Here is a 72,089-nt window from a genome sequence, read left to right on the forward strand (position 1 = left end):
GACTATTCTTTTATTTCCAAGGATACTTCCCAGGAGTGGGAGACATTCAGTGGTCTGCAGACCAACCGGTAACCAAGTAGATCAAAGAAAGTTTGCAAGCAGTCGAAACTGGCTACCCTGAAGTTCTAAACAAGTACTTTGATGAGTTCAGACGCAAAATGAGCCAAAGGATGAGAATATCAGGTGATATTGTCAAGAAATATGAAGACGATATTTGTTTCACCATTAAAGTGGATCAATGCACAATGGAGGCTGTTGAGCCCAGAGAGGAAGAAGTGGAGCCAATGGGCTATGAGGTGATGAATGATATGCTGGACGGGTATGCCTCTACCCTTATTGCCTCACCTCTTGATCCAAAGATGAAGAGAACTGGAACCTATCTGGAAAGGGTTACACCGGTTGAGGAACCATCTACAAAGAAAGGAAAAGAACCTTCAGCGAAGAAGGCAAAAGTAGTGCCTGCAGCATCGACACCGATTACTACAGCAACTCCTAAAGTGACCAAGCGGTCACCGGCTAAAAAGAAATCGGAAGTGGCACCTGCTAAAGTCTTTGAGAGGAAGAGGAAGACTAAAACCAATGAACTGGACTCTGAAGAAACTGTGTCTGAGGAGATGCCCAAGAAGGTTAGACAGACAAAGAAAAAGACAAAGAACGAATCAGCATCATCTGCACCAGTAAATATTGACATCTCTTCCTATAAACCTTTGACACATTGTCAAAGAACAATAAAGAATATTAAGAGAAAATTGCTACATGATTTAGTAGATTACTTTGATGATTTTAGTGATGAGGAAAAGGAAGAGGTAGAATAGGAGATTATTAAGTATTTGTGCACCTATGACCGGTCACCCTTAGAGATTAAATCTCAGACACTGGATTCTTTATACAAGTCATTAGATAATAAATGGTGCATTGCCATAGAGAAGGAACAGGAAATTAGGGAGAAATTTTTTGCATAGTACTTTCCCAACCTATCAAATTCTGAATTATTTGATGTTATTGACCAAAATAAAGGACTCTTCTTCACTAGAAGAAGAAGACTCTGGCTACTAGAAGGAAGAGTTGATGTTGTCGAAAAGGACACTCATCAGTATATGACAACTGTTGTCCAGTCTTATAAAGCAAATCTAGCCAACCAAGATCCAGTAATAACTAAACCGGATGAAGTGTTTGATGAGGAAGGAAATTCGGTTGTTGAACCAGTTGACACTATTGATGTCGATGCTCTGGACATAGAGGATGTTACTCAGGAAAAACCATCTGAGGGAACATAATAGGAGCAATAGGCTGATAAACAAGCCGAGGATAGATAGGAAGTGACAAGGGAACATGCAGAGAAGGAGAAAAAGGATGAAGATGAGGAGAAGCGGAAAGAGGAGGAAAAGAAAAAAGAGGAAGAGGAGAAAAGAAAAGAAGATGAGGAAAAGAAGAAGAAAGAAGAAGAAGAGAAAGAAGAGGAGAAAAGGAAGGAAGCAGAGAAGAAGAAGAAGGAAGAGGAAGAGAAAGAAGAGGAGAAGCGGAAGGAAGCAGAAAGGAAGAAGGTAGACGAAGAAAAAGTAGAGGAGAAGAGGATAGCAATGGAGAACAAAAAGGTAGAGGAGGATAAGGAAGAAGAGAAGAGGAGAGAAGCGGAAAAGAAGAAAGCTGAAGAGGACAAGGAAAGAGAAGTGGCAAAGAGCACCTAGATGGAGACTTCGAAGGCAACCGGTAGTCTAGCCAAACTGGCTGACCTCACTAGTCCTATCAACCTCCAGTCTGCAAGTGAAATGGAGCTGATGCAGAGCATCAAAGTTTCTCAAGAATGCCTTGAAATCATATGGAGGCAAAAGGAGGAAGATGTGATCCAAGGGGCAGTGGACACTCTTACCAGTTTGATACCCAATACAAACCTTCCCAACACTGGATCATCACTGGCTAAACTAAAGCTCCTATGCATAGTAGTGCATGATCAGGTGCAGAGCCTAGAAGAGGTAGCAAAGGCAAATGTCAAGAAAGAGCATCAAAAAGCTCTAAATATTTCTCTAGTGAAGAAGTTAACTAAGCTCTGATTTGAACTACAAAAAGCACAAAAGGATATAAGGAATGCTCTGGATGAGGGGAATCTTCTACTCAACAAGATTTTCCAACCTCATCTGTTCTATGATGATATGCTAGCTCAGAAGCAAAAGATTCAATCTGACTTGTAGTCCTACATGAGCACATTCAAGCCGCCTTATGACTCCTTCATAGCTTATGGGCAAACCGTTCACCGATTTCACATCCAGTTAGCTAAAATAGAGCATGAGATCAGCACCCAGTCTCGAGATTTGTAGGAGCTACAACTAGTTCTACTCCCACATTTGCAAATTCTTTAGAAGTGCTATCTAAATCTGGATGCCTTGATAGTGACATAGGAGATGAGCACAATTGATGCTATGGAAGAACAGGTCTCCCAGATGTAGATAGAGAAAGAAGTAACCACCTCTCTACTTGAGTCCTGGTCTTTATCGATGAAACAATTCCCACAAGACTTTAAATCTATGTTTGACAAGTTCTATTCCTTATTGTCATAAACTTTTATTATTTTAATATCAAATGAATACAGGGGTTGTTCAGCTGCACTTTGTCATTGTTGGCAAAGGGGGAGAAGTATTCTAAGGGGGAGAACTATCTGGTATTTAAAATTTTGGTATATGCTCTGAATATCTCAATGTTTATGCGCTGTATGCAAAATTGTTATACATTGTATTGTTAAAGGGATAGTGTATATGCTTAGGGGGAGCAACTTTGCTAATGGCATGATTTTGTTGTAAAACACTTAGATGTCAAAATTTTATTTTCCTAAATGTTGGCATCAATGTCAAAGGGGGAGATTGTTGGCAGTTTTGATGTTTATGATGTGATTGTCATTGATGGACACACATTTGCATTGAGATATCCTTTATATGTATGAGTTAGAGCTCAACCGGTATTTGTTCCAACCGATATGTTGTATTATCGTCTTTAGACTATTGATGTTTTGCAGAATGTGTTTACTGGTCTGAAGCGGCATGTCGACCCCAAGCGGTTTGTTGATCTCAAGCGGTACAAGGGATCAAAGCAACATAACACTTTTTTACCAGTCTTCGTTTTTGTCAAACCAGCAACTGGTATTTTTCTTGAACCGATATTTTGTATGAACCGACAATACTCTGTGATGAGTTACCAACCAAAATTTTGTGATGAGTTACCATCCATCGATTGTTTGACAGTGCCAACACTTTAACGATGCTTTTTGTGTCGTGTTACTAGAATATGTCTAGATACATTGAACCTAGGAAATCGTATTGTAATCCTATTGGACCGACATGAAATCAGATTCCTTTATAAGGACATCATGTCTAGGGTTTTAGGTTGTTGTTGTGGTCAATGCTGTTGCTAGGGTTTAAGGTGGTTGATGAGATAGAGAGAGTCTGAATGTGTAGAAGACTGAAGTAATGCTGGAAAACATTAGGAACGAGCTATCAAGGATCTAACCAAGCAATCTGAATCGGGTAGGCTCATAGTAGCCTTTGTAAAATCCTCTAACAAGGTGGTTCACATCTGTGGATCTAAAATCCTCTAGCAAGGTAGTCTTTAATTGAACTTATCTCCTAACAGAGATTGAGATTCCTAACAAGATATGTTCTGGTAAAGAACATTGTAAGACCTTAACCGGTCTGGCCTTAACCGGTCTGGTTCCTATTCTGCAGTTAGTTACTTGCGAGTTCCATCTCACCGTGGTTTTTCCCATTTGGGTTTCCACGTCAAAATCTCTTGTGTTATGGTGTTTGTGCTTCTATGGGTGAATGGATTATTTGCTAATCGGTTTGCATGTGTGCTAATTGATTTGTCTGCTAAACTATTTTACCAGTTTACTGTTAGTCTTGCAAAGTGTTTTAGCACAAAGATTTTTGGCATACTAATTCACCCCCCCCCCCCTCTTAGTATTCATCAAGAATTCTTTAGAACCTTTATAGATGTCAATCTCCACAATATGCCAAAACTGTTGGAAGAAGAACATTGGAAAGCCATCCAGTCCAAGAGATTTATCTCCCTAAAAAGAAAAAATTGCCTTTTTTATTTCCTGATTGGAGGGGATTCGGGATAAATAGTTATTGTCTTCCACATTCAAGGTAGAAGGAATAGCTTGCAAAAGGATGTTTTGATTACTGGTATCCAGGTTATCCACTTCTCCCAAAAGGGTACCAAAATACTCCAGAGCTTCCTTTCTAATATCATTATCCTCCGTTAAAATCCCTTTATTATAGGATAATCTGGATATCCTGTTAGCCGCCCTATGCTTAAGAGGAGTTAAGTTAAAAAACCAGGTATTTTTATCACCTTCCTTCAGGTACAAGGCTTTAGATCTTTGTCTCCAAAATGTCTCTTCATTGGAAATAATGGTGTGGTATCTAGACAAAGGACCATTTTCCACAATCCTCAGATCATCAGATAACCCATCCTCTTGGATTCTATCCTAAACTTCTTTTATTTCAGTTTTAATTTGAATTTTACTCTTGAAGATGTCCCCAAAAATCTCTTTGTTCCAGATTTTGATTTTAGCCTCTATAATATTGAGCTTTTTTGCTATTCTAAAGAGAGCCATACCCTCAACCTCAGAGTTCCACCAATCAGCAACACAAGCTTCCAAGGAAGGATGGGATAACCATGCTTTTTCAAATCTTAAAGGGAAGTTTCTCTTAGCCGAAAAAGAGTTGGCAGTAAAAGAGGTTGGATAATGACCTGACCCAATTTTGATAACTGAAGCAAGAGAGCAACTATACTTGGCTAACCACTTAGGAGAAGTTAAGGTTCTATCTAACTTAACTTGAATTAGGTCAGCTCTGATTCTTCTATTAGTCCAAGTATAGTTAATCCCTTGAAGATCCACATCCATAAGAGCTTGATCATTAATGAACTCCATAATGTCTTGTTTGCCATCAAGCTACAAGGGGAGACCTCCCATCTTCTCTTCCTCTTTTAGCGAAATATTGAAGTCTCCCATTATTATCCAGCTTTGATCAACAAACTTAATTCTATCTTCAACAATGCTTTTCCAATATTTAGCTCTCCCAGTTTTGGTATTAGGCGCGTAGACATTAGTTTACACCCAAACAAAGTTATTCTTGATATGCTCCAGCTGCACAGAGTTCCTATTAAAATCAGAGATGATTTCCTTACCTTTAATAGTTTTTTGGTTTCAAAAAATTGCGGTTCCTCCAGAAGCTTCCTCTGAGCTAGATCCTATAACACCATTATTTTTAAAAATTCTAATCTTTTCGACTTTATCCTTAGACATCTTGGTTTCCTGAACAAGGACCACATCCAGTTTATGATCTCTTATGATGTTTCGTAACACATCCTGCTTATGAGGGGCATTCAACCCTCTGATATTCCAGGAGATTATCTTCATACTTTAACCAGAGATAGGGCTGACTCAATGGAACACTGTGTTCCATCAACACGGTTCTTCCAACTTTCCTATTCCCTTTGGTGTTTTAGAGATGGTCTCCCCTGCTTTTTGTTTTGGCTTCCAACATCTTCCTTTTTCTTATTCTTTCTTCTAGTTGAGATACCTTCATTGAGTTCCTCCTTATTCCATTTTCCTTCTTTCATACCAAGAATCCTAAGATTTCCTTCCAGGATATCCATAACCACACTATGTGATGGGGTTTTACATTGAAGAGGCTTTGGGCTTCCATTGGTGAGAAGCAATAGGGGCTCAATATCAGAAGGGTTAAACTCTTGAGCTTAATTGAAGTTTTCCTCAATTGATTTTGAGGAAGAAGAAACATGCATGGCTTCATTGGGACTTACCTCTTCCCTCTCCTGATTGACAGATCCAACCTCCTGGTCCTCTGGGTTAATTTTGTTGTTTAACTCTCTTCTTTGCTTCCCATCTTTAGAACTTTTTGTTTGGTTATTAGAGCAGACACAATCCTGTTTTTCATTGTTACTGTTCTCACCCTTCTTAACCTCATTTACTAATTCCATAACTTCCTTATTTGGATCACACTCAACTGATGGATCTCCTTTTTTATCAATCGTTTGCCATTTCTTTTTATACTTCGCATTGCTATCTGTCTTGATTTCCTTACTCTTCTTAAGCGGGCATGATTTTGCCCAATGATCCGATTTCTTGCAATGGAAACAGGCAAACGAGAGTGATTCATATTCAATAACTTGGGTCCATTTCCCTTGTTTAAAAATAATCTCTATAGATTAGGGTATATCCGTCATTTGATTAACATTTACATAGATGCGAGAAAAGACTAACCTTGACTTAGCCACCGTCATTGGGTCAATCAAAAGAAGTTCTCCAAAAGAATTCACAATACCCTTAAAGACTTCCTCGTTCCAGAATTCCAATGGGAGACCCGGGAGGCGTGTCCAGACAGGCGCTGAAACAAAGAAGGATTCATCAAGGGAGAGATTCGGGACCCATTTCTGAAGAGCCAAAGTTGATTTGCCGAACATCCATGAACCTTCACATAGAGCCTTATTCATATCTTCTTTAGAGTTAAAAGCAAAGGAAAAAAACCCCCTAGGCAGCACTGCCACATCCACTTGGCCTTTTAAAACCCATTTCCTCCTTATGAAGTTCCTGACAACATCAATGTTAGGCCTAAAACCAGTAAATCGGCTGACTAAAGTCATGGTTAAACCAACGACAGTCAGATCTACCAGTTTGTCTGGAACAGAAATAGCAACCAGCCTTGAAACTGGATTAGAGATGTTTGTAACTTTCGGAAGCCCTGATTTAGCTAGCGGCTTCACTCCAAAGAGCGAAGACCATTTTTTCCTTTTACCTCTATCATGTGAGTCCCCAGTTTTGGAATCTTTGTCCTCCACCGATTTGACTGTATCCTTGTCCTCTTCTGTACCTTGAGACACTTGTCCGCTTGCCTGATTGCCAGTTCCGACACCAGAAAAACTGCCTTCCCCAGGAAATCTGCCATTCCCAGATTTGAAATTTGGGATTCCTGCTCACCGGTCTCCTTGTTGCTCCGCACCCATCCTCCCCTTTCATTATTCAGCAATGTTCTAAGTTTCTACTATTGTTATCATAGCTTTTTATTATGATTTTGATATTAAGGAGTCTTTTATTTATTTTTTAATATAGGAATGCTATATCTTTTTAGTACAAGTATCATAAAATTTATGAATGATATTTCTTATATATCTATGAAATTTTTTTGAAATTGGCTCTTCATGTATTTATAGGTGTCTCTATATAATCCAATAGGTAAGATTGTTGATCTCTTTTTCAATTCAATGGTGTGCTCCTTGTAGAGGTTCCACTCTAAAGCTTATAAAATTCTATAATAATTTGAATAGTAGAGGTGAGGACTTTGAGTTTTTATTGATCTTGAATGACTTGATAAACGGTCTTATAGGTGCTCCAATTTGTTCATTATGATTTTAAAGGAGAGATACTAAATGCTTAACTTTGAGAATTTGTCATGATAAATGATCAAATGGATCTTGTAATAAATCAGGGCTAACTCACAAGAGTAGATACAATTTCCTTTATACTTCAACCTTTAGAAGGCTTGGGGGTATTCCTATTAAATTATGTCACTAATTTCCTTCTATGCTAGTTTTTTGTGATCTTACTATTAAATATATTTAAAAACTATAACCTATGTATGTATTCAATAAATAATTTTATAATGGTGGTTATATATTTATTCAATAAAAAATACGTAGGCTACGAAAACTACAAATTATATCAAAGTATATATTTACTAAAACAAACTTTCATCGATTAATTCTTAAGACTTATATGTTCATCCATGAGAAATAAAAATTTATTAAAATGAGACAACTAGAACTTTCTAAATAGGTTATTTTATAATCCATTAACTAATCCGCAACATATTATTTATCGTGTTAAAAATTATTTACATCTATTGACAAATTTAATTAATAAAAAAAACTAGACCAATAAATTAAACTTAAAGATGTGTCGAATGATAGAAAATTATATAGAAAATAAATATCACGAATTAACTTTAAAAATATTATAACTTTCAATAAAAATACTCAAGAAAAAGTTACTATGTTGACACCCTATAATATGTTGTAGTTTGATAAAAAAAAACAACCTAAGAATTGATAAAAGATAAATATTTACATGAAAGAAAAGCTCTTTAAATAACAAGAGGAAAATATCATCTTAACACTTGACCAACTTCTTAAGAACGTGGTTATCTCCTTGTTACATAATTTTTTACAGCAAACTATCAAGAAACTATTACAAAATTAAAGACCCTAGATTTTGATTTTTTTTTGAAAAATTGAAACTAATGACAATTTTTTATTCAATTTAATCAAAATCTATTTGGATTTCACTTGCTCTATTATGATATCCTTGCAAATATTAGCTAGAGGATCTTATTTTCATGGGTTTTAAATATTTATAATTAATATTTTTTTCATAGTATCTTACGTTTTTAGAATAGAAAGTCACCTAGAATTTCAAAAGCATGTTTAAATTTATTGACCTATTTTTCAATAGCATTTAAAAGTTCATTAAGTATGAGGATCCATTTTTTCAAAATCAATATAAAGCCATGTTGATTGTAGGGCCACAATTACCTTGAGAATTACAAAAATATATGTATATATATACACACACATACATGTGTATATATATATCTATATCTATAAGCTTGTTTAAACAAACTTGTACATCAACATAAAAGAAAATATGAATCTTTATTTATATATAAAATAAGTTAAAAAGTCTTTCTTAAGAGTACAATTCAAGGAAATAGAGACAAACATTTTATTTAAAAAATGAAAATATCATATACATAAAGAAAAGTGTGTCGTAAGAAGGATGAATACCTCTCTTTCATTACATGGCTTCTTATAGAGGGGAGACCTATATAAGGGCATTGTGCATATAGGTGCTATTAACTAGTTTGATTTTTCTAGATACAAATAGTTCTATGGGTTTTCATAAGGGTCTCAAATAGTCTTTGAAAGGATAAATGGGTCTTATATCAAAAACTATATATGGTCGATATGTTAGCCAATATCTTATAGGTTTGAAATCCCTTCATGATATAAAAATGTTAGTAAGAACTTAGTACAAGGAAACACAGTATTGAGATATCTATAGATGCATCTACCACCAACTATTTTGTAAATAGAACCAGGCTAAAGATTAAATCCTTTAATTTACTTACCTATAGATTGAAGAAAAAAATAACATGGCTATATTTTAAAGAAATGCTAAAATTTGGATGCACAAAACAATGTCTATCATCATATTCAAGATCAATGATCCATTTGAACTGAGATGTGATTGTTTTATCTCAATTATACATTGGGTATCTACTAATGTAGAAAAGTCTTCAACACCAATGTCATAGTTGAATTAAGGATGAACAAATAAGCTTATATATGAAAATTAAACATTGAAGTAACCCTTTTTATGCCATCTCAAAACATCTTTAGGAATAGTAAATAAAAGATAGGTATGTCTAATATCTAGACATTCGTTCATTAAAGAATTAAAATATTACAAAGGATTATATTTAAATGCATAGATTGATATAGTTTATCTAAGATAGTTAAAAAATGTTAATTATATTTTGTAATGGTGAAAAATGTTAATTATATTTAAATGCATAGATTGATATAGTTTATCTAAGATAGTTAAAAAATGTTAATTATATTTTGTAATGGTTAAAAAATGTTAATTATATTTAAATGCATAGATTGATATAGTTTATCTAAGATAGTTAAAAAATGTTAATTATATTTTGTAATGGTGAAAAATTAGGGTTCCTACCATTAGATGTATGAAAACCCCTAATTTTAGGCTTAGGGACCATTATATTAAAAGAGGGGTGAACTTAATAGATCTAGCCTCAAATAAACAATGATAGGGTTGATAATTCTTATTAGATTCACCTTGGGGGGTAGGGTGGGGAGGGGGGGTTTATTTTTTATCCTCTTTTAAATTGAATTGTAAAATGTTGAAACTAGGGTAAATGTGCTAGAATTAAAGTAAAGACACATAAACAGTGATCTGAGCAATGTAAGAGTGTTCAGATTTGTTCTCAAAAGGAGCTCTTGAAATGTCAAGGCCGAAATGCCTATCACTCTGGTCCTTTGCACTTTTCACCATCCAATGGGAAACCTATTTGTCTTTGTAAATAATATAAATTCTAAAGATTGCAACTTCGTACCTATTCTTGCAAATGGTAGAGAAGGGAAAATGGTTGGGAATAGGGGTCTGCCTTAGGTTAAACCCCAGTTTTGGAATTAACCATGAAATAGAAATGAAATGTAATTGAATTGATATAATATAAATGATCTCCTTTTGAGAAAGATTCTGAATAATATCTGAAACACTAATGATACACATCTTAATGAAGTTTTATTTGTCTCCATAAGGAATTAGGGTTTCAATAAGTCTTCATAAACATATAACATGAATGCCAACTCCAATGCTTGAATCTTGACCTTACTTCTGCTCCAATTCTTGAAAGAAGATTGATTGCTTGCTCACTTGAATTTAAATTCTTGATTGCTTAATGTCATGGATTGTTTGATTGTCAAAATAAGAGGGGTAGACCTCCTTTTATACATGCTTGTCAAAAAACATATTAAATTTTTGACTTGAGTTGACATGGGATTAGGATTCTTGCTCAAATTGGATGACTATTGTTAGGCCCCAAAATGGGCCCTAATTGGGAGAACAAGAGTGCTAGGTGCTTTGGTCCCTTAGGACCAGGGCACCAATGCCCTAGTCCTGACTAATCAGGGACACATGAAACGGGGGGAGAAAGTGTGCATGCTTGAGAAAATGAGTTATTTGCATGGTGTGAGTAGAATGAGGGCTTTGATTAGGCCTCAAGACACAAACATCAAGGTGAGGGCCCAAATAAGGACAAAATTTTAAGGGAGTACAATTTAGGATGCTACATATTTATTGATGCACCTTAAAACATTTGTCATATATAGTAATATCTAGTTGAAATTAACCAACACACTCTGAGCATTGACTACTTAAATATCTTGTCCATGTGAGCCTTCCTTAAAAATCTTTTTCCCAACTTTATTTTCTTAACATTTGGCTTTTCCTAGTTCTCATCTTCCATGGTAAATAAAAACATTACATAGTATTTTTGAGTTCAAAACTTGTATAAATTATATTCCTATGCTATTAAGATTTTTGTACTATGTGAGAGTGTTTTTGCATAGATTTATGGGGGTTTCAAGTGATTTTTTTTAGACCCAATGGGAATATAATATTATAAATAATTACTACAACACTAAATTTCACCAAGGACCATGTTACACTAGGCACACTCCTTTCATTACTAGTAGTGGTGTCTACTCCCTCAATGCCCTGAAGAATGCTAAATAATTTTTGCAATTCATCATTGTTGAAATTCAAATTCCAAATAGAGTTAAAACATGAGTGATCAAGTCAATATTAGAGCAAAGAGTATTGTAGACAATGTTAGCCTTGGTGTTAACCAATAGAGTACCATCCACCCATGGGGTAAGTGCACAAAGTTGCGTCCACTTAGTGTGGAAGTTTTACACTTAGAAAAAAATGGCAAATCTCACGAAGCACATGATAAACGAAACGAATTGTGAATGATTTGAACTTGTCCTCCTCAACCAAACACTCCTGGGTAGATGCAAGTTGCTACAGGCTTCTTGCAACACATAATAAGTTCTCCTGTTGGAGGGAGACAATTCAATGTCTCCCATTGGGGATAGGTATATTATTTGCCTTTCCCAACAACATAGTGGAATGTCTCATTTCTTTGATATCCCTAACTATGGTTTTTATAAGAGATCGACTATTTCTTTCAGTCACATAATTTATCAATGAAAGAGATTGAGAACCATCATACATTGGAACAGAGGTAGGGTCAGCATGAAGGAGTTCAATAGGGTATTGCATGAACTCCATCACACAATCCCTGTTCTTCTAGAGCTTTTCTAGAATAAGTTGTTGAGCATTATTTCACTTGGACTTAAAATTACTAGGTTGGATAAACTAGTCATGGGTAACATTCTTAATATCCTTTAATTGAGATAACATGATAGGCATAGCCTAATGAGGCAAGGGGTGAGCATTGAATTCCCTAAATTTTAGGGAATCATAAAAACCAAGTAGAGTGGTGATGACAACCTTGACCATCATCTTTAAGGAAGTAAGTCATTTCAATACAAGTTCTTGGGTAGCAATTGAAGACCCATCAAGATGAGCCGATACAGAAAGGGTAGGTTCAATAACAACTTTCCTTGGAAGTGCTTCCTCAGAGGAGCCCTTAGCTTTATCAGGAAGTTTTTGCTTCGACAAGATCAGACAATTCCTCTGAATATGACCCTAATGCCTACAAAGAAAACATGCATTAATCCCACCAAGGGCTTCAATGACGTGGACCATGGGGTCATCATGGACCTTGATTTCTGAAAACCTGGGGAGGTCTTTACCTGTATTAATAAATATTAACACTTTAGAATCCATATGAGGAACCAAAGATTGGGCCTTATCCACCCTAAGCACCTTGCCAATAGATTCCAATAATTGGGGACTAAAATCCCATAATAAGAGGGGGAGGTTTTGAGCCACTATCCATCCATGGTAGGATAGTGCCAATATTTCATCAGAAACAAAATTGAGTGACCATTTGAGAGCCCTAAAAGTATAGTTTCAAATGGATCAAAATTATTATTCAACCACTGCCGTCTAAAATTTAGTCATTGAAAAATAATAAAAATCCCTTTTTGAATCTTCTAGAAAAGGAAAATTAAAACCCTAATATCTTAATCCACACATTTTTTAACCATTCATCTAAAAATTTATGGGCTAGGAACTTATTGACATCCATGGTTGTGAGAAACACAACAATATTTTTCAACCGAGACTTCTTATTATTCAGGGCATTGATTATTTCAAAATTAGGAGAAGTAGAAAGGCTAGATATAGGAGGGGAAGCCTTCTTACCAGTTTTTCCTCCTAGTTTGTCATTACCTACGGAAAGAGAGACCAAATTTGCTTCAAATTTTATAGATTCAGGAACAGAAAATGGGGTTTTAATCAAGGTAGTTTTGAAGGATTTGATGTCATTTGCAGGGGTATCCTTATTATTATTAGCATGAAGATTCAAATTAATTTCCCCATTAATTGGATTTCCATCCGTACGGGTGCATTAACTCACCCTACTGTGTGAACTGAAACAACAAACAAAACACATACATGCAATAAATGAAGAGAGAATGCAGGGAAAGATAAAGTGACTTACCATGGTGGAGGAGGTCTTACGGCCTCCATCATAACCTCGTAGAAAACCCATGTGTTGGAATGAACCCTAGAAAAATCACCTTCTAGATTGTAGAGCCTATTGTTGATCTTGATCTCTATGTCATTTTCACTACAATAGATGTTAAAAATATTAACTATATATAATCGCAACCTGTATGTGAAATCATATCTCATATAAGAGAAATTTCTCAATCACGATATCTATTTAAAGATATTTGAATTCATCTACTAATTTTTTTTACTCTAGAGGTATCCTCGCGACCCAACCTAGCGCATAACTTGCCTTACCTTGGGCTTACTTATTGCCAAGTTAGGGCTAGGAAGGGGTGAGTTGAGGTGAGAGTAGTCTTCTAGGGATGTATGTAGCTGCTTGCAAGCCTTGTGCATTGGGCGAACCTGAGCTTCAAAGTTGAACTTGAGACCAATGGGAAGCAAACCCATGGCCCAAGCCAACTCCATTGCTCCTGCAGGCTTAATTCATCGATTTTTTCAAAAATAGAAAATATTAATTTATGCTCTCTAATATTCTTGATGGCATCTAAGTGATTATTGTTTTTGTGTCCATGAAAGAAATGGAGGATGGATCTATTTGGATGTAAAAGAAATGATTAAAGAAGATAACTAACCATTAAACTGCAGCAAAATCTATAAAATTACAAAGGTCATACTTGAGATAAGTGGTGTCATAAATTTTCATCCAAATTGATTGTGAATTGTTGGTTTTAAAAAAACCTAAGAATATTTTTTTTTATATTGTGGATCACATTTTCAAGGTTTGAAGGGCAATTCACTATTTCAACTTTCATGCAAATCAGGTATATGTTCCCAAAGTATGTAGCCTAAGGAAGATAAGTGGCTATTATTAGCATAATATTACTAAAGATCCTTACATTCATCAATAAACGAGGCTTATTTTAAGGAAATGATATGTTAAAGTTATTTTAAACATTATCTCATCACCAAGGTAAAAGATCCTTGGTTTGAAAATAATAGAAGGACAAGCCACTAATATATTCTTATTGGATCCATTGCTTGAATTTGAATCCTCTAAAAAATACTACTTACTATTATCTAAGAAAATACTCAAGTCCAAAACAAGATCCTATACAATCATGTGAATTAAAAGTGCTCGATTCCTTAGGAGTAAGACAACCATTTCTAGGAGCTTGACCTAGAATGCAATGTGCTTTACTCTTCAAACTCCTCATTGTATCTTTTATAATTAGAAAAACAAATAAACTCATTGAAGATTCTATTCACAATTTGATAAGATGAACACCCAAAGTTATTTCCATCCTTAGTACAATTTCTTGATCCCATGATTGAACTCATTCATACTCACATTAATCTATGCTCCTTGCCCCTCCTAAGCTCAAATATAAGTGGCACTATACTAAAAAAATGAAATCATGAGTTACTCTCCATTATTTACTCTTTTACCATACTAGCATATATCTCGTAATACTAGTGTCACACCCCATACATTTTTATATTTTTAAACATAAGTATATTCATCTCTAGAAGATGTCATTGTCAACCTTTTAGTATAAATACGCAAACAACCATTACTCTTAGACACCAAGGCAAGAAAGGAAAAACATATCTTTATGTATGTTTTCAATCAATCTATGATATTAACTAGGCTTTCACATTCACTTCAATTTTCTTTGACTAAAATAGATTTGTAGTGCCCCTCCATGATTCATACTCTATGATGGTTATGATAGATACTAGTGGACTCTTTTCATGTCTTGATACTTCATGTTTTCATGATTTGTTCTTTCATGTTTGAGATACTTCTTCATATCAGTGGATACATTATGATATTTAGGATGATGATTCTATATTTAGGGTTAGTCAATGATGCTAGGGTTTACTAGTTGATGGACTTTGTGATAATACATTTCCTAGGTGATATGGTTTATGTTTATTACATTTTATGATGTTATATCTTGTGCTAACCCTGATTCTGATAGCCTCATTGGATATGGATGATGGTTGTTTGACTATGCTATATCTATTTTTATGTTGTTTTACTGACTCCACCTAGTCCCACAAGTTTAAGCGTGCTTCCTTTCCCAAAGGTAGTTGATTGAAGGTAGTGCTAAGGCCCTACCACACCTAACCCTAGTCCATGTCTTTGGTTTTGGTCTTTGCCTTTCTTGCATTATCATTGACCTAATCCTTGTTTAGGATGTGTAGTCTTGAGGATGGCTATGCGAGTAGTTGTGTCCTATCCTTTTATTCTATTTAAATTTATTTAATTTATTTGAGATTAATTATGTTATAAGGTTAATTACAATCAATATTAATTTATTAAATTAATTAAATGTTATTTATATAAGATAAGGTGTAAATTATAATAATATTGCTCCTTGTATTATGTATGTGTGTTTTTTGAGTGAGTGAGATTGAATATATAGTATTGTGTTCCCTATTTTCCTTCCTACTTTCTAGGAGGAATTATTTGATAAATAATTATGTTGTTTTCTTGGTGGCAATAAATAATTAGGGTATGTGCAAAAAGATGATGGTCAGAAAAATGGACACCACCCCCAAAAAAAATAGAAAAACAAGCAGCGCATATGCGGTTCTAAAATTTGAATTCACCACGTACGCACCTAGGTTTGTTGTTCCCGAGCCTAGAGAAGGTAGCGCATACACGCTACCTCTAGGAAAATGAGCGCGTACGTGCTACTTATAGGAAAATGAGCGTGTACACGCTAATAATCCCAAGAGAACCGCATATGCGGTGCCTGTATAAAAAAGTTTTAAAAAGAAAACTCGGTCTTATTTTCCTGTGAATAGCGCGTTTTTACTTTGTTTTTTCTTCATTTTCTCTCCTAAACCATGAATGGGGTGCTAGATTTCTCCTCCAAACTACAGATCAAGGTTAGTTTTTGTTTATTTTTGTCTTTCTTTCCCGTTTGTTCAATTTGGTTTTACATTTTGAATTTAATTTCATTAATTTTGATTAGATTTTTTCATTTTTTGTTTCAAAAACCAAATTCTTCTAATCCACAACAAGAACAACCAAATGCATCTCCTGAAAACCCATAAGAACAACCAAATGCACCTTTCAAAAACCCACAAGATACACCCCCAATTCCTCCTTTTGACCGCACACCAAAAACACAGGAGCAATTAATTAATCAGTTAGGACAAAATACGTCTAAAATCAATAGACTGATTGTTAAATTGAAAACATCCAAACTTGAGCATCATCAATCCCTTGCCACTAGCCTAGAAACATTAGCTAGTCATGCCATAGCTGTTTCCACACAAATTACCAAATGGGGAAGCTTTAGGGATAGGTGGACCATCAATACTAGGCCGATGGGCTATCATACGAGGGAGTAAAAAACAAAAATATTAGTAAACAAAAAATATGTGCCCTTTTCGTTGATCCCAAAACGGGTCAGTCATTACCTCTTAATGCAAAGAGGTTTTCCATACATTGGTGTACCAATGTGAAGATGAAGAATCTTTTTTGGCAGAGGTGGTGAATGGTCTTTGATGATCCACCTTGTAATAATTATGAGGTGCCATTATATTTTTTGAGAAAAGTATATTGTGAGTTTGTGTTCAATGTGCGCCCAAACTATTTTGACATAAGAGAGTTCCATGGTAGAGGTGGTGGCTCTGCCCAAGATAGACCTGGAGCCTGTAGGCGAGTACCCGCAGAGAGTCGTCGCCCCCTAACACCCAAACCCAAGGTGCATCAGGCTGTCCCAGTAGAGATGAAAGAGTCGATGGAGCTACAGACTCTTCAGGCAGCCACAACGTTGATTGGTGCCATCATCCAACATGGGACATCGTTAGCACACCCTATTGTATTAGATGATGAGCCATTAGGTGGCGACAGAGAGCCCATCCAACATATGTGTGTCAGTTGCTCGAGGATATGCTCAGGGATAGATGATGCAGCTGGTGCAGATGGATCCTCATCTCATATGTGCACGATTGGTGGGAGTAGATGTTAACCCCGCATGACTAAGGATTTCGCACTGATAGATGAGTTGATGGACATGGTGTTTGCCCATGAGCGACAGACACAGGTGTGTTGATTTGAATTCATAGCATTTTATTTATCAGTCACTTTAAATTTGTAATTACATAAATACATTTTCATTTATACATCGATTTAAATTGAGACAAATAATATGCATTTCAGGATGCAACAGCGGTATCCCATACTCCTCCCCCAGTTACTATAGCTGCAACTTCGATGCCTGAGGTATAAATTTTGTAACATGTTAAAATAGAATAGTACACTTTGAATTCAAAAAAATACAAGATATACTAACTATCTTTAATGCTTGGTCCAATTTCTAGTTTGTAGGTGTTGATAGGGGACCAAATGTCCCAGATTGATGACATCACGCTCTCAGCGATCGATTTTGGCCTACAAGGCTATACGGTATCATATTTTGTATAACCCTTTTTATGTATTGTTTTGATGAAATATGCAAGTCATTTCATTTTAGATTTTTAAAATTATGTTTAATTTATTATTTGTACTAATATCTCATGTTAATTTTGTTTTTTTAGGGTACCCCCTCCACGTCTAGGGCTTGTCCTAAGAAAAAGAATTCCTCGAAGACGCCAAAACGTGGGAAGAAGGTAATTGAAAACATTTTAGTTGTACAATTGTTTAAAAATGTTGAAATCAAGTATTACTTGGGGTTTGTAGATTGATTAGTGTTTTTTGTCTATTTTCCATGTACAATGACCATTGAGCTATGTGGATTTGTTGAATGTACCTGATTCACCCGTGGATCAAGACAAGGCAGATGTATGTATCTCTACTTTATTTTCTTGATTTAATGATTATATGCACATGTACATGTGAACTTGTGATATATTATAATCTTATAATTTTTTCATATAGGAAATATCCATACCTATCTCATCAATGGCAAACCCTCCTCTATGCACTGGAGAAGAATCTCAGGATCCGGTATACTTTTGTTTGATATGTAAAATTAATTGTTTTTAACCTACAATACTTACCATTATATTAATTGTATTTAATCTTTGAACATTTTTTGTATAGGTAATAGTGACAGTTTCTCCATTGATGGTGAGCCATCCTTAGTCCATTGGAGAAGCATCTTAGGCATAGGTACATCATTATTCTCAATATTATAGCTTTTAAGTGTTTTTGATATATTTATGTTAGTACATTGTATTAATTGTACATTTAATCTACAATAGAACTCTTCGCGGTACGATCATAACGTGTATCCATTTAAGTATGTCTTCAAGAAAACTCCTAAGAGTGACAAGGAGAGGAGAGTGAAGACATTAGCTCCTAGATTAGCCAATGAGGTAATCTACATTTCAATTCCAAAGGAATTATAGTTAAAAGCATAGTTATGTTGTTAATTGTGAACTATTTTCTACAAAAGAATTCTAACTTGGCTTTTGAATTATGGTTTTGCAGCCATCTACAGAGCCACGTACTACATTGAAGAGGCTTGATTTTGATGATCCACCACAAGTTTAGGATCATATAGTGTTAGTTTTGGTCATAGAATGACCAATACATGTAGATACATTTTACATTTTTATTGTATATCAATTTGGACATGACATATGCCACATTTTTGTAATACTTGTATTGACTTGGCAGACATGCCTTTTAATATATATATAAATGTTGATATTTGATCCAATAAATGTGTACTGAGTTCATTATTTTGTATTCATTGTATTTTGTGGTTGTCCTTTTATAAATTTAATTGATCATTTGCCTATGTAATCAACAATATGAATATAAACAACAAAAATATATGATATAAAACATTGCAATCGTGGAATATGATTTGATAAAATTTCTAAAATGTTGAATTAACCCTACAAAACTCCTTGTATTTAGTTCATTATTGTATATTCACTATATTTGGTGGCTTGCCTTTTATAAATTTAAATGAATATTTGCATATGTAATCAACAATATGAATATAAACAACAATATGTGTTTGGTGCGAGAGAACCTTCACGCTCGCAATGGTCAAATTTTGTTCGTCATGTGCATAAAACGACATCACGAGCACGTCCAAGTGGGTAGGTTTATGCTAGGCATGCCCCTGTCTTGCATCCCAAAGCTCCGAAATGTGGAGAGTCATACCATACCGGTGCGATCTCTCAAGTGCCCTGAGTCCAAAAAATTATCAAAATTTGACGGACTATTTCTTCAAATCCAAGACACATATGGTCAGTCCATTTGAATCCATGGGGTTGCGTGAGGCTCCTCTACAATGGCCTATCTCAGTTTTTGACAACTCAAAGCCATTTTCAATTGGTAGCATTTTTTTGCCTGTTGCAAAAACCGTCAGTTGCATGCAATGCAAAGTTGCAAGATTGGCTAGAATTGATTTGGTTCATCATGTGCACAAATCGACGTCATGAGCATTCCAGGTGGGAAGGTTTATGCTAGGCATGCCTACCCTTATCCTGCATCCCAAAGCACCGGAATGTCGAGAGTCATACCATACCGGTGCGATCTCTCAAGTGCTCTGAGTCCAAAAAAATGTCAAAATTTGATGGACTATTTCTTCAAATCCAGGACACATATGGTCGATCCCTTTGAACCCATGGGGTTGTGTGAGGATCCTCTACAATGGCCTATCTCAATTTTTGATGACTCAGAGCCATTTTCAATTGGTAGCATTTTTTTGTCTGCTGCAAAAACTGTTAGTTGCATGCAATGCAAAGTTGCAAGATTGGCTAGAATTGATTCAGTTCATCGTGTGCACACATCAACATCATGAGCACATCTAGGTGGGAAATTTTATGCTAGTAATGCCCCTCTCATGCATCCCAAAGCGTCAGAATGTCGAGAGTCATATCGTATCGGGGCAATCTCTCAAGTGCCATGATTCTAAAAAATTGTCAAAATTTGACGGACTGTTTCTTCAAATCCAGGACACATATGGTCAATCTGTTTCAACCTTTGGGGTTGTGTGAGACTCCTCTACAATGGCCTATCTCAATTTTTGATGACTCAGAGCCATTTTCAATTGGTACCATTTTTTTGCCTGCTACAAAAACCGTCAGATGCATGCAATGGAAAGTTGCAAGATTGGCTAGAATTGATTCGGTTCGTCATGTGCACAAACCAACATCATGAGTGCATCTGGGTGGGAAGGTTTATGCTAGAAATTCCCCTCTCATTCATCCTAAAGTGCCAAAACATTGAGAGTCATACTATACCGGGGTGATCTCTCAAGTGCCAAGTCCAAAAAATTGTCAAAATTTGATGGAATGTTTCTTCTAATCCAAGACACATATGGTCAATCCGTTTGAACTCATCGGGTCACATGAGGCTCCTCTACAATGGCCTATCTCAGTTTTTGATGACTCAGAGCCATTTTCAATTGGTAGCATTTTTTGCCTGTTGTAAAAACTGTCAGTTGCATGCAATGCAAAGTTGCAAGATTGGGTAGCATTGATTCGGTTCGTCATGTGCACAAAATGATGTCACGAGCATGTTTGGGTGGGAAGGTTTACACTAGGCATGCCCCTCTCATGCATCCCAAAGTGCCGAAACATCTAGAATCATACTGTACCGGGGCGATCTCTCAAGTGCCATGAGTCCAAAAAATTATCAGAATTTGACGGACTGTTTCTTCAAATCCAGGACACATATGGTCAATCCATTTAAACCTTTGGGGTCATGTGGGGATCCTCTACAATATCCTATCTTGGTTTTTGATGACTCGGAGCCATTTCTAATTGGTAGCATTTTTTTGTCTGCTGCAAAAACTGTTAGTTACATGCAATGCAAAGTTGCAGGATTGGCTACAATTGATTCGGTTCATCTTGTACACAAACTGAAATCATGAGCATGTCTAGGTGGGTAGGTTTAGACTAGGCATGCCCCTATCATGCATCCCAAAGCATCGAAACATCGAGAGTCATACCATACCGGTGCGATCTCTCAAGTGCCATGAGTCCAAAAAATTGTCAAAATTTGACGGACTATTTCTTCAAATCCATGACACATATGGTCGATCTATTTGAACCTGTGGGGTCATGTGAGACTCCTCTACAATATCCTATCTTAGTTTTTGATGACTTGGAGCCATTTTCAATTGGTAGCATTTTTTTGCCTGCTGCAAAAGCCATCAGTTACATGCATTACAAAGTTGTAGGATTGGCTAGAATTGATTCGGTTTGTTGTGTGCACAAACCAACGTCAGGAGCGCATCTGGGTGGGAAATTTAATGCTAGGCATGCCCTTGTTGTGTATCCCAAAGCACCAGAACATCGAGAGTCATACCCTACCGACGCAATGTAGAAGTTGCTTGACAACTTTTTTGACAATTTTTTTTGACAACAATGACAATTTTTGCTCAAATTGTATCTAGTTTCAATCTATGACCCCTATGACCCGATAATGACTCAAATAATTTTCCATGATTATAAAAGAATCAATAATGCTCATGATTGACCAGGGACACATCACATATACTCAAAACATAGTCACAAAACATTGCCACACAAAATAGTCACATATTATTCAAAAATTTGCCTCTAAATATGGTCAAATCAGCTCTTGGCTATTTGATTATACAAAAAAATGTCTTACAAATCATCTCATGGGATTTTATACAAAATTTGGCATTACAATGTGTGCGATTTAGCTGATCGCTATTTTAATATACAAATCATCTCATGGGCTTTTATACAAAATTTGGCATTACAATATGTGCGATTCAGGTCATCGCCATTTTAATATAGAAAATTTGGCATGTAAATATGTACAAATCAACTCATTGCCATTTAAATATACAAAATTATGCCCCTAAACATGTAAAAATCAACTCATGGGCATTTATATATACAAAAAAGAAATATAGAACAATTCATCGACGATTTATACAAAATTCTCAAAATCATTCTACTCTGAACCATAAAATCAATCAAGTGAGCCTTCAAGATCGGCTCTAACCTGTATTGTGTCAAGTATTGCCTCGTGGTCAGATTCATGAACTTTCCATAAAATCTTGTTATAAGGTCTACCAAGATACTTCATCAAATGAATATTTGTTGCAACAACAAGGTTAAAGAAATGAAGAATATGTCTGTGTGTTTCAAAGTCCTCGAACAACCAAACATCATAATTCTTGATAGGGTATCTCCGAAGCCATGTTCCTCTCACGACAATAGACCCTATTGGGTACTCAATATCCTCTCCATCAATCATTGTGGTTGTTAGTTTTCTTTTTGGCTCAACACAATGACACAAATAGTAATCTGTTCCTTCTTCATTGTTCTCTTCTGCAACAACTGTATACACATGACCTGCATTTTATAAAGTGTTAATTAATACCAAAAATAAAGTATGATGTACAACAAAATGAACCAAAAATAATACTTCCAAAAAAATTAACTCAAAAACTCACCTAAATCCACTAGGTCGGATACATGGTCAAAATCCACTGATGTCTCCATCTGGCTCAATTGTAGTGCTTTGGGAATTTGATATGAATCAATGGGAACCAATGGTCTACAAGACCATTTGTCAACCCACTCTTGTGATTCACATTATTCCCACAAACAATACATGCATGAAGAGCAAAAACATACCATCTGTCTTGTAAAAATTACCAGTGAACTTGAATTTGAACTCATAAATGAGTGCATGCCACTCAATCCTGCAACTGTACAACAATCTAGATAGTTTTCAATGTTAGATTCACCGATCAACCAAAAATATCTATGAACCATTGACGTACCTAGATTACCTAGAGCCATCATAGACTTACACCATCGCACAATTGTTTCCGCATCTATCAACTCAGCACCACTTTCATACTTCAATTCTTCTCTAGCTAGGGCTCTTTTCACACATGCTCCTACACCATTGTGCTTCCCCTTACCATGTCTAGCCTTAGTGAAATTCCAAAAATGTTGCACACTGCTTGTCATAAGTATCCTTGTCAACCAATAAAACATCCTTGCATTCTTGAATTGTGTGGTGCAATTATCTGACCATATTAAGTGTTGGTTGTATCGTATGTTCCTTTCCCTTAAACTATCATAGAAAACTTTAAAGCATCCTTGTACAAACTTTGATGAATGAGTACGATCATCACTTATGTAGAAGTGATACTCTCTTAAAACCTTTCTATCCTCCTCTGTTCTATCATCTGCATGCATGAATGCTACGTGTACAAAAATAGAAACTTGTGTAGAGTGATAATACATAGACTGCACTTCATTTTGAGGTTGTAGTGTATAATTTACAGTGAAATTAATGATAGAGATTGCAACCATCATGTCTATTACATAACACACTTGAAATAAATTCTCTTACCAACTTAGGAGGTGCTTGTATATTGCATTCCTGCAAAACATCGTTAGTGTGCAAAGTAGAACAAATATGACAAAAAATATCATAGTGCATGGAAAATTCAATATGCATCCTACAACAACATGTGGTGCATACATGATTAATCTTAATATAAAAAAGTTTTATCATTTCAAAAAATCTTTGAGAAATTCTTATTTGAGGAAACTTTTGAGGGAATCTTTCATAAAATTTAGTTTGAGTCATATACAAATAGTTTTTGGCATGTAGCTCATGATTTTTAGACCCAATTTTCCTTCTAACAACATCTCTTTGGTTGGGTGAAACTCTTGTGTTGTCATGCCAAAACTTTTCAATTAATGTTCTTAGTGCATCAACAACAACCTTGTCTTTGCGTGGTAGTCTACCCGAGAATGCCCAAAGAGAATTATTGTTAGGTTCCTCTATTTTTCCCGCCTCTTTAATGCTTTACTTAATGTTGTTCTACTAACATTTAATGACTTACTTGTTTTGCTTATCAAACAATCTTTTTTATTTTCTTGCTCATTATGGTTGATGTAATGACACGTCGAGTAGCATAAGAATCTTTAGTACATGATTTTGAACCAATAGCTTGATATGCATCAAATAGATTTCTCACAATAGTTCTTTCACTGTTACTTTCAGATGATCTTAGGCCTAGAATTTTCATTGTCTCTCTAAAATTTAAATTTTTAATCATTTGAACAATTAATTTACATCTTGCGGTTTGATTTAAGTTTTCAAAATAGTTTTTCCATATTCTTTTAACCATTCTCCTACAAGTTCATTCATTCATTTTATTAGGCATTGGCTTCAATATATTCTCATCAATGTCGATTAGATACTTTGGTTTCCTATGAAAGATTCTAGGAGGTGTTAACATCGGTGCATTATGTACATTCAATTCATCAAATAGAGAAGGTGTATGTTCATCATTTAATTGATTATTCAATGCGGTATCTTCTTCAATTGCATTAGGTTCATATGGTAAATCAAATGTCTCTTATTCAATTGCATTAGGTGCATTATGTTCATTTGGTAAATCAAATTGAGATGTTGAGGATGACATAACTTCTTCTCCCATTGTTCTTATGTCATGTAATTTCTTCATACAATGCCTTTGTCTTTCCTTTTCAACCTCTCGTTGTTCCATCTTTCCTCGCTTGTTCTTTCCCATGGTTGATATCGATTGTCCTAAATAGAATCATATTACATATATATGTAAACAAAAGTTCATAAACAAACAAATAACCATAAATATGCATCTTATCACTATTTTTTGGAATCAAACTATTAAACAATCACAATACTATTGAGAAAACTAATAAGAGCAACAATTCAATTATTTGAAATCATGCAAAAACAAAAAAATTACTTACTTCTATGTATAAAACAGTGATAGAAGTGCAGCCACAATTCCAGTGGGGCCTTCAACGACCTCAATTTTTTTTTTTGAGGCCGTTGAGGCTCTTGGGAAACTAAAACTATGTCTATGTACCGCGTACGCGTTGTTAGCCCAACAATATTTTTTTCCCATTCTTTACTAATAAGTTGCGCGTATGTGCTCCTAAGCCTAAAAAATGTTATCATAGGGTAGCGAATAATGGACCCAGTACCCCGTACATGCTTACAAGTAATAAGTACCACGTACGCGCTCCTACACCTAAAAAAAATTATGGTAGGGCAGTGAACTAATAGGTTCAGTATCTTGTACACGCTATTGGTAGTAGAAAAAATGTGAATGAAAAGGGAGGGAGGGAGAGTAGGGGGGAGGGAGAGAGGGTGGGGGTGGAAGGGAAGGAGGGAGAGAGGGAGAGAAGAAGGAGGGGGGAGGGAGAGGAGAGGGCGGAGGGAGGGAGAGGGAGAGAGAAAGGAGGGGAGGAGGGAGAGGAAGAGAGAGAGAGGGAAGGAGAGAGAGGGAGATAGAGGGAGAGAAGGGGGAGGGAAGGTAGAGAGAGGGAGAGAGGTAGAGGGAGGGAGAGAGGGAGAGAAGAGGGGGGAGGGTGGGAAAGAAGAAGGGGTATAGAGGAAGGGAGAGGGAGAGCAGGGAGAGAGAGAGAGAGAGAGAGAGAGAGAGAGAGAGAGAGAGAGAGAGAGAGAGAGAGAGAGAGAGAGAGAGAGAGAGAGAGAGGTAGAGGGAGGGAGAGAGGGAGATAAGAGGGGGAGGGAGGGAGAGAAGAAGGGAGGGACCTATAACGACACCAAATAGTACACCATAGGACCTATAATGACACCAAATAGTGTCCTAAGGGGTCATAGAACACCATATGGTGTTGTTATGGGTCATTGGTGTCTCGAGGCGTCATATGGAATCCTATGACCCCTTAGGACACCATATGGTGTTGTTATGTGTCATATGGTGTCTTAAGGGGTCATATGGTGTCCTAAGGGGTCACAGGACACCAGATGACCTCTTAGGAAATAATACGACCTCTAATGACACCTAAGGGGTCATATGGTGGGCTAATAAAATGATATATTAAATTTAAAGTTATGAATGGAACATCATATAATAGAACATCAGTAGTTTAGTTTTGATATAGCTAAGTTATACCATTGACAGCATAAGAGAGACTCCAAGCGAACAAACAAGGAGGCTTCGCTAAAAAGCAAGTGTAAGAGCTTGACCTAACCCTAAGAGTACTGCCTAAGTTCTAAAACATATGATGCTATTAAATTTGCAAGGTTATAGGAATGATCTTGATTGTGACTATAGGAATTATAGAAGAAGAGAAAGAGGGAGGGAGAGAAGAAGAGAAAGATGGATGGGGTATGGAGGAAGGGAGAAGGGGAGAGAGCGAGAGAGAGAGGGATGGGGTATGGAGGAAGGGAGAAGGGGAGAGATAGGGAGAGGGAGAGAGAGGGAGAGGGATAGAGGGAGAGAAGAAGGAGGGGGGAGGGAGAGGAAAAGAGATTGAATCCAGGACACAATATGACCCTTAGAACACAATATGACCCCTAACAACATCTAAGGGGTCATAGGGTGTCCTAAGGTGTCATATGACACTATATTATCCCTTAGCACACCATAGGACCTATAACGACACCAAATAGTGTCCTAAGGGGTCATAGAACACCATATGACCCTATAAAACACCATATGGTGTTGTTATGGGTCATTTGTGTCCTGAGGGATCATATGCCATCCTATGACCCCTTAGGACACCATATGGTGTTGTTATGGGTCATATGGTGTCTTAAGGAGTCATATGGTGTCCTAAGGCATCACATGACACCATATGACCTCTTAGGAAACAATACGACCTCTAATGACACCTAAGGGATCATATGGTGGGCTAATAAAATGATATATTAAATTTAAAGTTATGAATAAAATATCATATAATAGAACATTAGTAGTTTAGTTTTGATATAGTTAAGCTAGACCATTGATAGCATAAGAGAGACTAAGTGAACAAACAATGAGGCTTCACTAAAAAGAAAGTGTAAGAGCTTGACCTAACCCTAAGAGTACTACCTAAGTTCTAAAACATATGATGTTATTAAATTTGCAAGGTTATAGGATTGATCTCGATTGTGACTATAGGAATTACACACTTGATTTCTTTCATGGGTATGTACCGTTCCAAGCCATTTGACAACTGATGATCATCATATACTACCACTGCCATGCATACAACAAACTTTAATTTTTTTAGGTGACAGGCATTGTGTAACAACATGAAAATTCTCACATACCCACCACTATCATTCTCCAAGACATCATCTGTGTTACTCTCCCTCTTTCTCTTCCTACTAGTTGTTTCCTTCTGAAAAACATATTGTAGGTACTCCGACTCATCATGTTGCTTTGTTGACACTATTTTCCACATCTTCTCTGCTCATTAAAAACACATTCGAGAAGAATATTGCTGCAGGTTTCCTTGTTTGTCATGGTAATGCACCTGTGGTTCACTTTCAAACCCTATTCCTCCTATTCAATATACACACACAAATCCACCAATCAATTTTCTTAGGAGAGCATACATGATAAAAATCAAAGAGGAAGTTGTAGACAAGAAATAAATTCACTTACTTCTATAGAAGTGCAGACATAGTTTTTAGTGGGTATGGAGGGAGGGAGGGAGAGAAGAAGAGAAAGAGGGATGGGGTATGGAGTAAGGGAGAAGGGGAGAGAGCAAGAGAGAGAGGGATGGGGTTTGGAGGAAGGGATAAGGGGAGAGAGGGAGGGATGGGGTATGGAGGAAGGGAGAAGGGGAGAGAGAGAGAGAGAGAGAGAGAGAGAGAGAGAGAGAGAGAGAGAGAGAGAGAGAGAGAGAGAGAGAGAGAGAGAGAGAGAGAGAGAGGCACCTTGTATGCGTTTGAGAGGGGGAGACAATACACTTCTATGTGTATATATATACTTAATATATTATATATATATAAATATTATATATTATATGTATATATACAATATCATATTATACACATATTATATATTACATATATTATATGTATATACACATATTATATTTACAATATCATATTATACAATAGCGCGTACATGCTGTTTATAGTAAAAAGAGTGCATATGCGCTTCTTACAACATAAGTGCCCCGTACATGCTTTTTAAACCATAAGTACCCCGTATGCGCTTTTGGCTATTTAGGCTTGGAAATACGCTTGGATGACAAAGCTACGGGTTGGAAGTTTGATTTCCTTCCATTTCTCTCATTTTTGATGTGTTTTATTTTATCAACTTGGTTTATTGACTTTGTCATTATCAGGTTTACACTTCATCAAGTGGGTATTTCTAAAATTGCCACCATATTTTCACCCATCTTTTGAGCTTTCTAACCATATAATTTTTTTTTCAATTTGAACAATAATAACATATTATTATTGAATTTCTTTTACCAATGTCTCCATAGTTCTCATAGACATAGGTGCACCATTTTTCTTAATAACTTTTGATATACTTATCCAAATTTAAATTTTTTTATATATTCTTGTAGTGAACTTGATTCTTTACAATTTTTAAAAAAAAAAAATTGTATTTTCGATTTTTTTAGTGCAACTTATGCTTCGCACATGAACAAGTACCTAATTTTTAGGATGTGCTCGATTGGAAAATTCATTAAAAAAAAAATCAACAAAAAGTTACAAAAAAATACACATCTTCTAGTTCCCACTCTTAACTATCTTTTTGCCAAAGGATTTGTCAAAATACTAAATCTAACTATGACTTTTTTGATGCGCACGTCAGACACTATGTTATATTTTTCAGAAAAAATCAAGGTCTATTTTTTGTGCACGAAGAATTTGACCCCCTTAATCTTATCTAATTTTGAAAATTTTAGTAGTTTGAAAACTAGATTCAGAGTACTACCATATTTGTTCTTTGATTATCTTCATATCTTGAGTGGATGAGTTTCAAATTTTGCCTCCAAGTTCAGGTTCACCTGATTTCAGAAAAAAAAAGTCCACTTATACCCCCCTTTTTTACCACCATCTTTGTGCACTTAACCATTATAAGCATAAATATTTTAAGTGGAATATTATAATTCATGTTTAATTACTCTGAGAGTTTGGATTAATGATTTGATCGTTAGTTTTTGATTGATTGGGGAATTTGGTTGTTTCCCGCACAAACACCAATTCCCATTTTTAGGAATGGAATGTGTCCAAGAAATGGCATGTTTTGGGGGGATGATTGGCTGGAGATCTCTTGGATTTTTGGAGGAAAATTTGTGAGAGATATTGTAGTCCTATTTTTGTTGATCTTTGAGGGTTTTGGAGGGGGATTTTGTGAGGTTGTGGTGGGATTTTGTAACTATTTTGTTGGATATTTTTCTATGGATTTTTGTGATTGAGGAAGCTTGTTGATTGGTTGGATTTTCTATTCCTGAGGAGTGGATTGTGCAAGATTTTTTCTTCATCTTCTTTCTTTGACCTTTCTCTTCTATTCGAGGTTGGATAACTTTCTCTTCTATTCCAGGTTGGATTATCAATCCTGCTCCATTTATGAATTGAAATATGCAATAGATTTGGAAATATTGTTTTTTGTATTTTTTTAATGTCATGATTCCATTCTGGAAAGATTTTGTATTGATGGTTTATAATTTGTATGTTAGATGAAGTAGGTGTCTTTTTGATGTATTTTTTCTGGACTATTTTTTGTGTTTTGGCTCTTGGAGATTTATTATTTATCTTGGGGTCTATTAAATGGATTTTTTGGAAAGGGGATACACCCCTTTTAAATGGGTCTTAGACATTTTTTGACATTTTTGATTGTTTGGTTATTGAGATTTGGGCCCAAAGTCAACCCTGGGTCTCTATCCTAGTTGTTGTTGTAAATGTGCTAAAAAAACATGTAAATGCACCAAAAGAAATTGAAAAAGCACTAAATAAGTGGTAAATGTGCCACTTTAGGGGTTTTAGTGTAGAAACCCTATTTTGACTTCCTAATTCAGTTTTAGGGACTCATGTTGGTCTAGGTCAGACATGGGGATTTTTATTGGGTTTACATCTCATGTTGTGAAATTTCTAGAGGCTGTATGAGTGTTTTTGTAATGGATTCATGTTTCTCCTTTCAATTCTATGCATTCATTCATTATGGTTTGTAGATTCTGCATTCATGAAGGTGTCTTGAATACATTTAGATAAAATAATGTTATGTCGTTTAGAAAGTAAATTATGGTTTAGATTTTGATATATAGAAACAATGTGATGAGAATTATATGGCCTGATTTATGTTTGGATAATTAGTTTTGGAGTGGTGATCAAAGGCCCAATCCCCTGCTTTGATGATTATGAATTAGTGGATTCAAGAATCAACCCTTTTTTTTTATTAGGGTATTATGAAAGTTTTGTTTTAATTTAAGAGATCTTTATTATGATGATTAATTATATGTACCTTAGATGTGTATGAGGTTGTTGTGATCCTTTTTGTTGTACCCATAGGTTAGTGGTGTCTAAGTGCAAGTTAGGGGGAGTGGCTTCCAAGTGAGCACCGGGGCCCATTTAAGTGGCCACTAGGATAACTCATTGGAAGTTTCCTTAACAAGTGATTAAATTAAATTAAATGAATTAAGGGGAGGGTAGAACACACACATTAATAAGATAATTATTGGTACCCTATTCATGCCTCGTGTGCTCACATAGATAGAGGATGAGATCTCATAGTGTGGAGTACGGGAGGTGGAAATTTAGGTTCCACATGGTTGGGTGGTTGATACTTGATGCCTTCTTCCATTAGGAATTTTGGTGATACGTTCACAAGCTTCATGGATGGACTATGTCTTCTTTAGTTACAAGTGTTTTGGAATCATGATGCGAGTTGTATTCTCTTATGTAATTTTTCATTCATGTATCTAGAATAGATTTACATTTACATTTATTATGTTATAAGAACACTCTCTTTGAGAAGAAGATGTAATGCAAATTTAATGTAATGATGTTAACTATGTGGAACTTTTTTTACAAGTTTAGATAGTATGGTGTTGGTATTGTCTATCCCTTATGAATGATTAGGTTCTTGGTGAGAAGATGTTAGGTGTAATACATAAAATGATATTTATGAGAATAGTTTCATTTATCTAAGTTCAGTTGCTATGGCTATATGATAATGTGGAAAGTAATCTTAGGAACATTTCGATTTGCAACTTTAAATGAACCTAGTTTCTAGGGTAATCATGTTGTTTAATTCTTATATGATATCGTTTCTATGTTAAGATTCATCTATTTATGTTAAGGAATTATGTTATGCAATGGTTAGTTTATATTTGTTTCTTATGCCTTAGTAAGTGTTACTGTTGCCTTGTAGTGATGTTAGGGGACCTTAGAGGGTGTAGGTGTTATTGTTTTAGTTGTTTTTTCTTGTGCTTAGATAAGTTGTTCTTATGTTATTCATTATTATAGTTTAATTAGTTAATGTATCTCTTTAGAAAAAAAAATTCTTTCCTTCTTGAGGTTAGTTAGTTAGATGAGTTGTCCTTTGGGTTTCCTTAGTGGGTTTTACAAGATCTATATATTACTTATAGTGTTTGTCTAAGTTTTAAAACATTTATAATACTGATATTGAGATTATTTGTTTGTTGGTGCAGAAGATGGGTTTGAACAAAGTAAGCATATCAGTGTTATTTGGTCTAGTTCTTTTGATGGGTAATGTTGGGGTGATGGCAGACCCAACATACAATCCTACTAACAACATTTGGTGCATTGAAGGACGATGTTGTAGCTTCCACAACTGGTGTGGGAGTGGTTCACATTATTGTGGAGATTACGAGTGCCAAGCTCAATGCCCACCTAAACTCACTACAAATACTAGCTTTTCTCTCACTCAGAAAAATATCATTTCTTCCCAACTCAATAATCCGTGAGACCCCATACTTTATAATCTATAGGATATAATTGTTCATGATCAATAGAAATTAAGAAACAAATGTGCCAAATAAGTGTTGTATCATTGCACGATCTTCTATTCACTGCTTTCCTTTTGTTTGGTGGAGGTTCTATTTGGAACAATTATATGTGTTAAATATCAATATTATGAATCTCTATAGTATGCACTTTTCTAAATACCAATAATAATAGGTAGTTTCTTAAATGTGTGAGAGATAAGATTACAAAGTAAATGTTGGGGTTGGTGGAGTGGACACAAAATAGAAATTCACAAATAAACATACGAAAAATAAAATAAAAATATATATTTCTCAATTGCTATAGCATGTATTCATTAATGAACCAATTTAAAATCTATTACATCTCCTTGGAATACCACAACATTCTTAACCTTACATTATGACCTTAAAAGCTCGATACAAAAACACTTACATAATGCCTCGTTATATAAAGGTCTTGAGATACATCTAGAAATTACGTAGGTGATTCTCGAGATTACATAGGCCTTTCTAGATCTTAGCAAATTTGTTAAGTATTTAATATTTTCCTTTTCTAGAATATTTCTATCTATATCAAGAAACTTGCATTTAATATTTGTCTTATTCATTAAATATATGTTGGTGAAATTGCACATCCCAACGTTAATGAGCATGGATATTTTTTTATTTTCTAATTTATTTTGTTTTAATTGTGAAATCAAAATATTTTTCTCATTTGTTAAATAATATTCTCATTCATGGCATCATACAATGAAGTTTATCTAGTATAAATACACGTTTCACTATACATTTTCTATTCATGAATAACCTAAGTTCTCATTATTTGAATGTTGAATAACATGCAGCAAATTATTAAGTAGTTTTAAACCAGTTTTATGACAACTTATTATAACAAAAGATATTTTGTAATCAAGTATTTTATGTTTGATATTCATAAATATAATGACATTTATCGTTTCTTTGAATTAGTAATTTTGATTTTGATTTTATATTGAATTACATGTATGTACATACATACATATAGTTATATTGAATTACATGTACAAACATACATACATACGTACATACATACATACATACATACATACATACATACATACAGTTATGTTGCTTTGGAATGAATAACCTTAGCTTTAGACATTAACAAAGAAAGGTAGTTAATAGTATAGCTAATATTAGGCTTGATAATATTAAAATAAATAAAATTCGCAATTGACTAATGTTAAAGAGTAGCATTCAATTGTTGTGATGGATCAAACTACCTCCATTAATGTTGACATAAATTTATAATCTTCCATTCTGAGTTTCTTAGAAAAAAACTTTCAGCTATTGGTTATAGTTGTGCCTAGTATGAATCCAATTTTAAGCCAATGAATCCAATTTTAAGCTGATACATACAACTTACAAGAATCTATTGCTTTCAAACTATTATTTGTTATGGACTTGAATTAGTATTCCATAACTCATCTATCAACTAGCCATCAAATATTATTAATATAACACTATAAAGACAAGTACTCTCACTATGTGACACTTGTTTTTCAATATTTAAAAAAAATTATATACACATAAATTTAATAATTAAAAAGTACTGACTCAAAATTATTTGATTAATATAAATAGTCTTTAAAATTTTAACTAATATTTAATGAAACCTTTTTTTCAATTTGAAGAGCTATTTTATTTTTTCCAAAAGAATAATAATAAATAATAAGGAATTCCTGATCTCAAATTTCCAATTCCTTCTAATCAGTGTACATTGCCGATCACGTTAGGTTTTGTTGTGCAAGGAAGTACCAATATATTGCTCAACAATTTTGACTTTGATCAAATTCCTTCCCCGTCTTTGTGAGCTTTTCCTTATCTCTTCATTTATCGTTCTTCTTTCTTCAAAATTCTGAAATCATCCAAAAGATGTTTCCTTCTCCTTGCTTTGATACCCAAAAATACGACAAAAACAACATGACTTGGTTTTGATGGAAACATGGGATTTTAACTTGAAATTTGTAATGATATAATTTTTTTCGTGTGGATCCAACACTTTGCATCAGTCTATTGCAGAATAGTCCACACTTGTAGAATCTTTTCAATTTGCTTAATGAAGTGAAAAACCTTTTTAACTTCTTTGCAAGCTAAAGGAGTTGTTACTATTGATGGAGGAACATGATTATAAACACTTGAGGGCATATGGGATCGAGCAGTAAAAAATGATTAATTATCAGAGAGAAAGGATAGTTCGCCAAGGTTGAAGCCATTCTGGCTTCAAATCAGACCTTTCGTACAGTGTGTTAGCAACAGGTTAGTCAATCACAACCGTTTATTGCAAAATCGACAGTGTAAAATGCGTGACTAACACGTGTGTTAGTCAATCTGTACTACTGTTTTGGAACCAGAATAGACGCGTCCGTTCGCCATCAACTATTGAGATGACAATCATACTTTTACATGGATTAAGATTCCAAAGTCTCCACATTTAATTCACAAGAGGAATGGCCCAAGGAGCCAACCTATCCACCTTCTTTCTTTTTATGAAAAATTTGCCTTTTAAAATCAATATCATGCATCCCTAATGAAACAGAGGCCTCCTGACGTGTTTTGGCATGAAGCGATTGGGATTTGAGACATGCCACCATCATACACAATCCATAAAAAAAATGATAATAAATCCTATGCCACCTCTTAAATACTCAATCCAATAGAATTGATGTAATTCATTTTTTAAAATTTGAATTTCAAACCAAGGATGGGAACAAATAACTATGCTATATGAAAAGACTTGCCAACCACCCTAAAAGGTAGAAGTTCCATCACCACTATGTCCAACTTGGTGACCAAACAGAGAAAACACAAAAATCAACTTTCATCCGTACACCTCAGTAAAACAGAAAGCTATTCCGCCACCACAATCAACTAACTTGGCAACCAAAAGGAGAAAAACAAAAACCAACTTTCATCAATACACCTCAGCAAGCCAAATTCTTCCACCTCAATCAGCCACCAACCATCGGATAACATGCTATCACCACTTTGGCAACAAATTCTAATTTGATATATCCCCCATTATCAAATACATTCTTTCCTAGGTTTTCTGCCCATTTATTTGCTTCTCTATATATGTGGCATATTTGGAAAAATATCATTGATTGCTATCATAGTCTCCTTCTAAGTAAATTTACCTAGCTCCAATCTCTAACCTCAACTGCAGACCAAGTAGTGTAGCTTTGATTTCAGCCAAATTGTTGGTAGTTTCCCCTAGGGCCATGACTTTATCTACTATCATCCTGCTATACTCATTCCTAGAAATGCATCCCATCCCACCCGAACCTAGATCACCTTTGGCTACCCCATCATTTTTTTTTTTGATCCACCCAGGCTTAGGGGATTTCCATTAAATATTAGATCTATGAGAGAGAGGTTGATTAGCCAACATAGCTCCATTAACAAAGGATTAATTGATTACTATGTTACTAAGTATATTGTTGATTCTATTTTAGACTATGCCTTCAAAACATATGGTATAGGTGTTATTACATGGATGGTGTAACACTTTAATAAAAAGTCTTTTTGACGACTGTTTTGACACACTCGCCAACAGTCAGGTAGTCAATGTGAACACTCACCACCTCTCCTAAAAAGCAATAAGTTTTGGGGAACTGATCAATCCAAGGTCTATGTAGTCGGGTCTCAACGGTGATGGGCAGCTCAATGGTTGATGCAGTTGTACCTGTTAAGGGGCCTGCTGGTTGAAACTAAATTACAATAATTTTAAATAACTTATCTTTTTTCTTTTATATTTTATGATTTAAGATTCTTCTGGAAATAAGTTGCAAGAGATAGGGAAACAAGAAAACTACAATGAAACCAATTCAATAACAACTAAATGGATTGCTTAATTAGTACCCTGCAATACAAAAATCATTAAATATTATCCAAATCAACATTCAATAACAGACCTTTAGTAAACCTACAAAGTCAGGAACCTCACAGACTCATGGAAAGAATATCACCACAATATTGTCTGCCCCAGTAATTCTCATACACCACTTACGTGTGCAGTATGATTCATAAAGCGATAAACAGAAGATCAGAACAAGTTTTAATTAATTAAGAAAAACAGGTTTTTCAAGACCTGAAACCTTTAACATAGGAAATTAAGATAAGTCATCAAAGAGTCCAGAGCATAAAAACCGCTTACAAAACGACTGGCAAAAAAGCCAATAAACTGGAAAGACAACAAAAGATAGAAACAACAAAGAAACTAGGAAGGCACTACATAGTTAGATAGTCTTCAGAAGGTCCTCCGCCTTTATCACCAATTGGTCATCGGTGGCCGCAACAACTTTGAGATCATCCAGGTCCTTATTAGGCTTCTTTTCTTTCTTTTTACCTCTAGTTCTTGTTCTAGGTCCTTGACCATCTCCTGTGCCTTCAGTGTTAGGGTCAATATTCAGGGTATCCTTCTCCTCGTCCAATTTATTGATGAGAGTTTTAGTATTGCCAGCAGAAACCTTCAAGATGTTTAAACTTTTCTCTGCAATACTCTTGAGGCAATCATCAATTTTGTTGACTTTACTGATAGTGTCCGATATAGTTTGATCCATAGCGTCAGCATTAGTTTTCCTCTCCAACAGGTCTTTCTCTATTTTCTCAAATCTGGGGTTGAAGGAGTCTCTTATATTTTCAGCTTTTGCAACAATATTTTTCAAATCCTCCATATAATCAGCCATAGTCTTCCCTTCCCCAGTGATGATAGTTTCCAGAATCTGAATTTTGTGGCTAAGCTTCTTGTTGTCATCCATAGTTTTCTTGTAACTAGTTATTAACCACTCCATGGTGTCAATAAAACCTTTCATACCCTCAGGAAGAGGGTTTGCGGGAAGATCAATCTTACCGGAGTTGTCCTGTTCCTTTTTTGGAGTGTCACCAACAGTATCTGTATCGTCAACCCTATGAACTTCTCTAGTGGTCACCTCCTCTAGGTTCTATTCAGCTTCCGAAATCTTTTCCTGCTTATGAACCTCCAACTCCTTCACATTCTCCTCCTTTCTCTTTTGCTTGTTTCTAGTCTGTGTATGGACTTTAGTTTTCTTTTTCAGAGAACCCTGGGGTTTCTCCTTCTCTGAATCTTCAGAGACTTCCTCCTCCTCCGAGGAACTAATCTGGAGGATTTTGCCTTTTGATTTTTTACCCTTGGAGGAAGAAGGCCTGGTTTTCATATATTTCCTCTTCTTACTTATTTCAAATTCTGAGTCATCCAAACTCTCCTCAGAGTCACTAGTTGGGTCACTATTGGAACCCTCATCCACATAAAAAATAGAGTTTGACCCATCCTCCTCAGACTCAATAGAGGACTACGAGCGGGAAATTTGATTAGTCTTGAGTTGGTCATAAATAAGAACCATTAAACATTGATGCATGGCAGTGTCCCCCATAGGGTTCTCTTTATAGGCCTTAATGGTGGCATTCATAGAGCATAACAGAAAATAAGGAAAGTTAACCTTCTCATCATGCCTAAAATGATTCAGCAAAACAAAATGGTAGCCATATACTTTAGTAAATCTATCATCCAACGTAATATAGTGCATTATAAAAAAGGGGATCTCTTGCCATGGTTTAACAAAAGCCCTAGGGGATAGTAAGTTTCACTTAGCTTCACCAGGCATTTTTTCTCCTTTTCGGTTTTAGATTATCTGTCAATGGCCTCCTTACTCACTTTTTTGTCTCTATAGAATTTGCTTCCTTCCCTTCGGAGACCTGTGGCTTGGGCTATAAGGTCTTCATCTATGACAACAGACTGGTCTCCCATCTTCAAAGTGCCCTTTCTTTAGTTTTTGCAGAAGAAACTGGTGACCGTGCCATCCCGTCCATGGAGTCTCTCAATAAATTTAAAAAACCCACCCTTCTGCAAAATATTCCAGACCTCCTCCTACTTTCCATTCCTTGCAGTTGCTAGGTTCGTATCGACGTTTGTTTCCGCCCATGTTTTTTCTATTCAAAGTAGAATATTGAAACTTGCAGAGAGTTTTAGACAGAAAGTTTCTCGGAGCTACCAAATTTACCCAGAAAGTGTGGGAAGTGATAGAATGTATTATAATAAATGGTTCTGACAATATTATAATAACTCAAAGTACTCCATTTAGTCCGTTTCATTATTGTTTTGTCCATCAAAAATATTTGGAGTGCTACTATATCAGTCCTTAAAAATGATTAGTCTGACATCCTCAAGGAGTCCTTGTTCTCCCGTCCACGTAATCATTTCATCTTTATTGATCACCGCGTTGGTTGCCTAGTCAAAGACCCATTGGCTTCACGGTAGATATGAGATATGTAACTTTTTTCAAAAGTGCTAATGAGGTCTCTAGCGGATTTTATAATATTATTGATAGACCATGAGGGCTTAGAGGTCCCCTTGAGATATTTAATGATGTTGGTTGAATCCCCTTCGATCCATATGTAGGGGCAATTCCATCTTTTAGCAAGGAGAATACCTTGGAGAGCTGCCATTGCTTCTGCTTTGTGGTTTGTTTGACTCCCTATTGGGACAACAATCATTTCTTTGCATATACCTTTATCATCTCTAAGAATAGCTCTACAACTTGTAGAGCCCGGATTACCTTTTGTAGCACCATCAAAATTGACTTTGAACCAACCATGAGGGGGAGTTTGCCATCTAGCTTCAAGTCTTTTGTTTTTCTTGGGGTCAGAGCTACCAAAATTCTTCAATTTTCAGGAACTTAAAATGTTAGATTCTAGGGGGTTGGTCAAAAAATAGGGACCCCCAATGATTCCAATATTCTCCACAATCACCCATTGTATTTGTTGTTCACCAAAAGTGATAACCCAAGAACACCTGCAAATCTTTCTATGAAATGGCCAATTTCAGTCTACAAAACACATCAGGGCTTGGACAACATAACATAGGATCCTAATTGATCCTCCTGCACTTCAGGTTCTGCTAGACCTAGGGGGGGACACCCTCTTGATGCACTAAATACAACAATTACAGACACATAACTGCATCAACATTAAGCAGATAGATCATTTCACAAGCTCAACAGGTTAGGAAACATTACAGATTGGCTAGATCTGTATAAACAATAGGATGAAACAGAGCTTGGAAAGAATGGAACACAAACACCCCTAAACATGAAGGGAAAATAGATTTATCTTTTAAAATGTATATCTGAAAACATCCCAAACTTGCAAGACCAGTGCCTTGTTCATTGGGCAACAGAGTCACAGACATAACTACAAATATGAATCATAGATGCAAGCTTATTTTCCTTAAACAAGATATTCATGCATCAATACCTTATATTAATGCACTATTTGATTCATTCACAATTTTATCAGATCTGGAAATATATTTCATTATTTATGACTGACTATAGAATTTAAAACCTTCCTTGAAGGATACCTACAATAGTCACACAATCTCCTTGAGATGACAAATTTCATCCTCCTTGATGATCGAATTCATAATAATGAAAAAACATATCACAGAGACAATATCATGGGAAATTTACTCATGCCTGACACAAGTAAGACCTGCAACTAGAAAACAATCTGTCATCCTGCAATGTAGCCTCTATACCCTGAATAGATCCATAGAACTTTACAAGCTTGGGTTAAGAATTTCAGAAAATGGAAGCCATGAAAACTGGAGCACTTCTTCACAGAATTCTGGAACCCCTACAACTGAGAAGAATGGGGAATAAAAAGAGGAGGGAAGAAAAACAAATCCACAACTGAAAATTGCCAAGTGTCTCTCCTTTCTAACTGAATTTTGTTCCCGTGGAAACTACTTCTAAAATATCCCACATTTGTCCAAATTAACTTCATAATCAGATTCCTCGCTCCGAGAGTTTTCCGAAAATATATAACACTTTATACCTTGGCCAAAAATTGAGTCCTGGGCGAATTAATTCCCCAATGTGCTCAAACATTTAAATTTTTCATTTATTAATATAGTCTAAACTATATAATAAACAATTTTAATTTTAAATTTTTCATCTCCAAATGTGCTCTGACGTCTTGCCACATGGCGGGGTCTGATTGGCTAATGGGGTCTACTGGGCGCCACCTGGGATGACACCTCATCTTTTGCCACTTGTCAGCCACGTCACCACCACTGGGCTGCTTGCTTGTATGCCACGTCATCGCTACTGGGTGCCACGTGGATGGCTCTCGTTCACTTTCGCTATTTCGCGGGGTTTAAACTTTGTGCATCTTCCTTCGCGAAACAACGCGAGCCGTTGATTTCTCTCGAACATGCTCGCTCGTTAACCTAGCCTTCGTTTGCAAAATTTCGCCCGTTTGCCTCGAAAAGCGTGCCTGCGTGGGGTCCACTTGATCTTCATCCAATCAACTCCTCCATTGCCTCGAGAAGCGTGCTCACACATGGGCACCCATGGGCACCTTGTGTCAAAAACCTTTGTGGCTTAAACATTATTTTATTGTGCGTTTTTACTTATAAACATTAAAAATAACCACCTCCTAGTGCATGTGGGATAAAACGTTATGCCTGTAGCTGCACTTTGGAGCTTTTCCCTGTGACTTTAATGGTGATTTTTTATGTTGCTGAAGATTTCTTTTGTTTTCTTCTTCACTCACCATGTCCTTTGTTCCCTTTCGAGATCACGTGAAGGGAGAATGTTGCTTGAATGGTTTCAATTGCTGCCAATTTGAAGTTTATTGACTTCCATACAGCCATGTGATTAGCTACAGCAAAAAGTGAAAATTGCCATGGAAATAAACAACTTCTAACAGACTATAAAACTGAATCAAAAACCTGTCTTTTGAACTCCCAATTTCTCCTTTTCCATGGATTTGAGCAAAGGGGAGCTTGATCCCACTCTTCTGAGTGTTGCTGCTGAAACTCTCTGTATTTCTTCCACCATATCATGAAGCCGCTCTCTTCAAAGAAAACCTCCATGGAAATACTTTTCTCCTCGATCATCTTCGACACATAAGCTTCAAAATCTTTGAGGCTTTTCTTGAGATGGGCAATGACAGTTTGCTCTTTCTCTAGCTGGAGATTTGTCAAGTCTTTATTAGCTTCTTCTACATGAGGCCAAAAGCAAGAGTCTTCAGTTAAGGATGCAAACTTTGTGCGAGTCTTTTTCCTCCCTCTACCTCTTTCAATGCGAGTTTGGTTTTTGTCATCCAGCTATTTTTCCAGAACCCTATGACGGAGCGGCCTGTTCTTAATTGAGAGATAGCTTCCCCTGTCGCTGTGCAGATGATAGAAGTCTACGATGTCCAGGGGCTCTACAAGTCTTCTGTATGCAATTCCAGCATTGATCCATTTGTTTTGGTATCGGAAGTCACTGGGCAATTGCTGATTCTTCACCATATCAATAATTTTATCCCAGAAATCTTCTAGATTCATTCTATTCCAATTGATATGAAAACCTTTCTTTTCGCCCAGGTCCCTGAAAACATCGTAGGAGCTACAGCTGTTGCCCTTAGATACTGTTTTAATGTACCATTCCAGCTCTACCAGTCTACTTTAGTTCTCGCTCAACTTTGAATTTAAGTCCTTAATGTCCATGTCATGCTTGTTTTTCAAATCTGCGGCTTTTTTCAGGGCATCAAATGCAGATTTAGTCAGAGTCTAAAAACCCATGGCTTCTAATTGCAGTGCTATTCCCGTCTCAACGGAGGATTCTGAGAAGATGTTCGAAGCTCTTGTTGAGTATCCACTTTCAAAAAACATTTTTCAACTTATCACCATAACTTTTGTGCTCTGAAATCAATGCATCGGCAATACCATTTTCTTCAGTGCTTTGCAAAGTTAAAATTAGCATCTCCAAGGCAGCTTGACTGTCCTCAATACAAGCTGCTCCCTGGGTTGAACAGATCATATAAATACCAAAAGGTTTATATGGGCTAGACTTTCCAAGGCACTTGACATTGTCAAGAAGTTCCCTGCAAGCTTGTATAGGATCAGAATCATTGCCCATTATTATCTCTCCCTGAGAGAAAAGTGAATTCAAATGGACTGCAATTGATTCAAAAGGTGCAAGGAGCATGCGAGGAACAAAATCATGTTTTGAAACCACATGACAAAATCTTCCAAGCCAATCTTGGGAGCCAATTGATTCTCTAAGAGCAGCATTTCCCACCAAAAGAGAGCCAAATGTAATGCACAAAGGATAGATATTTTTTAGCCTCTTAATTCCTTCTTCATGCAGCAAGAGAATTAATGGCAAAACATCAGCCAACTGCAATTTGTTGAAGTTTTAAAAAACCTCCCTTTCAAAAACCATGCAAGGAGCATAATGGAATTACACCTTGCTATTGAAATTTTGAAAATTTATTTGCCAGCCGAAGGAAAACCATTAAAAAAAAAAACCTCTCAATTTTCCACATACCAATTTGCATTTGGTATTGGAGTTTCTCTTCTCTCTCACTATCTGACTGGCGAATTCAAATTGATCCAATATGGATACACATATATTGCTAGGAGAAAAGAACATTTCACCATTAAAATTAAAGCACAGGCATGAGCCAGGTCGGGCCTCAAAGTGGGTCCGACTAAAAAAATTTTCGTTTTCAAGCTACTGGCCTCTAGAATATCTTCACAAACCTCAAACATACCTCTGGGAATGATCGGCATCGTTTTCGGATCATTAATCCGCATTTTACAACCTTCAGGCAATTACGCCACAATTTTCGCATTTAATCGTGAAGACGTAATTTTCAAACCTGTCAAAACACCTTTCTGGAGCTAGCCATCTAACAGGCATGTACTTTGATATACAAGGATGAATTCTACCAAACGGTTTCTCAAGACGAGTCCCAAGCGAAGAGATATTAATTTCCGAAAACGGCCAACTGGCTTTGTCGACACTGCGGACTTGATGAAGTCAATGTTCTAGCAACACATGATGCCTTTCTCAAAAATATCAAACGACCTCAGTAGGCTCTCAAATTTGGAACATAGGTACCTTTAAGTACATATTAAATCTTTGAATTCTCAATTCGATCACCCGACTGACAGGATGCAAACGGCGCGCTCACCAAAATGGCTACATTAATTGATCTAACACTGGAAGTGCGGATAACTGAATTTGATGGCGAAATGAGTCCTTTTGAAAACCGATCCAACGGATTGATAAAAGCTTGAAATTTGAAATGCAACTCACCATTTATACCAACATTAGCCTGGAACAAACATTCTAACATGACGCTCACCAGGACATTTTTACACTTGTGCAAACATCACAAACTACAAACGGATTGAGCTTTGAAAACTGAGCAAACGGATTCATAAGGACTTGAAATTTGAAACGTAGCTCACCATTTATACTGACATCAACTTGAAAGAAACAATTTGGCATGATTCTTACTGAGGCAAGTTTTACAATTGTGCAAAACAGGGCTCCGACTAGCTGTCGAAACAGGGACTTGCCAAAACACACAAACTGCAAACGGATTCAGTTTTGAAAACTGAGCAAATGGATTCGTCAAGACTTGAAATTTTGTAGGGTGACTCAAATTAATGCATACAATTGAATCCATTTTGAATTTTTTCATGAAGATCAACAGGGCAAAAGATGTAATCACTCAAAGTAGGCTACTTAATAAAATTTGCACTTGTGCCTAGAATGCACTTTCAGCTCACCCCTCAAAACAGGTACTTGATAAACTTCTCCAAACTGAATTCTGAAAGTTGCAACACACTAAATAGGCCAAATGAAAGGTGTAGTACATGAATCCCGAGCCTTACCCTCTGAAAATCAACCAGCTCCATTTTACCCCCTTGCTAACTAAGCATTCAAACTGAATTATTTAGGTACTTTTCTGACATGCAGAGCAAAATTTTGAAATAGGCCTATAAACTTAACTTAGTTTTAATCAGTCCAACAGTATTTTCTGGAACACAATATCTTGATTGAGGGATGTGTCCCTAAAAATACGATTGTTTCTTTCTTTCCATAATCCCCACGGGATGTGAGGAAGTGATAGCTGCCACTGAGATCTCAAAAAGGAGTTAGACCAATGGATATTCCAGGAGTAGAACAACTCACTGATAGTTTTAGGAAACACCCAATCAATGCTAAAACTTTTAAGAAATCTTTCCTAGACCTAGGCAGAATAGGAACAGTGGATGGCCAGGTGGTCCACTGACTCTTCCTCCTTAAGAAACAAAGCACATCTATTAGGAAAGGCAAAACCTCTACCCTTGAGGTTATCTAGGGTCAAGATTTTATTTTGAAGAATAGTCATATAGAAAAAGTTAATTTTGGGGGTCAGACCCTTAATCCAAGCTTTGGACCAAAAAGGATTATCAGGAGGGGTGGTCGAGAGAACACCATACATTGAAGATACAGTAATGATACCTTTGGGTTCATATTTCCAAATGAGGGAGTCTTCCTATTTGTTCAACTTGACCTAAGACAGGTGGATCTTGAGCTTAATGAGGCTTGGGTGGATACTTTCAATGTTCTGCCATTTATTGCCAGTCCAATACCCTTCAACTAAAGGGCCAAAAATTCTAATACAGGAGGGAGCATAAGGGGCCCATTCAGGGATATCAGTCAAAGGTTTATAAAAAAGCTAGGGGTCTTCCTAGAATTTAACTTTCCTACCATTTCCTACTTTCCATATAACTCCTTTAGCAATGTTTTCTCTGCACTTAGAGGCATGATTCCATATATGGGATCCATTAATACTGATATCCAAATTGATAAAAGAATAAAGAGAAGAGGACAGAAGAGAGTACTTACTTCGCCAGATTTTACACCATTCAGTATCTGAATGGAACATTCTCTAGACCTGCTTGGACGGGAGAGCTTCATTTAAGGTCTGGATTCTTCTCAGGCCCAAACCTCCTTTACTTTTCAGTCTTCATACCTGATCCCAAGCCACAAGAGACATTCTTTTCTTGTCCTCAACCCTTGACCATAGAAATTTTCTTTGAATTTTCTCAATTGCATCAACATACTTAATTAGAATTCTGAAAAGGCTTAGGGCATAGTTCGGTATGCTTTGAAGAGAAGCTTTTAGAAGTTGAAGCTTTCAAGCCTAACTTAAAAGGGTCTCCTTTCCAACCAGCTAGTTTTTTATGAAATTTATCCACAAGTGAGCTCCAAAAAGGATCAGGAGGTGCAATTCCCATGGGGAGGCCAAGATAGGTCGCATGAAGATCATCAATCCTATATTCCAAGATTCTGTTGATTCTCTGTTGTCTTCTCTCTAGAGTATTGATGAAAAAAACTTTGCTTTTGACCCAATTGATAAGCTAACCAAAAGCTAAGGCAAACTTACAAAGAGTATTCTTCAGGGTTTTAGCTTCAGAGATACTTGATTCCCCCATGATAATAGTATCGTCCACAAACTATTGATGGGAGCAAATAAGGTCAGTAGAAGAAGGTTGGAGTCCCTTAAAAGAGCCTTGCATAACCATATTTTCCATGGACCTACCAAAACATTTTGCCATAATGATGAAGAGGATAGGGGAAATGGGATCCCCTTGCCTTAGTCCTCTAGAAGCTTGAAAGAAGGGGGAAGGGGAACCATTAACAAGAACAACAAAAGAGGCTAAGGTAATAAGCTAGCTGAAGAGGTCAACACATTTGGTGGAAAAACTATAAGCCATAAGAACCGTCACAAGAAAAGGCCAGTCAACCCGGTCATAGGCCTTGGAGAGATCAACCTTAAGGATGAGACCCTGCTTCTTAGCCCTAACAAGAGAATGGATATTCTCATGGATAGTTATAATGGAGTCAAGAATTTGTCTTCCAGGGACAAAACCATTTTGTTGATGATTAATAAAAGAAGGAAGGACAGTTAGAATTTTGGTGGTAAGAAGCTTGGAAATAATCTTATAAAAAGAGTTGCATAAACTGATTGGTCTAAACTTGTCCATAGAGTCTGCACCTTGGATTTTGAGAATGAGAGAAATGAAAGTACCATTCATTTCCTTCAAAAGTCTTCTAGCCCCAAAAAATTCCTTGACCCCATTGGAGACATCTTTCCTGACTATGTCCCAGAAATCATGGAAAAAGAACATGGGGAAACCGTCTGAGCTGGGAACTTTGTTACCATCAAAAGAAAAAATAACATTTTTGATTTCCAAGATCGAAGGAATAGAAGAAAGGGAGACATTCATCTGTTCATCAATGAGATGGGGAATATTTTGAAGGAAAGAAGATTGAGCATTAGCATCCAATCTGTGATCCCTCCTAAGAAGTTTTGAAAAGTACCTTTTAGCTTCATTCCTTATTCCTTCCTCCTTGACCAGCTCCCCATTGTCCACAATTAGTTTGGTTATCCTATTAGCCGCTTTATGCTTGATCGTTGACATATAAAAAAATCTTGTATTCCTATCTCCTTCCTTTAGCCAAATGCATCTTGATCTCTGCTTCTAGAAAGTTTCCTCTTTAGCAATGATTTCATGGTATTTTTTAAGAGTCTCATTTTCATTAGCAATGGACACAATACTGAAACCATCCTTCTGAATTTGGGCCTGTATTTTTTTAAGGTCATCCTGAACTTTACCTTTGGCCTCAAAGATATTCCCAAAGCTAGATTTATTCCAGAGTCTTATATTGTCCTTTACACTTTTAAGTTTCTTTACAACTCTATACATAGTAGTTCCCTCAACTTGGATACTCCACCATTTCTGAATATTACGGGTGATATCTGGGTGATGAATCCATATTTTTTCAAATCTGAAAGGAAAGTGTCTCCTTCTATTAATTGGGTTGGCAATGAAGGTGATAGGAAAATGATCTGACTCAACCTAGATGTGGGCAGACAAAGAACAAAAATAATGTCTGCACCAGTCATCTGAGATGAGAGTCCTATCAAGGTAAACTTGGATAAGTTCATTACCAGTTCTCTTATTAGTCCATGTGTAATTGCATCTCTGTATCTCCACATCGTTGAGAGCGTGAGTGTTAATAGAGTCCATAAGGGCCAGCCTACTTTCCAACTAAGAGGGGCTTCCTCCAAATTTTTCCTCCTCTCTCAAAGGAGTATTAAAGTCTCCCATGACCAGCCAGCTAAGATTTTGGAAGCTATCCCTAACTTCTATAAGTTTTTTCCAGAAGGAATTTCTAGCTTTCAAGGTATTGGAAGCATAAATGTTAGTGAGGACCCATGAAGTTCCATCTTTTAAATGCTCAAATTTAATGCAAGAGAAATTTTTTTCTTGAATAAGAACATGGCCTTTGACACTATTAAGGTTCCAAATGGTAGCTATGCCTCTAGATGCACCTTCCAAACTACCACTGTTGATATTCCCATTTTTGAAAAACTTCAAAGATTCAACTTTTTCTCTACTCATTTTGGTCTCTTGAATTAGAAAAACATCAGGTTTACTATCCCTTATCATATTCCTAATGATATCATGTTTATGAGGATTATTAAGTCCCCTAATATTCCAAGAGATAATCTTCATAGTTACTTACCGATTCCTAACTCCTTAAGAGTCTTCTGGGTCCCATCTACAATGTTCTTACTGGCCTCCTTGTATCTAACTTTATGGTTAGAGGGTCGACCTGGGGAAGAGGAGATATACCCAACATCAACTTGAGCTATTCTATTGGATTTCCTTAGTTGAGAAGTTGAGGGAGTGGTTCCTTTCTTGTTCTTGTATTTTGGTATTTTCCAGTCAGCTTCTTTCTCAAGAGCTACTTTCGGGTTACTGAGGATTCTGGAAATTTCATTTTCATTACCCCAGTTAGGGATTTTGGAACCATATAAATCTCTGTTTACTGTTTTTGAATTCTGGTCTGAATCCAAAAGGTTCATACCTAGTATTGCACATTTTTGGGCTTCTTGCATTTCAAAACTTGTCATGAGTAGTGAAGAGTCGGTCTTTTCTTCTTGGGAGCTAGGGATCTCCCCTTCCTCAGGTTGATCCTCTTCCTTTTGCATTTCCTTACCCGCATAAGTGTCAGCTACCACTTTAGCTATGTCAATTGAAGATTCAGTCTATTCTTTCAATTCCTCTGATTGAATTTGCTCTATAACAGAGATGTTTACTTTGGTAGACTCATTTCTCAATACTTCCTGGGTTGGAGGATTGGAGACAGAAGTTGACGACACTTCCTTATTTTCCCCCAATGGCTCAAAACAATTATAGTCAGCTTCCTTATTCTCTAAGTTTTTAACTTGCCATACCATTTTTTCTGGAGCCTTTTTACTTTCAACCTAGGGTTTAGTCTGCTTGAGCTCTACTTTTGGCTTGATTGGACAAGATTTTTCCCAGTGACCTACTTTTTTACAATGGAAGCAGGCAAAGGGGATAGATTCATATTCAATTTGCTATTTCCATGTTCCCAACTTTGACACTAGATCTATCTATTTCGACATGTCTGCATCATGGGCTATCCCTACACAAAACCTAGCATGAGTGAGTCTCCTTTTTGAAGTTGTGACTGGGTCTATAGAGAGGAGTTCACCAAAGGAGCTTGCAATTCCTGAAAAGATGCTTTCTACCCAATATTCAAGAGGCAAACTTGGTAACTTTGCCCATACTGGGACTTGTGCCAAAAGAGAGTCGTTCATGTTCAGATTCGGATGCCATTTTAGAAGAACCAAAGCTGTCTTTCCTACCATCCATGGACTTCCACAAAGTATCCTTAATTTATCTTCTTCACATGAAAAAGTAAAAGACAGGAGGCCTTTAGGAAAAGCTGAGAATTCAACATTACCCTTCAGAGCCCATTTTCATTTGACATAAGCCCTAACAACTTCGATGTTTGGACGTGAACCCATAAATTTGTCTACGAGGGAGTTCAACATACTGTTTATATTATGATCCAGAACCAGATCAGGAATAGAGATAGTGAAATTTCCATCGAAAGGATCAGAAATATTCTTGACAGGAGGTAAAGAGGATTTACTAGATGGTTTTGTTCCAAAAAGGGATGACCATTTTCTAGGTTCTTTTTCATTCTCCAAAGTCTCTTCACGTGGGTTGGGCCCCCCATTGGACTCCTCCCCCAAAAGATCAAAACCCTCTTTCTTCTCTAGCAGAGTACCACCAGTCTGTGGAATGTCAACATCCTTCAGAATGTTTGGAGGCTTTTCCTCCTCTCCCATGGGGCCAACTCCTTCATTTTGGCCACTCCCACCATTGGAACCAGAGTTCCCACCTTGCAGAGAATTTGAATTTTGAATTCTCCCATTGCCGCTTCCTACTCCTCCAAGCTCTTCCATTTCCGATTTCCTATATTATTATTGTGCAATGAAGATCAGAACAAGTTGTTGGTTTCAAACAATAGACATTACAAGGAACGAACTGATAGAACATATGCATAGATCAGACAATCTATAAGCTGCTTCTTGTATTAATTTTAGAGAATGTGTCACAAAAATAACTCAAGTTCATAACGATCTGCAAAAAAATCTAAAATTTCTAAGTGGGCCTCAAATCATCAATTTGTGGATCCTTACAAATGAATCAAGCTCTTCAATTTATAGAGTTTTCTACCCTACTTTCTAGGAAATAAAACTAATCTAAATTAAGAACTCAAAAGATAGGAGTCGCAGTTGACTTGCAAGTCTATTCCTCTATACTCCAGCTAACTACTATAAAACGGAGGCTGGGTGAACACTACAAAGACCATGTTGTATGAGTCAGGCTTTCGTAGTCATCTAGAATTTTGTTCAGAACTGAAACATGAGTTGAAGTCCCAGTGGTTTGATCATGCAAAAACTCCTTTTAAAAGTCATGTTACCATTAGAAACTACACTTTCATGTTTCACTTCTTTTTATAGGATTTATAGTTGTTGATGATACATGCAACCACCTCGGCAGGAGGATCAACAACATGCTTGATTCTGAATTTGTACTTTTTCAAAACTTCCTTCGTATTCTTTCTTTCACTTTCTAACTTCTTTATTTTCTTCGCAACCTGTTGGCACTGGGTTATCAAATAGGTATATCTATCCATTAAGGCAACACTAAACTGAGCTGGAGGTGCAAATAGCTGGGCCTCATACGTATTCCACTGGTGGAGTACCTGATCTTCCTCTATAGCTCCCACATTGGTTATTCCAAACCCAAAAACTCCTAGCAATTGTCCTACAAAATTCTCATACTTTTCCACTATTTTGAGGAGGGGACACCCAATTTCTGTTATATCCTTCACATACTGTTGAAGCATTTCCATATTCAACTCCAAAATGTATGTGTAAGATTGCAAATTTTTACAGTTGTCTCCACCCAAGAGGTTCTCCTTTATTATCTCTTCTTCTCCTAGACACAAAACTTTATTCAAGACCCAGAACTGCTTGCTAGAAGTGTTGAGCTTCCACTCCCACTCGTGAGAGAAAGAAGCCAACACTTCTCTCACTTGCATAGCCTTCGTATATTCCCTCATGGTATTTTCCAAAAATAGTCTAATTTTAGATGCATTTATTTGTGCCCATGACTTTGTCGTGGCGGCCACTAGTCTTACCTCAACCAATGATTTTGCATCTCCTTCTAGGAGTGACGAGGTTGAAGGTAAATTATCATTTATACAAGTATCCAAAGGCTTTCCCATTTCTACCAACATCTACTTGTACTGCTCCAACTGTGCTTTGATCCATGTATGGAAGGTTTATTCTTTTTCCATTCGCCCCCTGATGACACTAGTGGCCAATTCCAAGGTATCTAATTCCCCCCACTTAGTCTACTTACCTAGTTTCACCCGTGACACTTAGTACTTTGGAGAGCTCTGACCTTCTACCTACACTGGAACTGCTACATCTGCAATCACCTCACCAAAACCTGTTCTTGACATTGTGCCTCTTGAAGGTGAATTCTAACCATTGCGACACATCCTTATCTTTATCAATTTCGTGAGGCACGATGTCAGTGGTCACTATGTGCACGTCTGGTTTATCTTTTGCTTCATCTTTCCCCTCTTCCTTTGTATGCTTAGGGCCTTGACGTGAAGTAATTTGACAGGCCAGACAAGCTTGGAGAGCAGTGTGAACATTCAAATGTTGTTGCTTATGCAAATCTCCTAGCTTATCACTGACCTCTTCTTCAAATGTCCTACCATCTTTATCTATTTCTTCCATACCTTGCTCGACAGCTATCTCTTTCAGAAAATCCTCTTGGTCTCATGGAGTTAGGATTAACCTTTCATCCTGAGAATCTTCACCCTCATTTCATTACTTCTCTCCTCCGAGTGGTTGTTGTTCCATAGGTTGTTCATCCTCTTGGTCAAAGTCTCATTCCATGTTATGGACACTTACTGTTTCTGTGGTGGGCCTTAACCTTTGTGTCATGGGAAGCATTATGTTTCTGTGGTGGGTCTTAACCTTTGTGTCATGGGAAGCATTGTTGTTGTATTATTTGGTGGTGGCATAGGGGCAGTAGTAGCTGATGTCAAAATTGGAGCTTGTGCTATGGCGGTAGATGGAGGTTGAGTGGGTGCACTTGTCATATCAAGAGGAGGAGGGTGTGCACTTTCACTTGCTTTCCCTTTCTCATTTCCTCTCGAGTCCCCTCTCCTGGTGTTTGTCCAATTGTTGTCCTCACAAGAAGTAGCTCTGCTAGTGGCACGGTTCCCAGCCCTTCTCTTACTCCAAAATCTGCAGCCTTTTTCAAAAGTTTAGATTTTCTCATTTAATCTTTAACTTTCTTCAACAATTCCTTAGTACTCTCATCGGGTTTAGAAAATTCATCTGGGTCAGTTGATGTGTTCTTTTGAGATCTAGACCTCGTCTTACGGGCATATTCCTTATAACCCCTTGACTAGGGGATGTTGGCATTATGTGAACTGGTAGTATGAAGACATGATGACATTGTATGTTGTCATTGATGTCAATATGCTGAAGAGTGAACCGGTATATTGAAGTTTGCAATTGGCAAGAGAATCGGTATGATTGTGAACCGGTATATGTGCTAAAGTGAAGTGGTATGTTTGCTCAAGGTGAACCAGTATGTTGGCATGGGAACCGGTACATGAAAACTTTGTATGACTACCGGTTGGTAGTCTCAACTTCAAAGTTTCTGGTTGGTGTGTTCCAAGCCTATGTGACTCAACTGATGTTATTGTGTGATGAGTTAGCATTGTAATGAAGAAATGATCATGTTGCCATGTCAGCCTTGTGCGCACAAAGGATCTTGCATGAAGGAGATTGCTCCTATCTACCTCGGGAATGTGCGAAGTCTATAAACAGTGAAAACGTATGATGGGTTATCAGCCGCCATGAATGCGATGGAGAACGAACGATGGAGAATGTCTTGAGATCGGTTCAAGACTATTGCATTTAATGCAATATGCTCAGCGGTCATGATTGAATCGTTTGAATTTTAGGGTTTATGCTACTGACCTATCTATTTCCTATAAGGTTGATGGTGTGTTTCTTTTTGAGGTTGTTGGCAAATGTTGTGTGTGTATCTAAGTGCAGAGGTACACAAATCTTGCCAGACCAGATAAGAGGATTGATACCTGCAGAGTGTGAGTACAGAAGGAGAAGAGGAACTAAAGCGGATCTGCATTGGCATTGAGTGTTGTTACCAGATCATTGTAATACCTATTGATCTCTAACCAGCTCAGCAGTTTGAAAATCCTTTGACAGGGTAGCTTTAACCAGCTTGCTGTAAATCCTTTAACAAGGTGACTCAAATTCATTGAGTTCTTGAAATCCTCTAACAAGGTAACCTCTAACAGGGTTTAACCCTTAACCAGGTATTTAACCATCCCTTAACTAGGTGATCCCTAGCAGGATCGGTTCCTAATAGAACCTGTTGTAATAAGTCTTTAACCGGACTAGGCTCCTAACAGAGCGGACTTCCAAAGAGTTCAAAACAACTTGTGGGTATTCATCCCCACCATGGTTTTTCCTAGTTGGGTTTCCACGTGAAAAATCTGTGTCATGTGTGGTGTTTTTTATGTGATGGTTTAAGTCATTTGTGTCTAAAGGTAAATCATGCTAAATTAGCTGTTATTATATTTCTGATGATAGATTACCTATTCATGCATAAGGGTGAAATGGAAGTGTAGTATTAGGTTGAGTGGAAAGCTAAGTGATTAACCAGTTAATGCTTGTTACAGTCATTCTTAGCTTTACTGGTTGTACTCTATTTCAGACTGGTGTTATTGTGTGCTAGTCATTTGCAATGTCTGTTGTCTAAACCGGTTTTAGGAAAAGTGTTTTTTCTTGTACTGATTCACCCCCCCCCTCTCAGTACTGGTCAGGTACTAACTGTTCATCATTATTCAACAATTGGTATTAGAACAACCTCCAGGTTCTCTATGTTGTAAGCTTAACCGCTAGAGGGAAAGATCCTATTATAATGATGAAGAGGGAAGGTCCAAAGTTAAATAGAGACAATTTCAAAATATGGAAGGACAAAATGAAGATATACATCAAAAATGGGTGCTCAACACTGGAGCTATGTTGAGAATGGTTTTGTTATTCCTACTGGTACTCTCACTGATGATCAAAAGAGAGAGATATAGGAGAATAGGCAAGTCATGGAAGCCCTAATCAACAACATATCTGACATTGAGTTTATTGATGTCCAGGATAAAGATAATCTCAAAGAAGTATGGGATACCCTTGAGAATATCTATGGCAGTGATGAGCATGTGAAACAAGCTAAGGAAGAAAGTCTTAGGAGAAAGTTTGAAGACATGCGGATGGTTGAAGGAGAGACCATTCAACAGTATGGAATAAGAATCAAAACTATTGTTGGAGATATCAAGAGTGAAGGTGGTAAAATGGAAGATTCTACTATTATTAGTAAAGTCTTGAGGTCCTTGTTACCGATCTATGCAATGAGGGTTGCTGCTATTCAGGAGTTGAGGTCAATAGACAATACCAAGGTATCCTTAGACTCCATCATTGCAAAACTGACAGCTTATGAGCTAAATAGTTTTGATGGCAGTGTTCAAAAGACTAAATCATCTTTTAGAGCTTCTACTGCACCATCCAAAAAAGGAAAAGAAGCAAGCACTAGCGGTGAACCAAGATAGAGAAAAGAAATGGATGATGAGGAGATCCTAATGGAATTTGAAGCTCTTCTTGCCAAGAGACTTCCTAAGGGAACTGACAAATACAGAGGTAAGCTCCCTCTGAAATGCTTTTCTTGTAACCAGATAGGACACATTGCTATAAACTGTCCTAATAGTGACAACAAGGACAAACCGGAAAGGTTCAAAAAATTCAAAGGAGGAAACTAGAGAAATTGTTTTGTAGCAATTGATGAAGGTGTCACAGATGAGGAATCAGAAGATGAAGAAAATGAAGATATTGTGTTTGTTGTAGTCAAAGAGGATGTGTCAGACAAGAAAGCTCTTGTCTCCCGCTTTGATAATTCTAATGAGTGGATTATTGACAGTGGTTTCTCTCACCATATGATTGGTGACCAAAGCAAGTTTATATCTCTAGAAGAGTATGATAGTGGTGTGGTTCATTTTGGTAATGATGCACCATGTATGGTCAAAGGCAAAGGGTCCATTTCTCTGAATGGAAAGAGCAGTGTTGTTAATGTGTATTGGGTGGAAGGTCTCAGACACAACTTATTGAGTGTTGCCCAGCTGAATGATAGTGGACTCACTCTGGAATTCAAAAATGGAGTGTGCAAAATCAAAGGAAAGAATGGTGAACTGATGGCCACCGGCATGCAGACCAAAGGCAACCTATTTCAGCTGAATGCAAACGTCAATACATGTCTTATGGCTAAGTTTGATGATAGCTAGATATGGCATAAGAGACTCTGCCATGTTAAATTTGATAACATTGTGAAGGCCAGTAAGATTAAGGCAGTCAAAGGATTGCTAGTGCTAAGAAAACCAGAAAATCCTTTGTGCAGAGAGTGTCAACTGGGGAAAATGTCTTCCTCAACTTTTAAAGGTAAATCTTTCACTGCAGACAATTTACTTGATCTTGTGCATACTTATTTGTGTGGTCCTATGAAAACTAGGAGTGTGCAGGGAGATAAGTATTTTATGATTCTTACAGATGATTGCTCAAGAATGATGTGGGTCACATTCTTGAAGGATAAGTCTGAAGCATTTGGAAAGTTCAAAGCTTTCAGAGCACTGGTAGAAAAGGAAAGTGGCAAAAGAATCAAATGCCTTAGAACTGATCAAAGAGGGAAGTTCACTTCTGGTGAATTCAACAAATAATATGAAGAGAATGGCATCAAGAGACAACTGTCTGCCCCTAGGACTCCTCAGCAGAATGGCCTAGCAGAGAGAAACAATCAGACTATGGTTGAGGTAGCTAGAACTATGTTGATCCAAGGGAAGGTCGCTCACACCTTTTGGAGAGAAGCGGTGAGCACTACAGTCTACACAATGAACTAGGTACTCATCAAGAAAGGAAAGGATAAGACTCCTTATGAGTACTGGACCGGTAAGACACCTATGGTAAGCTGCTTTAGAGTGTTTGGTAGTAAATGTTATATCAAGAGGAGTGAACATCAGAGCAAGTTTGATGCAAAATTTGATGAAGGAATATTTCTAGGATATTCTACAAAAAGTAAAGCTCTCAAATGTTTCAACAATAGGACTCAAAGAATTGTTGAAAGCATCAGTGTTAAGATTGATGAAAACTCTGAGAATCTTGAGGAAACTAGTAGAAAGCAAGTAATAGATGAACTAGTGATAACTTTCTATGAGCCGGTTACAAATCAGCCCAGTACCAGTAATTGTGCTCCTACATCGGTAGTTGCTGATGCTGATGAAGAAAAGAAAGAGGAAGTTGTTAAGAACATACCTAGGTATGTCAAACTCAATCATGATCCAAAGCAGATCATAGGAGATAAAGATGCAGGAATTCTTACAAGAAGAAAGGTTAGAGAAAACTCATGTATGATCTCTGAATTTGAGCCTAAATCATTCGAAGAGGCACATAAAGATGAAGACTAGATCAAGGCTATGGAGGAAGAACTTGATTAGATAGAAAGGAATGGTACATGGTCTTTGGTACCCAGACCGAATAATAAAAATATCATTGGAACCAAATGGGTATTCAGAAACAAGCTGAATGAGGATGACACAGTTGTAAGGAACAAAGCCAGACTAGTATGTAAAGGATATGCCCAAGAAGAAGGAGAAGACTATGGAGAAACTTTTTCTCCAATAGCTAGATTGGAAGGAGTTCGTATGCTTCTTGCATATGTAGATTTTAAAGGATTCAAAGTATACCAAATAGATGTAAAATCTATATTCCTAAATGGAGTACTTGAAGAGGAGGTGTATATAGAGCAACCAGATGGGTTTGCCCTATCAGAAGATAGTGACATGGTGTGTAGGCTACATAAAGCCTTGTATGGTCTAAAGAAGACACCTAGAGCATGGTATGAATGCCTGCACTCCCATCTTGTGAAGATTGGATTTGAGAGAATGAGTGAAGATAGCAATATCTACTTGAAATCATAAGGAGATCAGATTCTGAGTTGCGAAGTATTTGTTGATGACATAATCTTTGGTGGAGATGACAAGATGAGTCATGAGTTTGCAGATGAGATGAAGAAGGAATTCGAAATGTCACTCATAGGAGAGATTAAGTTCTTCATTGGACTACAAATTCAACAAATGGAAGATGGAATCTTTATTACTCAATCCAAGTATGTCAAAGAGGTGTTGAAGACCTTTGGCATGGAAGACAACAAACTAGTTGGTACACCAATGGTGACTGGTTGAAAATTATCCAAAGAAGATGACTCAGCCTTGGTTGATGAGAAGGAATACCGATCAATGATTGGTAAGTTGCATTATGTAGTGCACAACAAAATGGATATTGCGCATGCAGTTGGCATTACTACAAGAATCCAGAAAAGCCCAAGAGAATCCCACTTGGTTGCAATCAAGTGAATTCTTAGATATCTAAAGGGAACTGTTGACTATGGATTGTGGTATCCTTATAGCAATGATTTCAACTTGAAAGTATTCACAGATGCTGATTGGGCTGGTAATGTGGATGACCGGAAGAGCACAACCGGTGGTGCATTCTTTCTCAGTGGTAGACTAGTCTCATAAATGAGTAAGAAGCAGAGTTGTATCTCTCAGTCTACAACATAAGCAAAGTATGTTGCAGCTTTCATGAACTGCACTCAAACAATCTGGATGAAGCATGTACTAAATGGCTTCAAAGTTCCTGTATCTGAACCTGTAAGCATATTTTGTGATAACATACATGCTATCAATATTTCCAAGAATCCGGTTTTGCATTCTAGAACGAAGCACTTTGAGCTTAAGTATCATTTCTTGAGGGAAAAGGTTCAGAACAAAGAGATTGCACTGGAACATGTTTCCAACAAGGAGTAGTTAGCAGACATATTCACCAAGCCTCTCCCAAAGGCTACATTTACCTACTTAAGAGGTGAATTAGGGGTGTTGCCCCTTCAGGAGGTGAACTAAGGTATGTGCTCCACATCAGTTAGGTATTGCACTATCAAATCTCTTCAAGATTGATGTGTTGAAGGATGCTACTCCTCAGGGGGAGCAACATAATGGATTGGGGAAGCTTGTGCCTTCCCTTTGGCATTGTTGTCAAAGGGGGAGAAGATGTGAAGCGGAGAAGATATCTGCAAAAATTGGGAGAGAAGATGTGAAGTGAAGAGGCATCTTTGTATATTGCCATCAATGCCAAAGGGGGAGATTGTTGGCATTATGTGAACCAGTAGTATGAAGACATGATGACATTGTATGTTATCATTGATGTCAATATGCTGAAGAGTGAACCAGTATATTGAAGTTTGCAATTGGCAAGAGAATCAGTATGATTGTGAATCGATATATGTGCTAAAGTGAAGCAATATGTTTACTCAAGGTGAACCAGTATGTTGGTATGGGAACCGATACATGAAAACTTTGTATGTGACTCAATTGATGACATTGTGTGATGAGTTAGCATTATAACAAAGAACTGATCATGTTGCCACGTCAGCCCTGTGCGCATGAAGGATCTTGCATGAAGGAGATTGCTCCTATCTACCTCAAGAATGTGCAAAGTCTGTAAACAGTGAAAACACATGATGGGTTATCAGCCGCCATGAATACGGTGGAGAACGAATGATGGAGAATATCTTGAGATTGGTTCAAGACTGTTGCATTTAATGCAATATGCTCAGTGATCAGGATTGAACCGTTTGAATTTTAGGGTTTATGCTACTGACCTATCTGTTTCCTATAAGGTCGATGGTGTGTTTCTTTCTAAGGTTTTTGGCAAATGTTGTGTGTGTATCTAAGTGCGGAGATACACAAATCTTGCCAGATCAGATAAGAGGATTGATACCTGTAGAGTGTGATTGTAGAAGGAGAAGAGGAATTAAAGTGGATCTGCATTGGCATTGAGTGTTGTTACCAGATCATTGTAATACCTGTTGATCTCTAACCACCTCAACAGTTTGAAAATCCTTTGATAGGGTAGCTTTAACCATCTTGTTGTAAATCCTTTAACAGGGTGACTCAAATTTATTTTCTTGAAGTCCTCTAACAAGGTAACCTCTAACAGGGTTTAACCCTTAACCGATATTTAGCCATCCCTTAACTGGGTGATCCCTAGCAGGATTGGTTCCTAACAGAACCTGTTGTAATAAGTCTTTAACCAGACTCGGCTCCTAACAGAGCGGACTTCCAAAGAGTTCAAAACAACTTGTGGGTATTCATCCCCACCATGGTTTTTCCCAGTTGGGTTTCCACCTGAAAAATCTATGTGTCATGTGTGGTGTTTTTTATGTGATGGTTTAAGTCATTTGTGTCTGAAGGTAAATCATGCTAAATTAGCTGTTATTATATTTCTGATGATAGATTACCTGTTCATGCATAAGGGTGAAATGGAAGTGTAGTATTAGGTTGAGTGGAAAGCTAAGTGATTAACTGGTTAATGCTTGTTATAGTCACTCTTAGCTTTACCGGTTGTACTCTATTTTAGACCAGTGTTACTGTGTGCTAGTCATTTGTAGTGTCTGTTGTCTAAACTAGTTTTAGGAAAAGTGTTTTTGCCTGTACTGATTCAGCCCCCCCTCTTAGTACTGGTCAGGTACTAACTACTCATCATTATTCAATAGGGAACACCTGAAGTAGATTCCTTTTGCTTCCCTTTCAAAGCACTTGGCCTAACCCTCAAGCTTAGCCATTGTCTAGTTCTATCTACAATAGTTTAAGTTATTCTGTCTATATCTATATCTTCTTGTGTGGACCACCTTATGGGAGAGAGAGGTTTCTTCTCAATTTATTGCTCCTTATATATAGAATCCAATAATTCACCATCATCCCTTAGTTTTTTGGGGAGATTGGTCTCTATTTTAAAACTTCTAATCTAAGGTACTGATAATCTACAATAATTATTTTCTCTAACCTCAAAACTGTCTAGGAGGTTTTATCAAAAATCCTCCAACCTAGCCTTATGCGCCTCATATGCTTTTGGCATGGTTTGTTTTAGCTTGTCGTAGGGATCATAGTACTCCCTTGCATAATTAAATTCCTTAAGATTTAAATCTTGAAGCTCCTGCTCTGCTGTCTTTGCTACCTAAATCTTTGAACAAGAGAAATAACCAATAGAAACTGAGAAATCTATACCTGCCTTGTGTTTTGAAGACAAAAGGGATTGAAGGCCGAGCATCTACCTGAAATATTCTAATAAAATAATTTGATCATCACAGTATCATGACAACAACATAGGGTTACCTGTGAACCCACTAACGCTGATATATGTAGAGCGTTGGTTTTGAATGAACCAACATGCCCATTCTCCAATGATTGTCATTGATTCTAGGCTTATCCTGTAACCCGTATCATCTATGAGTTTAATGATAATAGGGAAGAGGAAGGCATTGTTTATCCTTTTAAAATGTTCCTTTGTGTTGTTTAAAGGAAGTTGTAAGTAATACTCCCACACCTTCTTCTACCCTTCCTCATCGCCTAGCTAGCCCTCTATCTGCAATCCTGGGAACTTATCTGCTCGAGCAACCACCTGGATAACATAGGAGGTAAAGAATAATTTCTTTGTTTGATGCACCTCCTTCATCCGCTTATGTATGTTGTCAGAAAGAATTTGAGCCCAGTCAAAGTATTGTTTCCCTATTAGTATAGTTGTCATAAAATGGAACATCCAAGGGTGGAAGTGTCGACAATATGGCTTGCCAAAGACCTTGCACAACTTGATGATTAAATCTCATTGAGGCTCCTTGAAATCTTCCCTCAAAATGTTCATTGCCTTCAGCCCTGTCTTCCTCTCCTCTTCCAACCAGTTCTCATTCATATGCCTCTTGTTTGAAGAAATATTGTTACTCCATACTCTTACAGCTTCTTCCTCCATTGTCAGGAGTACTTCATCCCTCGCAGGGATGCCAAACATAAATCCCAACATATCCACTGATAAATCAATTACAATTCTACCTTGACCATCTATGCACTTTCTTGTATCTACATTGTAGAACTGTGCAACATTCATAATGAATTCAAGGGCTTAGATTGATTGCAAGAAAATGGTTGACTCCACTAGACTTGATCTCTTAATTCTCCTTAGAGGGGCCTCTAGCCTTGGTCGGTCCAATTGTGTTTTGATATCTTCTAACTCTATGTGCCCCACCTCTGTATCTGTCACCCATTTAATTTGGTCATCCAACTTTGAAACATAGACTTTCCCTTGATATTGATATTTCATGGTTATAGGGAGACTATCCAACTCCTTGCCTCTCTTTTTGGAGGTTGAGTCCATTCAAATTCTCTAATTTGCAAGAAAGAATAAAAAAATAGTCCATTGCATACTTAAAAATATCAATAACATCATCCACCTCGGGACTCCAAAGTTCCAGGGTTCCGGGGTGAACAACTTCCTTTTAAAACAACTAACTTTGGAACTCTGGGGTTCTGGGGTTTCAAGGCTAGCATAGGCTTGAAAAATTAAGTCCAGAACTCTGGGGTTCTGGGATTCTAGGGTAAATAAAACAAATGGATTCTGGAACTCCAGGGTTCCAAGATAAATAGGAAAAGCTGACTTAAGGGCTTCGGGGTTCCAAAGTCTCGAGGTAGTTCAATAGGGCACCAAGAAGATGCTTCAGAACTCTGGGGTTCCGATGTTAAAATAGTGGCCGAATAAGAAAGGACCTTAGATCTCCGGGGTTCTGAGGTTCTAGGTAATTCACTTATAAGCAATTGAGATGATCTAAAATTCTAGGGATCCAGGGTTCCAGAGTGATCACACGACCCAAAAGGAATCAACCTCAGGACTCCAAGATTCCAAGGTGAAGAAAACTACCCAGCCTAGAACTCCGGGGTTCCAGGGTTCCAAGGTGAAGAAAACTACCCAGCCCGAAACAATGGGGGTCCAGGGTTTGGAAAACCTAGGGCACACAAAAAGAACAAAACACACAAAATGAGGAAAGTAAAAAGGAAAATATAAACTAAAAACTAAAAGAAATTTAAAAGATCTAAACATGAAAACACAAGGAAGGAGAAAAAATCTACCAACCTGGTGGGAGAAAACACACGAAAACCTAGCAACACGGAGGCGTGAAGTCAGGAGGTCACAACTAGAAGCTTTGAAAAACTTGAGTGCACAAATGAACCTAGAAAAGCTCATTCCTCCTATTTATACCCCCTCCCCCCTTGAACTTCATTTGTATGATCATCTTAAACAATAACTCGAGAGTCCAGGGTTCCAGACTTCCAAGGTGACGAACAAAAGAATAGGCAAGACACCTCGAGACTCCGGGGTTCTTGATGGGATTCACGTAGCTTGCTCACACATCACCTAGTTGGTGTTGCTCAATTCCACCAACTCTCTAGGTCTATCTATGCTCTGAGACCTCCAATTCCTTCTCAATCTCTTCTAGGGATTTCTTCTTGTCAATCTCAAGGTGTTTGCATCAAGTGTTTAACTAGGAACCCTACCAATTCAAAGAGTTTCCCACATGCTCATCATTGTTGTCTTGACCTCAATTTCTCAATCTTACCTCCTACTATTGTGAGTTTTTGTAGAGGTGTGGAGGTGTCTTCTAACATGTTTTGAATACCATTTGGGTCCATTTGAGGTTTGCATCCATTAGCTTTCTTACCGATTTCACCATTTTGTCTAGAAAAGGGCTACAAGGAATGAGCCCCTATTAGGCCTCCAAAATCCGGTTTTCTAGGTCTTGGAAGAAAATGGTCCAAAAGACCCTACAACAAGATTGGTTTTTCTTCAAATAATCACTTATCCCCAAGTGATTTTAGTGGTTTTGTTTTCTCAACCCACCGTACAATTCCCTAACCCAAAAATGAGGGTTTTGAAGGGTTTCTAGGCCTTCTAACCGACAATGACTGGTCAAGTTTGTGTATGGGCATAAAATGGTCTTTTAAAGACTTCTCCTTGCATTGGAAACTCTATATGAACTTCATGGACCCCTCCAAAAGGTTTGGTTGTGGTTTTATGCTCACCCCTACACTTTACACTCCAATTTCACCTTGTCTTCTCTAGCCAGGTTGCTCCTGGACTCGCCTAGAACAAGGTGACAGTCATGTCAATATTCATCTCCAAAAATTCTCCTTGAATATACAAACTATAAAAGTGGTTTCCTTACATTTCCCAATAGGCCGTGATGGTACCACAGAGGGATTTCATGGGGCAACCATTTTACACAAAATTGCTATGTACAAGCCAAAACTGGTTGTTTGAAAACAAAACTTGGAAAAAACCAACACACACTATCTACAAAGATTTGAAATGAATTAAATGAATCTGAAACACACCAAGGAAACTCAATCCATTACTAGATCAATGGATTCAATCCATTTGTATTCACATTGCAAGCAAAATAAGCCAAAATAGTGACAAACATTCTGAAAATGAGTAGTATCTACTTGTTGATCATATAAAAAGAAAACTCCAACCTTGGAAACCATGAAAGAGGAGGTTCTTATAGTTTTCCCCATGTGTGGAGGCATTCTAGGGTGTTTTTCTATCCATAACTCCATCTCTAAGCATTTTAGGACAAAAATTGTCATGACAACTTTCAAAAGTTGTCATGACAACTTTTGCAACTTTGCACTTTTTTCTTTTCTAACCTATGAAACCAATTATAAGTTATTACTCATGACTTTTAAAACATTCCTAAGACTAATATAAACCTCACTCATTCTCATACAAAGTTTTACCACTTTTGACCATCAAGAAGGTCAATTTCCTACTCAAACCACTACTTATGCATAAAATGCAAACCTAAGAAGGAACTAACTCAATCTAGGCCTACATTTGACTCATCACACTCACTCTTTGAACCCTCTCAAAGTCCTTATTAAGTACCTGACTTTCCTAAGGTCAGTACAAGCCAAAATTGAGAAAATACTATTAGCCTAAGTCCTAGGTGCTCCTGCACCATTCTCCCAAACAAAAGAAAACTAAGTCACCTCCTTGGGGATCAAATTCTGATCAATGCCTAACTTCTTAAACTCTATCTTAAGCACCCACGTAGCTTTAGCATCATCCATACCCTACCATTTAATTAGGTGCTCCCAATAGATTTGATGCCTTGTCTTCTTGGTGATTCTTGAACTCAACACCTTCTCAGCCTTTGGATTTGGTTTTGCTGGTAATTGAAGGTTGTTGGCATCATCAGATACCTCTGAATGACTACAATTTGAGCCTTGGATTGGTCCTTTGTAGGCAACTAAGTCTGATATGTTGAAAACCGGTGACAATCCTATGTCACTAGGTAGGTCCACCTTGTAGGCATTTTCTCCATACTTAGCTAGAATGGCACATGGACCCAACCTTATCATTTGGAACTTGTTAGGCACTCCTTACTGTAGGCTTTCTTTGTTTAGGTGCACCATGACAAAATCTCCTACTTGGAATTGTAGGTTCTTCCTTCTTTCATCAACTTTTTGCTTGATTTTGCTTGTGTTCTCCATCAATGCTTGCTTGACTGATTCATGTACTTCCTTCATTGACTGAGCAAAGTCTTCTGCATATCCACTTCTTGTTGTTCCATTACCTAAGTCTCTCAACTCCAAAATACCCCTTGGGTTAACACCATAGACCACTTCAAAAGGACTCTTGTCGGTGGTCCTATTTATTGTGTCATTGTAAGCATATTCAGCTTGTGATAGAACTTGATCCCATGTCTGACCATATTCTTTGGTAAGGCACCTCAATAAGCTCACTAAGCTTCTATTCACCACTTTAGTCTACCCATCTATTTGTGGATGGTAGGCTGATCCAAAAGATCGGTTGGTGCCAAGCTTTTTCCAAAGTGTTTTCCAAAAATAACTCATGAACTTTGAGTCCCTATCTGAAACAATGCTCATGGGTAAACCATGTATCCTTACTACTTCTTTCAAGAACAAATGAGCTATTTGGCATGCATCATGAGTAGTCTTGCAAGGCACAAAGTGGACCATCTTACTAAATTTGTCCATAATGACATAAATGTTGTCAAATCCATGCTTTGTCCTTGGTAAACCTACTACAAAGTCCATACTAATGAACTCCCAAGGTCTATTTGGTATGGGAAGAGGTTGGTATAAACCGACATTTGAAGAAGTACCCTTGGCCTTTTGGAAAACTATACGAGTCTCCACATAATTTTTTACATCTTGATTCATCCTTGGCCAATAATAATACCTCTGAACCAACTCTTGAGTCTTATTGACTCCAAAATGACCACTAAAGCTGCCATTATGCTTCTCTTGTATGAGATTTTCTCTCATTGAGTGCCTAGGCAAACAAAGTTGTCCACCTCTAAACAATAGTCCATCTTGCAAAGTAAAATCAGAATACTCACTATGGAAATGATTTTGGTATTCCTTGCACACCTTGTAGGCATTTGAGAAGTCTTCATCCTCCGAGTATAGGTCTCTAAAACTGTCAACACCTATGCTCCTCAATTCGATTTCTTGGACTGTCAAGAGTCGTTTGCTCAATGCATTAGTAACCCAGTTCAACTATCCTTTTTTGTGCTTGACAATGAATGTGTAGGCTTGCATGTACTCCACCCATTTCATGTGTTTATGATTGAGTTTATCTTTTGAGTTTAGAAAGAACAATGCTTGGTTGTCTGTATACACTACAAATTCCTTAGGAAGGAGATAGTGTCTCCACTTCCTCAAAGCCTACACTAAAGCATATAATTCCAAGTCATAAGAGGAGTACTTCCTCTTTGCATCACTTATCTTCTCACTATAGAAAGCTATTGGTCTTTCTTCTTGGCTTAGGACAACACCTACTGCAAAATTTCTTGCATCACATTCCACTATGAAGAGTTTCTCAAAACTAGGCAACACTAGCACCGGTTGAGTAGCTATCTTCTCCTTCAAGGTTTCAAATCCTTTATTTTCTTGTTCATTCCACTGAAACTTTGCCTTCATTCCACCTCTAATGGTGTCTAAAATTGGTGCACATATAGCATTGAATTGCGTAATGAACTTCCTGTAGTACTGAGCTAGTCCATGGAAGCTTCTCACCTCTGTTGCTGACTTAGGAGTAGGCCAATTTACTATTGCTTCAACCTTGCTAGGATCCATCTTGAGGTTTCCTTGAGACAACACAAACCCAAGGTAAACTAACTCCTTAACAAATTCACACTTGTCCAAGTTCATGGTTAGCTTTTCATTGTACAATCTTTGTAGCACCTTTTGCAAATGATTAATATGATCTGCCCTATCCTTACTGAAAATGAGAATATCATCTAGATATACCACCACAAATTTAACTATGAAGTCCTTCATCACCTCATTCATGAGTCTCATGAATGTGCTTGGAGAATTGGATAAGCCAAATGGCATTACAAGCCATTCATAAAGACCCTCTATAGTCTTAAATGCAATTTTCCACTCATCACCCTCCTTAATCCTAATTTGGTGGTATCCACTTTTAAGGTCAATCTTGGTAAAGTACTTGGCTTCCCATAAATAATCCATTAGGTCTTCTATTCTAGGAATTGGAAACCTATATCTGATGGTGATCCTATTTATAGCTCTAGAATCAATACACAATCTCCAAGTACTAGCTTTCTTTGGGGCTAACACGGTAGGGACAACAAAAGGGCTAATGCTTTTCCTAATTAGGCCTTGGTCTAAAAGCTCTTGGATTTTCTTGGCAATCTCAACATTTTGTTGGGGAGTCATTTTGTAAGCTGCCTTGTTAGGTAAGGATGCTCTGGGAATGAAGTCTATTTGATGGCTTATGGTTCTTTTAGGAGGTAAGGTGGCTGACTGTCCATCACTCACTATGCCTTGAACTTATTCAATGGGTCTTGAACATCTATTGGAAAATCTGGTTGTTCTTTCTTGTCTTCCTCTTTAGGCTTCATTACTAATGCAAATCCTATACCTTCACCTTCCTCAAGTGTCTTCAAGAATTGTTTTTCACTCACCAAAAGAACCTTAGGATCCACTGTCATCTTTTCACCTTCCTCAAGGATGGACTGAATCTTGAACGTGACTCCATCTTTCTTGAATGAGTATGTATTCTTGGCTCCATCATGAATAGCTTGTCTATCAAATTTCCATGGCCTTCCTAATAGAAGATGACATGCATCCATGGGTAGGACATCACATAACACTTTGTCCTTATATCTCCCACCCATGCTTGCTCATTAACTAGGACATGTTGGCCTTTGTTCAACCAAGTGACTCTATATGGGTTGTTGTGAGGTATCCTTTGCAATTTAAGCTTACCCACTGCCTCTTCTGAAATGATGTTGTCTATTGACCCTGAATCAATGATCACTTTGCAAACTTTGTCCATTATCTTGCATTTAATCCTGAATAATGACCTCCTTTGGCTAGGCTCTTCTCTGACCAGTTCTTTTATCAAAGTTCTCCTTATCATCAAGTTGCCACCTACCTCTGATTCTAAGGCAACCTCTGAGGTCTTGTTTCTTGAAGACTATTCTTGAATATAATTCACTCTCCTTTCATTACCTTTTGATGATGATCCCTTCTCTGGACACCTATATGCTAGATGACCAAGTTGGTTGCAATGGTAACACTTTATTGTTGCAAAATATGAGGAACCTCTACCTTGTCCACTAGATCTTACTCTAAAACCATTGTTTGACCCCCTTCCTCTATTGAATCCTCCTTTGCTAGTGCCACTCTCTTGCTACTTAGTGAGTTTAGACTCACCTTGTGTTCTTTGTTCAGAATTTCTTCCTCCAAGGCCTCCCCTATGGCCTCTATTGTCTTTTCCTCTACCCCTGCCCTTATTGCTACTTGAATCATGTCTTCTTTTTTGTTTTTCCTCCACCTTAAGGGCAAGTTGATAGGTTTGATGGACTATTTTTGGGCTCATTAGACTAATTTCTTCTTGGATGTTCCACCGTAGACCATTTAGGTACCTAGAAACCTTGAGACTTTCTTCTTCCATCGTATGAGATCTAAGGCTAAGTTTGTGAAACTCTTTTGTATAGCTACTGACATCAAGGTCTTTTTGTCTTAAGTTTTGCCTCTTCCTATGAATTTGTGCTTCATAGTCATCAGGGGGATAGACTTCTTTGATTTTGACTAAAATCACTTTCCAAGAAGAGATGGGTGCTTTGCCCATTTTCTTCCTCTCATCTTGCACAAATTTACACCATGTGAGAGTAGCTCCTCTCATCCTTGACTTGGCTACCTTGACTCTCTAGGCTTTAGTTATGCCTTCACATTCAAAATGGTTCTCCATGCCTTCTATCCATTCTAGGACCACTTCTGCCTCCATTTTACCAATGAACAATGGCAATCCTTCCAGTGATTTACCACTCATGACCTTAAATGCCTTCAGGAAAGGTTCTTGCTCTAAGATAGGATCAGGTTCAGGTATTTTTTCTATCTCCAACACTTCTTTACCCTTCCCTTCTACTCCTCCAACCTTTACCAACACTTCATCTGCCTTGGTTTCAATCTCACCAAGCTTACTTTCCAGTTCAATCAACTTCTCCTTCAGGAGTCTATTTTCTTCCTCCTGATCATCCACTTTCTTTTCCAAATCTACATTGGTCACCATGCAGTTGTCTCTTATAGATTCCACTGAGGACATCTACTCACCTAGCCCAAATCTTATAGGTTCTGATACCAATTTGATGGGATTCACCTAGCTTGCTCACACTTCACCCAGTAGGTGTTGCTCAATTCCACCAACTCTCCAGGTATAGATATGCTCTAAGACCTCAAATTCCTTCTTAATCTCTTCTAGGGCTTTCTTCTTATCAATCTCAAAGTGTTTGCATCAAGTTTTTAACTAGGAACCCTACCAATTCAAAGAGTTTCCCACATGCTCATCATTGTTGTCTTGACCTCAATTTGTCAATCTTACCTCTTATTGTTGTGAGTTGTTGCAGAGGTGTGGAGGTGTCTTCTAACATTTTTTTAATACCATTTGGGTCCATTTGAGGTTTGCATCCATTATCTTTCTTACCGATTTCACCATTTTGCCTAGAAAAGGGCTACAAGGAATGAGCCCCTATTAGGCCTCCAAAATCCGGTTTTCTAGGGATTGGAAGAAAATAGTCCAAAAGACCTTGCAAAAAGATTGGTTTTCCTTCAAATAATCACCTATTCCCAAGTTATTTTAGTGGTTTTTGTTTCTCAACCCACCGTACAATGCCCTAACCCAAAAATGAGGGTTTTGAAGGGTTTCTAGGCCTTCTAATCGGTAGTGACTAGTCAAGTTTATTTATGGGAATCAAATGGTCTTGTCAATTCTTCTCCTTGTATTGGAAACTCTATATGAACTTCATGGATCCATCCAAAAGGTTTGGTTGTGGTTTTATGCTCACCCCTGCACTTTACACTCCAATTTCACCTTGTCTTCTCTAGCCGAGTTGCTCCTGGACTCGCTTAGAACAAGGTGACAGTCATGTCAATCTTCATCTCTAGAAATTTTCCTTGCATATGTACATTGTACAAGTGGTTTCCTTCGATGTCCCAACAGACCATGATGGTAGCACGGAGGGATTTCACGGGGCGACCATTTTACACAAAATTGTTATGTACAAGCCAAAACTGGTTGTTTGAAAACAAAACTTGGAAAAAACCAACACACACTATCTAAAAAGATTTGAAATAAATTAAATGACTTTGAAACACACCAAGGAAACTCAATCCATTATTTTATTGATGGATTCAATCCAATTTTATTCACATTGCAAGCAAAATAAGCCAAAATAGAGACAAATAGTCTGAAAATGAGCAGTTTCAGATTGTTGATCATTAAAAAACAAAACTCCAACCTTGGAAACCATGAAAGAGGAGGTTCTTATAGTATTCCCCACATGTGGTGGAATTATAGGGTGTTTTTCTATTCCTAACTCCATCACTAAGCATTTTAGGACAAAAATTGTCATGACAACTTTCAAAAGTTGTCATGACAACTTTTGCAACTTTGCACTTTTTCTTTTCTAACCTATGAAACCAATTCTAAGTCATTACTCATGAATTTTAAAACATTCCTAAGAATAATCTAAATCTCACTGATTCTCATACCAACTTTTACCACTTTTGATCATCAAGAAGGTCAATTTCCTACTCAAACCACTACTTATGCACAAAATGCAAACCTAAGAAGGAACTAACTCAATCTAGGCCTACATTTGACTCATCACACTCACTCTTTGGACCCTCCTGGAGTCCTTATTGAGTACCTGACTTGGATAAGGTTAGTACAAGATAAAATTGAGAAAATACTATTAGCCTAAGTCTTAGGTGCTCCTGAACCAGTTCCGAGGTCAAAAGACAAAAGAAACAAGAACTCACCTTGGGACTCTGGGGTTTTGGGATGAAAGTCAAAAAAAAGAAGAAAGAAAAACAACTTCAGGACTTCGAGGTTCAGGGTTTGTTAAGATGACACAACTTTGGGACTCTAGGGTTTCGGAGTTCTGAAGTTGCTAACAAAACATGAAGAACTCGGGATTTCGGGACTTTGAAGTCCTGATGCTTCAATGATAGAAAAGGGACAAGACATGACTTTAGAACTTTGGGGATATGGGGTTCTGAGGTCAAAACATAACTAAAACAAACACCTACATCAGGACTCTAAATTTTTGGGGTAGGACTTAAAAAACAAATAAAGGACTCCTTGGGACTTCGAGGTTCCGGTGTGTCTAGGCAAAAACTAAAAAAAACAAAGCTATAGAAAGAAAAAAGAGGGACCCATATTTTCAAGACAAGGAAACTAGTGGGGTTAGGTATGCATTTTAGAACTTCAAAATCTTTGATATAATCTGATGGCTAAGGCTACTATCATTTAAAATGATGTATAAGAGAGAAAATATGAGTGAACCAATGAACAAACAACTAAGTCCAGAACTGAATAGGATTAACTCATTAACTCTTAAGTGTGTGTGCATGATTTATTACTCCATATGAAGACAAACAAAGGAAATTGAGTCCAAGCTACGGAGGTGAAATCAACTAATGTGTTTCTTGCAAGGTTGTCCTAGGCATAGCTTTGCTACCATTCGAGCATCCATAGCCTCGACAGAGATACCCTTGGTTCCCATCAAGTAGTGCTCCACTTCCAGTTAGGCGTCCATAGCCCTAATGGAGATGACTTAAAACACCCAAGTTTAGTTCCTTTAAGTGAATCATTTCTTTTCTCTTCCTTTTCTTTTTTTAAAACATCATGGAATATAGAAGGACTATCTCTTTCGTAATCTTTAAGAAACTTTCAAACATTGAAGTCTGATTACTGGGTTGGGAACCACGGTGGACAACATGAAACATCCTGACTTTTGATTTTTCACTTGGAAACAAGTTCATTTGATATCTTACAAAAAAAATTGATGTATATTAGTGTGGTGGTAGTGTTTTTGAGTAATCAAGCCAACCTTTTCCAATTGAGGGTCAAAAACTCAAATCATATTTAAATGACTATATATCACCTTGGACAAGTGTAGACAAAGGTTTCAAAATTAACCAAATAATAATGAAGCTATAAAGAGAAAAGATTCAAAGTCTCTCAAATTTGGCAACCTATCATGCAAAGAACACCTATCCTTCAGAATCCTTGAGAATAAACATGTGTCTTGACACAACAAAACGGAAGCGAAATGAAACAAACAAACAAAAACAAAAAGGGAAACATGGATGTAGTAAAGAAAAACACAACAAACATGCAAACTCAAACAAGAAACAAAGCAAAAAAAAACAAAAACAAAAACAACTAATCTACTATTGTACAATAGGTCAAGCTTCACTATAAATTAATCAAAATAGTTCTTGAGGAACTGACCATTGACGAGCAATGGTACTAGTTCTCCATTCAAAAAGCTTAACCTAAAGGTGTTCTCTCCTAAAATTTTGGCTATCTGGTAAGGACCTAACCACAACCTTTCAAACTTATGGTGATCACCCTTCTTCTCCCTAGCATTATCCCATAACAAAACTAGGTTAGAGATCCAAAAGGCTATCACCTTGGCTCTTTTGTCAAACCATCGCTTAACAATGACTTGATGCTTAGTGAAGTGTTGTAGGGTTTTAATCCCTTTCTCATCAAGTTTTAACATATTTAGGAGATGAACTTCTACTTGATCCTCAATTTTGATTTCTTTCATTAGCTGGAGGATAGGTATTTGTAAATTGATCAAGAAAATAGGAGTTTGGCCATAAACAAGGTAATATGGAGAAGTTCCTAGGGCGAATTTAACTCTAGTTCGATCACCCCATAAGGCGTATCTCAACTGATTGTGCCAATCCTTGAGATTTTTCTCAAGTAAGGTTTTAATGACATCTAGGATATTCTTATTTGTGGATTCAACTACTCCATTGCTTTGTGGGTAGTAATTGGATGAGAATTTCAATACTACCTTATACTCATGACCATTGCATCAATTGTGCAGAAGTAAAAGTAGGGCTGTTGTCACATACCATAGCGAATGGCATACCAAACTTGGTGACGATGTATTCTTCAATGAATTTTAGAACAACCTTCACAGTAGCATTTCGACATGCTATGGCCTCTATCCATCGGGTGTAATAATCTGTTGCTGTAAGAATGAACTTATGTCCTGCAGACGAATTAGGATTAATGATGCCTACGAAATCTAATGCCCATTGAGAAAATGACCTTACCTCAAACACAGGTTGGAGAGGCATGGTGGGATTCCTCTCTCCGGAAGCTACAGTTCAGCATGTATGACAATGATGAACATTCTCATGAGTATCTTTAAAAATACTAGGCTAGTAATACCCAGTCTTCAGAATCTGATATGCAGTGG

The sequence above is a fragment of the Cryptomeria japonica genome, chromosome 4, assembly GCF_030272615.1.
Source record: "Cryptomeria japonica chromosome 4, Sugi_1.0, whole genome shotgun sequence".
Taxonomy (NCBI): domain Eukaryota; kingdom Viridiplantae; phylum Streptophyta; class Pinopsida; order Cupressales; family Cupressaceae; genus Cryptomeria; species Cryptomeria japonica.